The sequence below is a fragment of the Rhinatrema bivittatum genome, chromosome 13 (genome assembly GCF_901001135.1).
Source record: "Rhinatrema bivittatum chromosome 13, aRhiBiv1.1, whole genome shotgun sequence".
NCBI lineage: Eukaryota > Metazoa > Chordata > Amphibia > Gymnophiona > Rhinatrematidae > Rhinatrema > Rhinatrema bivittatum.
In genome coordinates, this window is record NC_042627.1 from 54,198,871 (window position 1) to 54,253,612 (window position 54,742).

At 42.6% G+C, this 54,742-nt stretch overlaps 1 protein-coding gene across 1 annotated transcript; it reads left to right on the forward strand.

The window, feature by feature from the left end:
* The first annotated feature begins 1,556 nt into the window (after positions 1–1,556).
* On the forward strand, positions 1,557–43,940 carry LYSMD2 (LysM domain containing 2). Its single transcript, XM_029575418.1, has 3 exons — positions 1,557–2,232; positions 5,682–6,016; positions 43,223–43,940. The coding sequence occupies exons 1-3, from the start codon at positions 1,981–1,983 to the stop codon at positions 43,263–43,265; spliced, it is 630 nt and encodes a 209-aa protein (XP_029431278.1). The 5' UTR covers positions 1,557–1,980; the 3' UTR covers positions 43,266–43,940.
* Positions 43,941–54,742: the final 10,802 nt, after the last annotated feature.

A 54,742-nucleotide genomic window follows, 5' to 3' on the forward strand; every position in this document is an offset into this window, starting at 1 on the left:
CAGTGTCTGAAAGTGAGGAGGTGGCTCAAATAGCTGGGAAGAGAGCTCACTGGAGACCTCTGCTGATGGGGAGGCATCATTGCAAGTAGAAACAGGGCATGGGGTGATACTACTTGGCAGGGGAAACCGTGACACTTTGGTTTATTTAGTAAATGCCACACACTTAAAAAGTACCAACTACAGTATTAGTCAATGCATCTCAACTTTAATTGTGAGGAGCTGAGCTTTGTTAATGAACATGGCTTTGTTTGAGAATCTGGAGAAAGGGGCTTAAAAATGAGGTAGTAGGGATCATAGATAGGGTTGTGCAAGGGAATTTTTTTCATTTCATTTATGGGGTAGATTTTTTATTCTTGTGCCTTTTTATTTAAAATTTGTCTTGTTTGGTTTTAGTGCATGATATTTTACAGTAGCATATATTAAAACCAACCCAGGCCACCATTCTTAAATAACTCTTCCCAGCTTTCTCCTTCTCTTTACAGGTCCCCCTGGACTCTTTTCCCATCTCCCCCTTCTCCTCCCGTGTTAAATGACAAATGGCTAGCATGATTATGAGAAACAGTATTGGTGGGGCAACTGCAGATAGCTTTTTCCCCCAGGAAGGATACCAGGCTTCCAGCAGAGCTCACTAGAAGTGCTATGCTGTAGCTTCTCAGCAATGGCAGAAGTGCTGAGGACTGGACCTGAGTCACGGTAGGCTGCTGTGATTTGGACTGAAGAAAGTACAAATTGAAGATACCAGGAGGATGGGAGGGTTAGGGTTGGGGTGGAGAGTCTTGGAGGGTACTGTTTGTTACAAAATTGATAGTACCTGGGAGTGGTGGGAGACAGCAGCACCAGCTCTGGCCTTTTTATTTTTATATTTATGAGATTGGAGGGGGTTGGGGAGGACTTGCACGCTCAAGTTAGCGGGACATTTGGAGCTATGGCCAGTAGGCCCGCAATGTTTTTTTAAAGCCCAATGGCTTGGCACTTAACTGGTTATCTTCTTTTGAATATTGTCGGTTAAAGCTAAAGTGTTCTAGGAAGTTTCAGGCATGTTGAGCTAACTCAACCCTGCCCCTTTCTGATTTGGCTAAATCTTAGCCAGCTAAGTAAAGGGAATATTCAAAAGTTGCTATTTAGCAGGATAACTTGTGTTAATTTTATTAGGCAGGGAAGATTCCACTGCAAAAATTGCAAAAGGTTGTTGTGACAGTTAGGTGCTTGCATTAAAATGATGTGGAATACACAAACTATGTTGTATGGCAGTAGTACCCTCTCAGACTAGTTAAGGTTGTTTGCTAAAAAAAAATGTATATAAACATTAATTTGACTTCAATAAAAAAAACCTTATGAACAAAAAAGAGTAAACGTCTAGACTGAATGAATGAATGCCAGGATACACTTTTCAGACGTGGTACCCAACAGTTGTGGATTGTTCATCAGTTGGAGCCATAGTCTGTACTAATTATTGAATTCCACTCCCCCTCCCCCCTGCAATCAACTGCAAAAGGGAATGCAGAAAAGGAAACGTTGAAACGCCCTCGGTATCCGCTTGAACCTTTTGGGGGTTTTTTTTTTTCTCTCTTAAATGGATACAACCACAGAAATCAGCTGCCTGCGCGCAGGCTGCAGGTTTCGACTTGATTTTGATGTTTGTCGTCAATCCAGCACCCCAGAAGCCAGACTCGGGCGTCCCGCCCTCTGCTCCCACGAGCTTCTGGCTGCTGCAGCCTGGGGGGGGGAAGCAGCGGGGTTTTTTTTTTTTCCCTTTCTGGATCAGTAGCCTGACCTTGCTCCCCCTTCCCACCCCCGGCTCGTTCTCTCGTTGGTGTCAAATTTCTCAGGGCTCTGCTCGGGGAAAGCGCGCGCCGAGCCCCTCTCCGGCCCGCATGAATAACGGGGCCGCCCCGGCCTAGCGCATCCTCCAGCCTCCCCGTGCGCGAAGCATCTCCTGGTCCCTGCGCGGGCGGCTGGGTGGGCAGCGGCCGGGGAAAGATGGCCGACTCCTCGCCGCCGCCGCCGATGGAGGGTGGGGGAGGCCGCTTCGGGCCGCCCGTCTTCCCGCGCTCGGGCTCGGACTCGGGCTCCGAGTCGGAGGCCGAGCTCTCGCAGAGCCTGGCCCGCACCAAGACGCGCTCGTACGGCAGCACGGCCAGCGTGACGGCGCCCCTGGCCGAGCGCTACCTCCAGCACCGAGTGAGCGCCGGCGACACGCTGCAGGGCATCGCGCTCAAGTACGGAGTGACGGTAAGGAGGAGCGGCGGCCCGGGGCCAGGCCCTGGGGGCAACCCCCGCCTCACCGACCACGAGCGGCGTGGGGGAGCCAGGAGGGTGTTCAGAGGGCCAAATGCCCCTTCCCTTCCCCGCCCTGCCTGAGCATCCCTGCATCCTGCCGGTCACTGCCCCTGCGGTGGGTGCGCGGCCTGCTCCTGCCTCAGCAGCTGGGATGGGGCCCCTTCAAATAATAATTATTATTGTCGCTGCAGTTCCGAGCTAGATGAGGGGCCCATTGGTGGACAAACTGTTTGCTTCGCTTGCAAACGCACATAAGCTAGTGCCACCTTACAGAGCTACAGATTTATGGAGGCAGAAACTTTTGAGGACAAGATTCCACGTGAGCAGATGCATGAGTGCTAGGAGCAGCAGAGCTAGTTTTGCAATTCTTTTTGCCTATTCTGAGTTTTTCCATGCAAATAAATTCCCAGTTGTTCTAGAGCTCTTTAAAAAGGAAGTGTAGGGTCCAGCTATGCAGGGTTGGATTTAAGATTTTAGCACTCATAGGCAGAGTGCAATGGTGGTGCCCCTTTGGGGCTGTGCGGGTAGAAGCAGGCCCCTGTTTGGCCTGGATGTTTGGTGCCCTAGGCAATTCCTATGCCTAAATCCAGGCCAGGATGGGTATCTTTGGGCATCCAGGTGGATACTCCACAGCAGCATATTGATATACTCAAATGGAAAGCAGTTTTGTATTCTTAAGGTTTTATGCCACTTTAGTGCACTATTGCATAGTCATGGAGGGGACCGTTTTGTTTGTTAGTATAAAATATTGAAATGAGTAAGACCGAAAAGTGAAACTTTATTTCCAGGGAATGAGAGATGACATGCATATTGTTAATAAAAAGACTGGATATAAAATCTTGCAACTGGAAAATAATTATAGTTTACACTACTTAATCAATTGTTGCATAGATTATTAGCTTTGATTCATTGTTGATTTAACTGATATAAAAATGTGTGTGCATATAAAATTGCTCATTTTTTTTTCGCTGCGGAGCTAGTCACTGCAAAACTCAGACATATTAATGATGCAGTGTGGGGATGCATGCACTTTGCTACCCATGCTGTCTATTGTGTGCAGATGCATTGAGAAGACTGATTTTCAGTACTTTCCATCCAAAGTTTGTCTCAAACACTAAGAGCCTGATATGTGCATATAGCAAGGGTAATATTTCAGGTAACAGGTGTGGCCAGTCATCATCATCTTTTACTTGCAGAAATGCTTTTGAAAATTACCCTCAGAATGGACAAAAAGCCATAGTAAATTGGGCCATGTATTGGAAATAATTTTTTTTTCTGCCAAGAAAGGTGGGGAATTCCTGAATTTCTGCTCTTAAAAATTCCTACTGGCCTTAACTTTGCTTATAGAGTGACTAAGGTCCAGAGACACTGACTTGGGTGAGCCCAGACTTCTCAGAAGTTTAAAACTAAGCAGGGTTCAGGGTTCACTGCCATTAGCAATGGTTACATGGAATAGACTTAGTTTTTGGGTACTTGCCAGGTTCTTGCCAGGTTCTTATGGCCTGGATTGGCCACTGTTGGAAACAGGATGCTGGGCTTGATGGACCCTTGGTCTGACCCAGTATGGCATTTTCTTATGTTCTTATGGTTATTACAGGGATGGGAGACCAACAGAGAAGATCTGGTGTGGGCTGCAGAAGACAATGGGCAGACCACTACAGTATTCTGCCAGGCATATGTCATGGTGCAAGGTGCTGTCATACTGGGATGATGCCTTGCTTTTCTTCAAAGTGAGCTAATTGAAATGGACTTTTGCTGCCCTATGATTAGGTCTTGAAAGTGATTTTTTGGAAACCATTTTTAGCTGGTATAAATGTGAATGAAATTGAAATTCAGGCACTAAAAAAAAAAGATATGTTTCATATTGTTATTGTAATCTCTATATCAGTCACGTAAAAACATTATTTGGACTTTGTTCAAAAAGTGCTGTTTCCCATTGTGTGCTTTTAGAAATAACATGTATTGAATAAGGTCTCTTGTCTGTTGTGCCTCAGAGCAGTACACCTCTCTTGCTGTAGTCCCAGAATAATTGTGAAATGTGGACAACTCAGTAGTTTTAAAAACAAGCTCTTTTTCTAGTAAAACATTCATTACAGAGCAGAGCTCTAATTCACCTGGAGCGATGGACAGAAGTCAAAAGGTCTAGAGCAGTGCTTCCTAAACTTTTATCCAATATGACCCATAAGAAGTTGCCATACTGGGTCAGACTGAGAGTCCTTCAAGCCCAGCATCCTGTTTCTGACAGTGGCCAATCCAAGTTGCAAGTACTCAAATAACAGATCCCATGCTACTGATGCAATTAATAGCAGTGGCTATTCCCTAAGTCAACTTGATTAATAGCCATTCATGGACTTCTCCTCCAAGAACTTATCCAAATCTTTTTTTTTTAAACCCAGCTACACTAATTGCCCTAACTGCATCCTCCAGCAACGAATTCCAGAGCTTAATTGTGCATAGAGTGAAAAAGAATTTTCTCCAATTTGTTTAAATGAGCTACTTTTTAACTTCATGGAGTGCACTCTTGTTCTTCTGTTATCGAAAAGAGTAAATAACAGATTCACATTTACCTGTTCTAGTCCTCTTATGATTTTATAGACCTCTGTCGTATCCCCCGCTCAGCCGTCTCTTCTCCATGATCTTAGACGATGACCAAAACAAAAACCTCCGCTTTCCCTCATTCAAACAAAGCCAGAAAGCAGCGACTATCAGCACACTGAAGCCTTGGCCTGGGTTTCCAGTCTAACAGGAGGAGGGTGCAGGGCAGTGGCATAGCAAAGTGTGTGTGTGTGTGGGGGGGGGGGGTTCCAAAGCCCCCAAGGGCTGGGCTATATGCAGTCATATGCAGATAAAAGGCGAGGAGAGAGTGTTGCTTAAAATGTCTGCTGTTTCTGTGACCTTAGCATTTCTGCAAGGAGTGGGGAGGGGGGCGAGTGGCAGGCAAAACAAATGTATTGGCCCCCGGGCCCCAGAGACCCTTGCTACACCACTGGTGCAGTGCCTGTGATGCTCACTGTCTGGCAGGCCTCATGCTGACTGCCACAGCTTGGAGTGAAGGTCTGAAGGAAGGGGGGAGTAGTCCTGCTTCTGTGACCCCCGTTTGGGAGCAGCAGGTCTAGTGGGTTGAAAGTTAAGGTTGAGGAAGGTGGTCATTATTTAAGAAACCAATTAGCCATTATTTAGGGATTCAAACTAGACTGTTGGTTTTAATAATTTGATCTTTTTGTATATTCCCTTAGGCAACTCTTATAAAGACAATTAAGAAATGTGTTAAATTAAAGCACTAGTTACAAAGTGATGTTTCATGGTAGTGTGTATATATATATATATGTATGTTTTAGAAAAATGGCACATTAGTCTGTAATGGTTGCAAATTAACGTTTTCCTTTTTATTTCTTCTCTAGATGCAACAAATAAAAAGGGCAAACAAACTGTTTACTACTGATTGCATCTTTTTGCGGAAGAGCTTGAATATCCCAGTCATATCTGAGAAGAAGTCCCTGTTCAATGGATTTAACTCCCTGGACTCTCCAGAGAATGAAACTGTAGGCAGCCATACTTCTCAGGATAAGGAGCAAGCCCAGGAAGTTAGCTCTTCCTCTCCTAGTCCTCAAGAACCTGAGTATCAGCTCACTCAGCCTGAAGAACTGTCTGCCAAAGATTTCCTACAGAGACTAGACTTGCAGATTAAGTTATCTACACAGGCAGCTAAGAAACTAAAAGATGATGATGACATAAGGTAAATTACATTTAATAGTAGATCTGATCACCAGCTGTTCTAGAGGAGCCTTCAGCTTTATAAACATTACACTATGATGCAGGATTCCTTGCATTGGACCAAGATCAGAATAATTTAAAGGCGATGGTGTCCATGAGTTTTGGAGGCCATTCATCAGAGATGACTCAGAAAGGATCTATTCTGTCTCAAAAGCTCATGTACTTCTTCATCTTTGGATTATTTTAATCAGGATGGAAATATGTTTAGAAAATTTAACCACCTGTCAAATTTTTAGGAGCCAGGGAAAATGTGTTCCTTACTTTCTTCTTTGTTGTTGCTGTTTGCTTATTTTTCTTCTTTTAATTAGTTTTACAAATCATTTTTTGCTTCTCCTCCTTTCTTTGCATGTTTAGTTTTGCTGAATTTTAGATACCAGGTATCAAATTCTAGGCACCCTGATTTTAATGGTGCAATAAAGGTATTGTAACGTGTGAAGAATTCATGGCAGAAGACAAGCAAATACAGCATTGAAATCATGTTCTTTTGTAATTCTTGATTAGTTCTTTACGTGAATGATCGCACATTAACATACTGTGTCATTTTTTCACGTATGTTAGTTGCAACATTGAAAATACATTATGTTGACATAAACATTCATTAGGACTGGAAAGCCCTTTCATTGTAGCTACCAACTGCATACAGTTTAATGTTGTTATTACTTAGTGAATCATAAATAATTTGTTCTTTGAAGATATCAATTTATTTATTTTATATGGCTTGCTCCTTCACACCTGAATTTCCAGGCTAGTCAAAACCTACACTATTGATGACAGGAGGGGTCTGAAGCCTGGGCATGGCATGTTTTTGCAGTTGTGGCTGTCCTGGATTTTTCCTAGATTTGTTCCCACTCTCATCCCTTTGCAGCCCAATCATTACAGCAATAGTCCCTGGTAATAGACCACAAACCATTGCTGCCTCTGGAAGCTGGTATGCATGCCCCCTGATTTTTACTCCTAGATGTCGTGTGTGTTGACTGGGATTTTTACTTTCTTCCCCACTTTCACTCTTTCTCCCTCCATGAAAACACATCTGGAAGTATCCCCAGCGCTTGTTGGCTCAATGAGCAGGAATCAAATTCAGGAATTGACTCATGCCTCTTGTCCGTGGGCTGTCAGAACAACCCTAAAGAAGATACTTAAGAAAAAAGTTTATAATTCTTTGCCCATGAAAAGCACAGCTTGCCTATGGTTCATTCAGAAGCAGCTTTGTTGTACTTAGCTCACAGCCAGTGCTAGTGCTAAAAACTGAAGCTGGCTATGAACCAAGAAACCAGAATTAGAATTGGTTCAGGTATATCTATCTATCTATCTATCTATCTATATATTTAGTTAATATTTAACAAGAAAGCAAAACATCCCCACTCCAAACAGCAGTTTTCCTAGCATGTAGCCAGATGGACTCAGGACCAATGGGTTATGCTCCCCTGCCAGCAGATGGGGACGGAGTCAGATTTCAAAGCTGAAGTCACTCTACATACATCCCTGTAGAGACCTCAGCCCTCCAGTATTCTCCGTCTCCAGCATATGGTGGATGTACCTCTTCCTACTGGATTGTTGTACTTTTTGGAAGGAGAAATTCTACTTTCTAAATTGACGGAAAATTGAGCCCCGCTCTCCTTCGGTGATACCTAAAGGTCCCTCCACCAGCTGAGAATTCCTGAGGTGATTTCTGAGATCCCTCAGAGGTGTGCCTTGGTCCGGTAGCCGGTTCCTGGCGTGGACTTTGCTGTTTAAGCAGCTGAAAGGCAGCAGGTGCAGGAAGCCGAGCACGGCAGTGACGGCCAAAGCCCTCTCCCCCCCGCAGCAGGAGACGGTCTCTGTACTGAGCCGGAAGCACTGAGCCCAGGTAAGTTTAAAAAAAAAAAAAAAAAAGATGTAGAGACGTTTTGGAGGAGTTTTCAGTAAGACTTCCTCCGGTCTCCTTGCCCTCGCACCGTACTGACATATTTTTCCCAATCCTGTTGGGGTAAAGGGAAGTAGGCTTCTCAGTGGATTGAGCAGTCCCCCGTCCCCCCGGTGGGCTAGGCTCCGCTTTAGGCTTGGTCGGCACACTGTGCGGTAGGTCGCGGCAGCGCCATCTTGCGCGTGTCTGTGTGTGCCGTATTGCCCTCCATAGAACATCAGTACACGCGGTGCATCAGCTCTGTGCATGTGCCATGCGCATAACGTCGCGCACGTACATATGTGCACAAATTCTAGGTGCAGAACTAGGAGCAGCCAGGCACACAGGCTGTGTGTGCACCTCACTGCGCCCCGCCTAAGCGCTCAAAATTTGTGCCCATAAACATTTTTTTAAGCGCGAGCCAATAGAACACACAGTTACTTTCGCCAATGGTGCCGGCAGCCAAGAAACATAAGCGTCTTTCTCTCTGCACTGCTTGTCATATTAGGGCTTCACAGTTTGACCTGGTAGGAGAGTGGACCTCTCCGGACTTTGCTAAGTCTGGCTCCTCCCATTCAAAAGATGGATTAGCCTCAGCCGGTACCTCCTGGGCTAGACATGGACCCGGCTGCTTTCTCTTGGGTGGAATTTTTCCAGGGTCTAGGAGCCTTCATACAGGTGCAGTCCACTACCTTGCTTGCCCCTGTCCGGGGCGGAACCTCAGTCGGTAAGCCCTTCCTCTCCCAGTCTTATCGGCAGACCTTGAGGCACGTCTCTCCTTACCAAGAGCATCCCTGGTAGGGATCCAGATGGCTCAGACGAAGAGGACGATCCGGACCCCTTGGAAGAAGGGGAAATTCCCCCTGGGTCAGAACCATATCGAACCATGTGAACAGTTTTTTCATAGAGATGAATTGCTGGGCTTGGTTTCCCAGACCCTGAAGATGCTGGGAGTCCCTGGGTTCGATTCTATGACTGAACCAAAGAAGAATCCCATTTTGAATCCCTACAGAAAGCCTCTTGCTACTTTCCAGTACTGGAAGCCATCCAGGAGTTGATTGGCCTGGAATGGGATGCCACAGAAGCAAAGTTTTAAAGGGGGATGAACATTAGAAGCTCTATACTCACTGAATCCAGCAGTGAGAGAGCGTTTACTTTTCCCTAAAGTGGATGCGCTGGTCTGTGCCATCTTTAAGCAACAGCTAGCCCAGTGGAGGGAAGAGCAGTCTTAAAGGAGGCACACAATAGACGGATGCTGCTCTTTAAGTCAAGAAATGTTTGACATTTTGGTGCATCTAATTTTTGGGTATTAAGCCTACTTCAGTGTTCTCAAAGCCACATTCTATATATCTTTTGATTCTTCCAGCATAAATCATTGGGCATGTGCATTGTATTATATATACAACATTTTTTGATTTGCAGTTGGTATACACCTTATGTTTATAGGTAATATGTGTTTTTGGATGTTCCCAGACTGCACCCTTCATACCTTGGACTGGCTAAAGAGCCTACAAGAAACAAACTCTCACATCATCTGTCTTCAGTTATTTGTGTCATATGACTTTAACAGACCAGGTGTGCCAGTTGCCAAGAAATACTTTGTCTAATTGGATAGCTAAGTCCATTCAATACTGCTGCTGCTTAGCAGGACTGCATGTTAGACTAGCTCTTCGGGTGAGAGCTATGGGGTTTTTTGTTTTTTTTTGTTGCTCATGTTCAAGAAGTGCCTCTTGACATCTGCAAAGCTGCAACCTGATTGTCAATTCATACCTTTACATCTCATTACTGTCTCCACAACTTCTCCAGGACTGATGGTAAACTTGGACAGGCAGTTTTGCGAGACTTGTTCTCACAGTATTCTACTTTCCATGATGGGATCTGGGTTGCTTTTTCAGTAAACATTCTATTGCAACTCTCATCTTGGGATTTCCCCTCATATAATGGCTGAAGGTAATCCGCTTTGAAGTGCTGAAAAGCGTAATATAAATAAATAGATAAAATAATTCAACCTTCTTATTGGTGGAAAAAGCAAGTTTGCTTTCCGTAAACAGTGATATCCATAGATTGCAGGATGAATTAGCCATGGTATGCCTGCCCCCTCCCTGGAGAGTCAACTACATAGCTAGAAATAATTCAGATATAGACTAAGGATGTTCACGAAGCAATGCCCACATGAGAAATCCTATACTTGCTCAGTAGAGCTCAAAGCTCTACTAGCTTGGAGAGACAAATCTGGTGCCACTGGATCATATCACTTACGTGTAATGGCTAATTCATCCTGCTTTTCTACAGAAAACACCATTTATGGTAAGTAAACTTGCTATATGGAATCCACACTGTTTATATATATGTATAGCTACTTAAAGCAAAAAACAAAATATACAATTTTCTAGTGTTATGTAATGCCTTAGCGCTATCCCTAACACACTCTCAGGTTTAACCCTGTGGATACTTGTAGGATCCTGCCAAGCACTGCCCAGATCTGCCTGCACTTGGACATGCATCCCATGCGTTGGTCACCTCCCACCCACCAATTGGGTTTGTTTGTCTCTGGGCAAGTACCCTGTCTGCAAGCTATCCATTGATGATCTGTAGGGACACTGAAAGTGCACAGTTCCTGTAAATAAACCTACAGACCAAATTCAGAAAATACTGGGATCATTAATAGTTTCGGTACAGAGCTAACAGACTGAAGATTAACATAAAGCAGGAAGAGTGAACAGAAAAAGATTCAATTTGCATTCAGTAACAGGTGAAATAAGAATTCATATAGTAAATGCTAACTGATCTCTTTACATAGCCAGTGCTTAGGGGCTTTAGGAAAGGGTTGTCCACGTGAGCTGAAACAAGGCTTTGACACAGATGTGATCTCTCTGTACTCCCAGTCAAGACTAAATTCTAGCAACTTCAGGATTAGTTCTCTGTGAGCTGTGTCTGAAGAGCCAATCCGGGCACAAAGTATTAGCAGTTGCTTTCTGACCAATGCAACTGCAGGATGTTATATTTACAGCTCCCTAAGGATAGTGGAATATTGTGCTGTTCATGCCTCACTATGAAGAGAGCAAGAATCTAAGCCTCAATTCGAGATACAGTGTTGTAAAAGTCAAATGCCGTCTGCAGGCTAGCTTAGAGGAAATTTAGTTCTCTCTGGGGAAAACACAAGGCCTTGGACAAAACAAGTAACCACAGTGCTATAATGACTTGGGCAGAAACAGTGAATATATTTTCAGCTTGTTTTCTTCCCTTCTGAAGAAAAGTAGAATTTGGAGTTCACAAAATGGCTCAGTAGTGCTACTGTAAACTGCCATGTGGGAGATCTAAGTTTGATTCCTGCATCTGATTTTAAGTCCTCAGACTGGCCATGGCTGGGAATGTTACAGAGGCAGTGTTAAGAGACCCCAGGAGAGGCAATCTTACCCATGCCATAGTAGTAGCACCTATTGACCAGACTCATAGCCTTGTGTACCAGTCAACAGAAGGAGCTTTGTTCTTTGTTCATGGTCAAAGGCTGCTATTGCAATGTCTGGACTAGATCAAAAGAGAGTTGAATCTGGGAAAAACCTCAGGTAGCTGTGGATGAAAACCCATGCCCCCTAGAGGCAGGTTTTGATTGAGCTGGAAGCACAAAGGAGCAGAAGGAAACTGCCAGGTCAGAGTAGAATTCAGGTCACGATATCATTTGCAAGTTATCCTAGCATACTATGTTGTATAAATATCAATTGCATCTATAACGATCTAAGGTGATCTGTGCCTGCATGATTGGCTTGGCCTTTTGGAAAGATAAGAGAAAAGAATACATTTGTGCAGATATTACCATAGGGGTGGATTTTCAGAGCCCTGCTCGCCTAAATCCGCCCAAAACCGGGCGGATTTAGGCGAGCAGGGCCCTGCGCGCCGGTAAGCCTATTTTACATAGGCCTACCGGCGCGCACAGAGCCCCGGGACTCGCGTAAGTCCCGGGGTTTTCGGGGGGGCGTGTCGGGGGCGGGCCCGAACCGCGCGGCGTTTTCGGGGCGTGTCGGGAGCGTTCCGGGGGCGTGGCTACAGCCCGGGGCAGGCCCGGGGGCGTGGCCGCGCCCTCCGGACCTGCCCCCAGGTCGCGTCCCGGCGCGCAGGAGGCCTGCTGACGCGCGGGGATTTACGCCTCCCAGAGGGAGGCGTAAATCCCCGGAGAAAGGTAAGGGGGGGGTGTAGACAGGGCCGGGTGGGTTAGGTAGAGGAAGGGAGGGGAAGGTGAGGGGAGGGCATTAGAGGATTCCCTCCAAGGCCGCTCCGATTTCGGAGCGGCCTTGGAGGGAACGGGGGTAGGCTGCGCGGCTCGGCGCGCGCCGGCTATACAAAATCGATAGCCTTGCGCGCGCCGATCCAGGTTTTTAGCAGATATGGGCGGCTCCGCGCGTATCTACTAAAATCCAGCGTACTTTTGTTTGCGCCTGGAGCGCAAACAAAAGTAGGCCTATTCGCGGAGTCTGAAAATCCGCCCCATAGCTTTCAGTATTTTAGGAATTTTCAGCAGGCTGAGATCCACCTCGTATTGGCTTGTCACTTTTATTTTCCATATGACCACAAGCCTGATAGGAGAGCAATAAGGACGGTACAATTGTACTGGGGCCCAAACTCAGATTGTCCCCAAAACTACAATAATTGGCTTAGAAAAACAAATGAGAAATTGGCAAAGTAATTTCAAGAAGCATGTGTTACCCTGGTATTATCAGAAATTGATTGAAAGTGCAGTGCATTTAAGTAATGAATGCAAGACTCACAAGAGCAAGCTAAATGTTAATGTTGTGTTATAGTATATTTATTAATTTAAAAAATGTATATTCTGCATTATCATTAGTCCTAAGTAGATCACAATTAAAAACATCCATAAAATACATAAAATTAATAATACAAACTCAATCAGATAAAAGACCAATTGGCCTATCTAGTCTGCCCAGTTATTTTGGTCTATAGTCTATATCTCAGCTACCAGCCATACAGTTTGACCAGCTGTAGGATAATTGCTCCTTATTCAATTCAATTCTCTACTATCCTAGGTCGATAAGCATACAAGTTCTCATATTTAATTCAATACCCAAACCACCCTCCCTGCCCTATTTCTTACCACCAAGCTTTGTAATATTTAAACAGCTACAAAAGTAGTGAAGTTGTTGCCTGAATATCCAGCTGTGTAATATTCCCATGGTCTGGCTGGTTAGTACCTGACTACCATCAGTATGCTGACATTGGCCTGGTTGGTTTCCACTGTGCTAAGATTTCGCTAGGTTGTGCCCCTTGTTGCATCTGCTCTTGAGGGACTGAAAAGTGGTGGCTTTTTAGTATTGCGACATCCCAACCTTCTTCTTACCGCAGACCTCGCGATCTGTTTGATATGCCCTTGAATTCCTTCACAGTACTGGTTTCCACCACCTCTTCTGGAAAGTTATTCCAAGCAAATGAGTACTTCTCAAGCTTTCTTTGAACCTGCTTCCATCCAACTTCATATCATGACCCTTGTCCTTGAAATTCTTTTTTCTATGGAAAATGTCACCTTCCTGTAATTTATTGAAGCCTGTCAAATATTTGAATGTCTATTATATTCTCTCTTTCTCATTTTTCCTTCAACAAGTGCATTTTGAATGTCTTAAGCCTTTCTTTGTAGGGTTTGTGTTGCAGGTTGTGTATCATTTTAATAATCCTTTTCTGGATCTCCTGTATCCACTCATTGTCCTTATTTTATTTATTTCTCATTTCTTATATACCATATATCAGACACCAGATCTGGCCAGAGTGGTTTACAATAAAAACACAAAATACAATCAATGTAAACATGCACATAATCAAAATAGGAACATAATAAAAATACACAATACCTTAAAAACCCTAAAATAAGTACTGGCATTACAATCTATGTAGTCAAGCTACGATGGAAAAACCCAGGCCTTTACCTTTTTCCTGAAATTCAAATAATTCTGTTCCACCCTCACCTCTAAAGGTGCCGAGTTCCATACTTCTGGGCCGCTAATTGAGAACACTGACTTAAGAATATCTTGTCTAGATGGGCCCAACACCAAGGCAGCTGACTTTGAGCGAAGATTACGAGCGGGGACATAACTCTTGATCTTTACTTGTAAATACTCCGCACCCCCTCCATTTAATGCCTTAAATATCAGGGTCATTAATTTGATATTAGGCTGTTCTTCAGTAGGTAACCAGTGAAGGCGTCTTAATAAAGGTGTCGCACTCATCCTGCGTGGGAGACCAAAAATCAAATGTTCCGCCATATTTTGTACCACTTGTAAACGCTGTAAACCCCTTTTTTTTTTTTTTTTTAGAGAGACCCACTACAACTACATTACAACAGTCTAATATTGGACAAACTAAGGGCCTCATTTTCTAAAGTATCGCAGGCCTGCGATACTTTAGAAGATGATGGGCGGGGGGCCGAAACGGGGGGGCGGGCCTGCACTAGCCATCGCCGTGCGATCGCTGCCGTTTTCGCACCCAATAGCGCCACCATAGGAGGTGTAGCTATTGGGAGCGAAATAGGCAGCGAAAAGGCACTTACCTTTTCGCTGTGCGCGCCGTCGTCATGGAGTCGGCCCCGGTGACGCCCCGACTCCTCCTCTTCCGGGGCCGACTCCGCCCCCATTTTGATATCACACGCGAAAAGGGACATTTCGCGTGCGAAACGTCCCTTACCGCGTGCGATACGGTTGGAAAATAAGGCCCTAAATGGGGAAAGAGTTTGGACATCAATTTTTTGCGGAGGTTTGCAAAAGTCCTGTGGCTGACTTGGTGAGAGCATAATTCTGGCTATAGGGAAAAGGTCAGATAGCTTATTTGTTAGAGACTGAGCTTCAGGAAATGTGGTTCCAGATTTCTCCTGACAGGCTTGAAGAAATATGTACTAAGTTTGGTACCTGCTGACGATAGCATATTTGAAATTATATTTCTAAAGACCTTTTTCTATTTACGTAAATCCAGTATATTTTGATATTTAGTGCACCTAAAAAGCTCCTTTTACTGACATTTAATATTACACTTGATAAAATCACTATAAGAAGAGCAGTAGTGAGGAAATTACATGGAATCACTGTTTTTGTGAGCCACTTATGGTTTTGTTTTATTTAGAAAAGATAAATACAGAAAAAAACAAATACTTTTTAAATTAATTATGGCTATCACAGGTCATTTTTATAACTGTTACACCTTAATTTCCATAAAATCTTCTGTGATTTGGATTAATCGAGAGAGAGCCTCTATATTTTTGTGTTTCAGAAAGCTTCATTCCTCAGTTTGCTGCCTGTCTTGCATGAGTTTGTTTTTTTTTTAATTATGGGTCTGTACAACATATACCTGGAGAAAGGAGTTGCAGTCCAAGTCGAATTTGGCTGATCTCTTTACATAAATGATGCCACAGATGGTAACAGATAATGACCTTGCCTGTACTGCTAAGGATATATCCTGGCTGCAGTCATAGAGCACCCTTGTAAAATACCAGTTCTTATCCAGGACAGTTTTGTTCTGTCCCTTCCATTTATTCTTCCATCTTGGGCAAATCAGCCAACAAAATCCCCCACTTAGTTTGCACCTATGTTTACCCTCAAGGCTTTGCAATAATCTAAATAACTGCCAATTTAGCATGCCTGTTGCCCAAGGTCCCCCGCATAGTCTGCCAGATAGACCCGGCTATGTGAGCACCTCGTTTCCTCAAGGACTTGTAGTTATTACCATACTTGCAGCCTTCAAGGCTAGTCCAGCTGCTAGGAAATACTGCGTCTTTTCTTGACATTTACTAAGATTTATTTTGCCAGGTTCCTTTGCAGCAGTTCTTCCTTCTCCTAGGAACTTCAGCACCGCACCAGAGAGTTCTGAAGATCTGTGAAAGGCAGTGCATATCTAGAACTGCTGAGTGTATCCTGGTAAAAGGACCTCTTGTGTTAGCAAAACGTGACCTTTTTTTTTTTTTTTTTTTTAAAGTGAAATAGACCGTGTGACCAGAAAGGAAGATGGTTTGAATTTATGTAGCACCTTTAATCTATGCAGGATCTCAGCCTGCTTTGTGGTCATAGAATTTTAAAAGAATATATAAAGCCACCACTAATAGCACATTACTGACACATGGACTATATAATAAATTCAGACTGGCAGTGGGAGAAGGAAAAGTGGTATTGTTACTGTGAACTCAAGAGTTTTTCAGGTATTCAGGATTAAAAGAAAATAGATTAACAAATGTAATGGTTTTGCCATACCTAATATGTTGATGCTGACAACAGGCGTACTCACAAGAGGAGCTGGAATAGACGTATGCTATAAATGAAACGTGAAAAGTCAAAGGCATGTGTGAAAATTTCCAGGGGTGGTTCACTTATAATATGCAATATCAAAGCTTTTTTTTAATTGTCTGCTAAATCTGCTGTGCATATAAAAAATAATCCTTTAATTAAAAGTCCCCTGACACAGCCCATATTTTGCTATTGCTGCGTCTGGAGGGGCAATCTGGCAAATCTGGCTGGGCTGCCAGAATGATGCTGGGAAGGAATGAGGCAGGGTACGGCAAGCATAGATACTTCAGAGGGTAAAGCCCTTACTAAGAACAGGCCAATAAAATTCCACCCTTTCTTGTGGCTGGTGGCCAGAATCGCGAAATGATCCACTAAAACCATGGATCCATTGCGCCACCTATATTTGATAAAAAGAATCCTAACTTAAAATTGGATCCGGGCATGTGCTTTATCTACCTCCGTCCATGGGAATGCTGTTTGTTTTCCCCATGGTGAAATCTAGCTGTTTTTTGAAACTCTGGAGCTGGATGTATTCTCTGAAAGGAAGAGGAGTGGGATGAGTTTTCATCTCCTTTGGTAGAATCTATGCAGAAGGAACACTTTCTGACGTAAAGCATTCATGATCTGTACTGTAGAATCTGCTTGTTTCTTTTTTTTTTTTTTTTGTTTGTTTTAAATAAGGAGTTTATTGAATCATCTTATGCACAATCTCCTATCCTGTGCTGGCATCCTCACTCTCCTCTCTTGGTCTCAGCTGCTAGTTCATGGTCAGCACTTGTTTGATAGATATGCATTAAGGACCCTGGGAGCAGATAGAGGAAATGAAGGTAGGGGGGTAGCTGGTGTTGTTTTAAGCAAGGCAGTTCACTAATCTTCTCAAGTGGTAGAAAACTAGTGCGAGAGAGCGTCTCAATCTAGGCAGATTGCATGGATCAGTTGGTCTTTCTTTCTCATCATTTGCCATGTTACTATGTTGCAACGAAGATGTTTTTCCTAATCTGTTCCTATGGAAAAAAATCTTTATTGACTAAGGTCTTCAATGTGTTCTGTTCTGAGTATAGCCCATTTGGTTGCTGGACGAAAAAGTCAAATAATTTTCATGACCACATTATTAGCATTATAGCTTTTTAACTATGTAGCTGTGCTATTTTTAGTTTAAATCTTTTGTATTGAATTTCTGCAAAGAAATGTCACAGGTGCGAGAGTGATCACTTCACACTAGCACGTAAATGGTTGTAAGGCATTCCAGAAAACAAACAGTTGATAGACACTGAAGTGGAAAGGATGATAAAAGGTTTAGTTTGGTGCCAAAGGAATTGACTAATAAGGTTCTCCAAGATTATTACTACTTTTTTCATCAAATATATTGGGTAGCATCTGAAGTAGACAGAGCCACTTAATAAGAATCATCATCTGGAAAAAAAACCTCATCCTCCTAACTAATGAGAGAGAAGTCCATCCAGTTTTGCAAAATGTTCCTTGTAGGTGTGAGAAAAACCTGGTAGTTTAATGTATGCAGAGGGATCAGTATGCAGGTGAATACCCAAATACTTGGAGGACTCTTTTGCATTGGAAAGTGTGGACCACACATCTCTATCACAGAGTCTAGCATTGACAGTTCCTTCAACTTATCCAAATTAAGTCATAGACCCGTTAAGTTGAAAACTCCTCTAAAAGAGTCAGGAGCGAGGACTGAGGAATATTGTCCACAAATGCACTAACTTGAACGATTGAGTAGCTGACTACCCATTAGGGACACCTTTTGATTTGATCATTTTCTTGGATTTACTTCAAAAGGGGGCTGTGCTATTTTAAAGAATGGGGTCAGTAGCCAGAGCCATATTAGGGATAAAATTACGGATTTGTTTTCTAATGTCATTAGAAAATATATCAAACTATATATGCACTTCAATCACACCAATTCGAGGGATCTATTAATTGTTGTACAACATCAAATCCAAATATTATCACCTCTTGAATGATTATCTTCAATCTTATTTCTAAATATATCACTTCAATGTCGGGATATCCAATACTGAATTAGCCATTCATTTAGGGGGAGATTTTCAAAGGGTTACGCGCGTAACCCCCGAAAACCTGCCCCAAGCTCCCCCTGCGCGCGCCAAGCCTATCTTGCATAGGCTCGGTGGCGCACGCAAGCCCCGGGACACGCGTATGTCCCGGGGCTTCGAATAAGGGGCGTGTCCGGGGGCGTGGCGGTGGTCCGTGGGTGGGGCCAGAGTCGTGGTGGTGATCCGGGGGCGTGGCCGAGTGCTCCAGCACAGAGGCCTGTGCCGGGGCATGGAGCTGGCGGCGCACATAACTCCACGAATTAATGTAGGGGGGGTTATGTTAGGGCTGGGGGTGGGTTAGATAGGGGAAGGGAGGGAAAGGTAGGGAGGACGAAAAAAAAATTCCCTCCAAGGCCACACCGATTTTGGAGCGGCCTCTGAGAGAACGGAGGCAGGCTGCTCGGCTCGGCGCGCCCAGGTTGCACAATTGTGTACCCCGCTACGCGCGTCGACCTGGATTTTATAACATGTGCACGGGGCAGCGCGCGCATGTTACAAAATCGGGCGTAGATTTGTTCGTGCCGGGTTTTGCGAACAAATCTGCGCCCTCCCGTAATTTTAAAGATTTGCCCCTTAATGTCTTTGTAACAATAGTTCCAAACAAATATCAGCACCGAAAACATTTTTTTAAGGAAGGAAGGGAAAGTTTCATACTTATGATCTTTTATCCCCAACACTGGATGATCCACTCTGATGTAATCATTAACGATCCACCTCCAACCATCTTTTAAAATATTTATATATTGCGTGAAAATTTTTTTTTTAAAAAGTAATTGTCAGCAAAGCCAATACAATGTTGTGTTCTAAAAATCATTTCGACAAGATAGCTGTAAATGTCCCGATTTTCTACTAAGTTGATGCTGCAAAGCTGGTATGTTCAAACATTTCCAAAATACCACGCTGTAATAAACAGCTGTGAATGTCCCAGTTTCAACAAAGTAAATAAATGAACCGACTTGTCTGATTCCGATAGTAAGCCAATGCGGCCATGTTTCAGATCCCGAGGATCTTTCCTCAGGGGATATTTGCTCCTTCACGGTGTCGGTATATCAGCATCCACCAAGTGTTTGTACGGCTGTCAGCTTTTTATCCATGTCGGCTTTCTCAAATAATCAAACATTCACATCAGCTCCTCACCGAGGCTGCAGATAATTCTCAGCGTTTCATTCTTAGCGTTTCATTACTCGACTCCATTGCTGACAGTTCTTATATACTCTCCGTCTCTGAAAACCAACCAATCCAAGACTACGTATCTGTGACATCATATGTTTTTTTTAAATCAACGAACCCCAATCTAATTCTTCATTTAAACTCTCTGGGGCCTGAGACTGTAGTGTGAATATCCAGTAAGCTTCACGCCGATTCAATGTGACCATGCGATTGCCTCCTCGTGATGACAATGCAATCTGTTCAATAATAGTCCAATGTATCTGAGAAAACGAATGTTTATACTGTATACAATGTGAAACAATCTGTGCAGCCACTGTTTCCGTATGAAGTTTTGACTTATGTTCATTAAGTCTAATTCGGATTGGTTGGTTTTGAGAGACGTTGGAGAATATATGTCAGCAATGGAGTTGAGTAATGAAACGCTGAGAATTATCTGCAGCCTCTGTGAGGAGCTGATGTGAACGCTTGAGTATTTGAGAAAGCCGACACGGATAAAAAGCTGACAGCCGTACACTCACACCTACCTGCTCCTGGCATGGTGTAACACACGCGAGTAGATTTATGCACACACAATCCAAATTCTACCTCATATCCACCCCCTGGAGCACCTCCTTTTTATTTTTTGTGTTGAACTGATTTGTGCACATACGTTTTGTGTGCAAAGACCAGCAACTTTTCTAACGAGCCTTTTATGCGCATAAAACCTGGTTTTAGGTGCATCAAAGGCTTTGAAAATGAATCCCCAAATATATATGCAAACAAAAAAACCCCAGTAAATTCAATCATTTGGGTCGAGTGTAACATTCGTATTTGTATAATGGAAAATATTTTTCTAAATGGATGGAATTGCTTTGTGGAAGGGAGTACTTCCAATTTTTCCCATGGAAGACGAGTTAGGAATATTAACTGCAGTTATACTGGCTCTTGCTGTTGGTAGTTGTTTATTTCCTGGCATTTCAGTGCACAGCTTCATATTTGCAGTATTCCTGGCTAGATGATGTAAATATTGACATTTTAGCTTTTTCTTGCTTCAGTTTTGGCAGTCTGCCAAGGCACATCATTTCTTTTTTTTTTCCAGAATCTGACACTGTAATCTGCTTTATCCCAGTTGTGAGTTCTGTTCATCCATCACCATCTGTGCCTTTGCAGTGTAAATTGGTCGGGTCTTCTGCCTGCAGTTCCCATTTCAGCTGTCAAAAAATTAACCTAAATATTTCTCTCATATCTTCATTTTATCAAGTCTGTATGTAGGGAGGGACTTCAGAGATTTTCTGTAATTTTGCTGCAGGGAACAGCTCTTGGCTTCACAATCATGTATAACTTCTGCCTTAGACTTCAGAAGGAGTATTTCTTTTTCTGTTTTGTATTGTTTGTCTCATATGTTTTTTTTGAAGTTGTTTCCATCTTACCAAAGCAATAAAACTTTAAAGCAGCACACTCTACCTCAAAATATCAGCTTGCTAGTTTTGTCTCTCCATTGCTGCTCCTCTCTCGCGAGACTGGCCCCGCGGCAGCAGGAGATGATGTCATTCAAATGCTGCTGCTGCTCCTGTTGCCAGCTTGCATAGGAGATCTAGGAGTTGATGGGCAGGGGTTTGGGTTACATCTGCCCAATCCGATAACTAAATCGGAGCTGGTAAGCCTCTTCTATGGGCTCCTGTGCCGCGGGCGGTCTGTCGGCCTTTTCTTTAGTTTGGCTGCTTTGCTGCTCCTGCTGCCTGCTCACGCGGAAAGGAGGGGAAAAGGAATCCCGATTTGTAATAAACTGCACCAGAGAGTGGGAGGAGGAAGAGCTTGGGGAGGGCTAAGAAGCTGGAATTGATTGGGTGATTAGGTGGGAGAAAGGCATAGGAAGCTGGCAGGAAGAAAGTGGGGAAAGCATAAGAAGGGGTGAGCAGAGGAGAGGACTGAGCCTATAGAGGAAGGGAGAGGAGATGAAGGGGAAAAAAGCTGAGATAGTGACTCACTAAGTGGGGAAAAGAATCTCAAGAGTGGGAAGGGACGGTAGTGTAGGGAGGGAAGGGGATGAAAAGTGGGGAAAAAGCAAGATAGGGGAAGAAGAGTTGAAGTAGTGAGGCCACGAGTTATCCAGTAGACCCCACTCCATCCTGTCCACTGGTTGCCTAAGCAGAGAAGAGGCTTTGGGCTGCCAGCGGACCCCATCTCCCCAGCAGACAAAGTGGAATGGAGACCACCTTATCCTGATCCGATGGAGGCCAAAGTGAAGAGGTGGGCCCAAGGCTGCCAGGGAAGCCAGAGGAAGAAAAGAAAGTGAAGCCCCTGTGTTTGAGAGAACATGTATGTGTATGTTTGAAAAGGAGCACGTATGTGTGTATGTATGAGAAAGGGAGTGCGTGTGTGAGAGATGTAGTATGAATGTGCTGGAGTGTGAGAGAGCGTCTGTGTGTGTGAGAGGGAGTGTGTGTTTGTGTGCGCACATGGGAGAGAGAAACTGTGTGCATGTGAGAGAAGAGGCATGAGTGTATGTGCATGAGTATGTATGAGAGAGAGAAAGTGTGTGTGCCCTCTCTCCCCCACTAATCCACAACAATCTCAAGGTGACTGGAAACCGAAAGTTCCCAGGTATGAAGAGTGGGGAATTTTATTTTTATCCTTATTAGTTTTAATTGTTGGCTGTTATTTGATATCTGCTCTTTTGAAATATTTTACTGGTGTTTGGGAAATTTACAAAACAATTTAAATGACTTTAATTATTCTATGTTTATTCTTCAGCAGTCTCAAAATATTTATTTTCATTATTAATATGGTTTTACTATTATGATTGTTGTTTATATTTCTTGATGTTATTGTTTTTATGTGTGATGTTTCTGTTCAGGGCCAGTGCTAGCTATCTTGCTGCCCTGTGCGAACAATTATTGTACTACCCCTCCTCTCCCCATACACGTACACATTTCATTCAGTCTCTTTGTTAGGCCTGCCCAAAAAAATCACAGTTCCTTCAAGCGACTTAAACTTTAAAACTGTCACCCCGCTACCTTCCGGGTCTTCACCCCCTCCCCTGGAACCCATTTCTGGTGCAAGAATATTAGGTATCCTAGGCAAATCGTATACCCTTGCGCCACGCATCCTGCTCTTTCCACATACACAGTTAAAAATTATGTATTCATTATTCAGGTTTTATATGAAAAATAATATTCATGGTGAAAAAATTTCACAAGTATTTGCTTGCATTTTTTTGGTGCCAACCAGAAAAGCCCACAACATATATAAACAGAAACATGCAGGCAAAAACTGAATAGGAAAACCGCAACAAGTCATACTCTATGCAGTGCAACAATGAAAAAACAGAAACCACCACCAATCCTCAGACATTAAACATTAAAATCAAGAAATATAATAAATACATTAACCATAATATAAACATACTACTAAAAAAAGAATATTTCAGAACAGCTGGTGAATGGAAGATCCAATTAAAAACATAAACAATGTGTTTTAAATTTCTCAGACACCAATAAAATATTTCAAAACAGTAGACACATCAAACGGCATGCAAAAATTAAAACTAGTAAGGATAAAATAATTCACGCTCTCCATACCTGGAACCTTTTGATTTCTAATCACTCTGAGAGTGTAGTGGATTAGTTAGAGAAGGATGCATAAACTTTCTCCTCTCTCTCTCTCATAGATATCTATACATACACATACATGCATGCATACATACATATGTTCTCTCCTTCATACGTGCACATGCTCCCTCTTACATACATATGCTCACATGCACATGTTCCCTCTCTCTCACACACATGCTCACATATGCTCCCTCCTACATATACATGTTCACACACGTTCCCTCTTACATACACACACAAGATCCCTCTCTTTCTCACATATACATGCTCAGACAAACACCCATGCTCTCAAACACACAAAGAGAACACCCTATGTTTCAGTACTTCAGCTTTTCTTAATATTAACATTTACTTCTCAAAAAAAACTTGCTATTTTAGACCTCTTGTTCCATCATCATCTGTCTCGGTACTCCCTCTCACACACACACACATACATGCGTCCTCTCACACACACACACACATGCTCAGACACACACACACACACACACACACAAACTGTAAGTGCATGGCTTGCACAGTGGGTTGCGCTGGCCCTGTTTCTGTTGTTGCACTGTATACAGGGTGTGCCTTGTTGCAGTTTCCAGTTCAGTTTTTGCCTGCAAATTTTAATTTATACTTTATGGTCTCTCTTTATTCTGTGATGGACTTTTTAATTAGTGATGGACTGTCTGTGTTCTGCATGTGTAACTAAGGTGAGATATTCTGTTAGCATGTAGCTTCTGTGGAGGGATGTACAGCAGCCTGGCTTGTTCTGTTTTCCTAATAAGAGGTGTATTGGTATTTTAGGAGCTGGTTTATATTTGCAGTGTTACTTTTTCATGGGTAAGATTGTTATTGTTTGAGTGCTAGCAGTTAGTGCTGATTTGGTATAGTTTTTGTGCTCAAGGCTTTCTGAGGGTCAAGCCCACATCCAAAATGCATTACAATGGGCCTAATACCAAATGGGTCTTTTTACAGGTTTTCTGGTTGGCACCATAGCAATGCATGTAACTATCACTTATGACAACCTGTATATTATATTTTTACCTCAGAAGACTATACTCAGAATGTTCTTTTCAATATAAAATCTGTTATAAATTCACAATTTTTAATTGTGTGTGGGTGGGCCTTTAAAGTTTGCCTATGGCATGTAATACCCTTGACTGGCCATGGGTTCCAGAGCAGAGGGGATAGACCTGGGTAGGGAGGAATGTCAGATTTTAAAGTTTAGATTACTGGAGGGAGATGAGCTGGGGCAGCAAGAAAGCTAGCACCAGCCCTGAGTGCATTTCTACTCAGCCAATTTATAATAAAACTGTAGCTCTCTTTCTTCCAACAATCTGATCTTGTGAGTCTGAGGAGGGGAGGTGGGATGGGGGTTGAGGAAGGCGTAAAATTTTAGGATAAGAAGACGGGTGGTTGGGTTAAGGCTGCCCATGTGGTGGAGTCCTTACTAATCTTCACTGATTGTCCAAATAAAGTATTGTCCTAGAGTAGACAAACACTCTCGAAATGATCCAAAAATGTAACTTTTTTTTTTTTTATACCCTTGAAGAGATCATTAGAAATTAAATGTACCCCCGTTTTTTTTCCCCTAATTAAAATGAACAAATCCTTTGAATAAGATACGTCTGTAACGATGGTCCTGTGACCAGGCTGAGAGAGCACACTCCATTGTCAGAGGTCACAAATACTTCTTTCCATGGAGCGACCTAGCAGTTAGGACCATCAAACTTAGCTTTATGGGGTATTGTAACGACCAAAAGCAAGAGTTATAAAAAGATTTCTCTTCCGGTTACAGTCTGTGCTTCCAGGCAATTTCTTTTATGAAGAAGCAAGATAATTATTAGTGTGTTTGGCTTCCTGCCAGAACAGTTTTATCACACAAATATTGTATAATCTTTCTACTTTTTGTGGAAGTGACTTAAAAATAGTGCTAGAGTACTTGCAGTTAGTTGGAACTGGCTGTATAGGTTAACTCAGTTGAACACCTGGATCATTTCAAACTTATTTTTTAGCTCTTTTTTTTTTTTTTTTTTTTTTTAATTAAATGAGAGAAAATTCATCATCAGGTAGACTTCACATTACTTGTAAAGTGCTAAAGTGTTCTCTGACATCGAAGGCCTGGTTTTTCATGTGAACACACTGTGGGAGATAAACCTGTGATAAATCGAGCCCCATTAGTTTTAATAGGTTTAACTTACAAATCAGTATGGCATAAGCTTTGCATTAGCGGTCATCTGTGTTTTGTACAGTACCGTTGCTTCCTGTAATACTTGCTGTAGTTCAGTTAATTTAATATCAAGGCTTCAGGTTCATCTGGAAAGGGCAATGTGGGCAGCTGTGTTTGCTTTAGTTAAACATGCATTTGGGTTAATATCAGGCAAGACTGCTGACATTAGATTAGAATTCTGCCTGAAAGTGTGGCTGTGAAGAAGATGTATATCAGGACTAGGCATTTAGCCTGGTCCACCTTGAGGTACAGCCCGGAAGGGAATTCTGGTCCCAGGACAAGGGAATAAGAGAGTAGGCCTAGGAGGGAACAGGAAGGACCGGGAGAGAAGGCAACTCCTACTGAAAGACTGACTTAAATCAAAGGTTACAGCAATCGAACTGCTGAGGTAAGCAGAACTCCTTCCTGTTTCTGTTATGGTATAAATAATCAAGCTGATTCTGTGGAGAAAAGGCTGGAGCCCAGACTATTCTGTCCTCCAGGGACGACAAGGCAAGGTAACAACGTGGCAAGATAAAGCAAGGAAACAGACAGCAGGCAACATGCACTGCAAGGCAGGAGGACCTGTTGCTGAGGCTTTGGAGCACGGGCTGGGGTTTAAATACCTAGCCACGAGACATCAACACTGAGTGCTAGCAGTTCTGCTTCGCACCATGGTGCCTTCAAGAGTTGGCATGCCGCACGCTTGTGCACCTAGGGAGACCCTGGGGCATGCTGGCATGGCGACATCTCAGCCTGGTTGGCACAGAACATCCTGCAGCCAACCAAAACATTACAACCACCCAGGAAAAGGACTTCAGAGTCCTTGAGGACTGTCCCTTGAAATTTTCGGCTCAGTATGCGGTGGTGGTCGTCAAAAAGGCAAATAAAATGTTAGGAATTATTTGGAAAGAAAAACAGAATACAATTGAGATTGTCATAATGCCTTTGAATAGATCCATGGTGTGACTGTACCTTCAGTTCTGAGTGATTTCTGGTCACCCTCTTGTTAAGAAAGACAGAGTAGACATAGAAAAGGCAACAAAAATGATGAAGTGGATGGAAAAGCTGTCTTATGGAGAAAGGCTAAACAGATTAGGGCTCTTTTAGGTTGGAAAAGAGACAACACAGAGAGCATATGATTAAAATTTATGAAATCATGCGTGAGGTGGAATGGGTAAATAGGGAACGGTTATTTACCCTTTCAAACAATACTGGAACTAAGAGTCACGCCATGAAACTAGCAACAGGCAGATTTAAAACAAATCATAGGAAGTATTTTTTTCACTCTGCACACAATCAAGCTATAGAATCTGTTACCAGAGGACGTGGTGAAGGCATTAACATAGTGGGGTTCAAAAGAGGATTGGATAAATTCCTGAAGGAAAAGCCCATAAACAGTTATTAACCATGTAGAGTATGATATAAGAAATAGATCAACTAATGGGGATTTGCTGGATACTTGTGACCAAGATTGCCCACTATCGGAGACAGAATACAGGGCTCAATGGACCTTAGTTTGACACAGCATAGCATTTCTTATGTTCTACTTTCTTGCCGTCAGCGTCATTTGCTGGGGTTAGCATGGAGGCTATACTTGGAGGCTTCATTGAGCCCGGGTGAGGGAACTATTCCACCTATTTTTGAGGCATGGCTTCGTTGCTGCTGAGCGAGACTTACTGTTGCCAGGAAATGACTGCATGGATAGTGCTCCGAAGGGGGGAGCCGATGCTGCAGAGTCCACAGTTGTCTTGACTGGCGGTTTGGCGGGTTTTGGAGAGCAGTTGGTGAGATAAGCTTCAGAGGTCTCAGAGTCAGAAGGAGATAATCTCATAGACTCTATTTTACAGTAGCGGATGAGGATATCAGTGATGGAAGATGAGAATGTGGTTGTAGTTTCAAACTTTGGAGCAGCTTTAGTTGATATTAAAAGTAAGGCCACCGGATCACGTGATGTGGTGAGCGGGGTCGGTCACGTCTGCCTCCGCTCCGAACGGCTCATCCTGCTTCTGACCTCTAAAACCTGCTAAAACCCCGGACATCGACCTCACCTTGGTTGAGTGACATTTTCGCATGTCTATTACATCTTTTATGGCCAAATCGCCGTCAAACATGGCACCAAAACTGGCGAAACGGGACAAGGAACACCCTAAGGCAGCGGAACCTAAAATGGTGCCCGGAACACCAACCATGGCGTCCGGAGGGATCCCTCCGGTGAATGCACTATCTCCCTCTTCTGTGACGGCAATCCAAGAAGCGGTACTAGCGGCTCTCGAGGGGAAGCTAACGGGGATCTCCGACCAAATTGCGGGGCTACGGGACTCCTTTCAGGAGTATGCCCCTCGTCTGTCGCAGGTCGAGGAAAGGACGTCCTCCCTGGAAGACGCGGTCACAGAGCTGCAAAAGACAGTACGTACCTTAGAAACGCAGCTTCAGGAGCAAACAGACAAATCGGAGGACCTCGAAAACCGGGCCCGTAGGTCTAATATTCGTTTTCTGGGTATTCCGGAGACCCTGGAGGATAATGCGCTACGCCCCACCTTGTTAAAATGGCTGCCGGAGGTTTTAGGCCTGCTGGCGCTGCAAGGGCCTCTGGAAATAGAGCGGGTGCATCGTATAGGAGCCAGGGGTCCGACTCAAACGAGGCCTCGTGTCGTTATAGCTAAAATCCTGAACTTCCATCATAAAGAGCTTATTATGCAGGCAGCTCGGAAAACTGAGAATTTACAGTTTCAAGGCACCCCAGTACGGCTGGCCCCAGATTATTCTGCGAAGGTGGCTGCCCTACGAAGAGCCTACGCACCTATCTGCAGCACTCTAATCGCTAGAAACATTCGTTTTGGAATGCAGTTCCCAGCGAAACTACGCATCAATCACGCAGGGAAGTGGCAAACATATAACAGTGTTGAAGAGGCCTCAAAATTTTTGGACTCTTTAAACAAATGACATGCAGTGCATTAATGCTCTGTTATGGGGTTTATTCCTGTGTGTTGTTTACCTGATTAGAGAGGTTGGAGGCAGGCTCTGAGCCGAACGATCACTCATTTGGATCTTCGTTCAGTACAAGTGACTGAACGCTTTTGGGTATGGTGAAGGGAAAGGGGGGAAGGGGGGGGTGGGGGCTTTGGTAACTCGGGAATAGTGGGATTTTTTGTTCATACTTCTCTTTTATGTCTTTTTCTAGTGTTTTCCTCATTGGGAAATGGTTGGGAGTTAGGGACGCTGGTTGGCTGGGAGCCAGTTCCCTACCCTAAATTGGTACCGTTTTACCCTTTAAATTGTTTTGCTAGAGCTAATGGGTAGTAAATGTAGGCTCATTTCGTGGAACGTAGCTGGACTGGGTACTCCCATAAAAAGGAAGAAAATTTTCCAGCATTTGCAAAGGTTGCGGGTCAATATTGCCTGCTTGCAGGAAACACACCTCTCCGAGCCTGAAAGTAAAAAACTGTGTAGGGAGTGGGCCTCGGCTTGTTACTTTTCGGAAGCCTGCGGGAAAAAGAGAGGGGTGGCCATTTTAATACACAAAAATACCCCCTTCACATTACACCAACAACTTAAAGACCCGGAGGGCAGGTACGTTGTGGTGGTAGGTAATCTTGCAGGGAAGGAGGTGACTATATGTAACCTTTATGCCCCCAATGTGCCTGACCAAGGTTTTCTCAACCATTTATCCCAGCTCCTATTGACAAACGCACGGGGGGAGTTACTATTGATGGGAGATTTCAATAGCATTGCCAACAGTGCTTTGGATAAATCACAGTTGCCCGCTAGTTATAAACCCACCTCTGAATCCAGTATCCGACTCCTTTGCAAGCGTCTAGATCTTATTGACATCTGGCGTACCTTACATCCAGAGGTGCGGGAATACACTCATGTTTCTAGAGCGTATGGTACCATGTCAAGAATTGATTACATTCTTACCCCTGCCACCCTTTTTTCAAGTGTCGCGGAGGCGGACATAGGTTCCATTATTATTGCTGATCATGCCCCGATTTGGGTAGACTTGTGGCTGTCTGCATCACGCTCTGGTCATAGGTTTTGGAGGTTTCCGGGTCAGCTGAAGGAGGACAAGGACTTCCACAGCTATTTAAAGGAGAAGTGGGAGGAATATGCCAAGCACAATGCACAACATTATAGTGACCCCTCTTTATTCTGGGAGACGAGTAAGGCCGTTCTCAGGGGGGAAATCATAGCTTACTCTGCTTTAAAAAGGAGGAAACTAAACGCAGCTATCTTGCAGTTAGACACTAAGCTTCAGGCTGCAAAGCTGGCGTTGGCTGGGAATCCCTCGGGTGCACATCGGGAGGCTTATGCGGCCTGTCTCAATGCGTTAAATGCCCTTTTACATGTAAGAGCCCAGCGTTCTTTAAAGGCTTCGGAGCACTTCTTCTTTCGGTATGGCAACAAATCCAGTAAGCTGCTTGCTCGGTTGGTTGCTGCCAAACGGAAGAAAACCTTTATTGGCAGTCTCCACTCCTCAGCTGGGACTCCTTCCCATACAAGCAAGGATATTTGTGAAATTTTTCGCCTATTCTATGGCAGCCTATACAGTGAGGATAGACTGGGGGGGAAAGCCGATGAGAATCAATTTTTTGAGAGGCTCCAACTCCCACAAATTACTGCTTTACAAAAGGAGATGTTAAGCCGACCTATCTCGGCCGGAGAGGTACGTGGAGTAATTAAAACTTGTAAAAATCACAAATCACCGGGACCGGATGGACTGACATCCGAATATTATAAAATACTCAGCCCTTCCATTGTAGGTACTATGGTGTCCTTTTTTAACCATGCCTGGGATACCCAACATTTCCCTGCGAAATTTAATAGGGCGTATATTACAGTATTACCCAAGCCGGGTAAGGACTTGCTTCAGGCGTCATCTTATCGTCCCATATCCCTATTGAATACTGACCTAAAGATCTATGCCCGCATATTAGCAATTCGCCTGAACTCTGTCCTGCCCGCGATAATATCCCCTTACCAGGCGGGTTTTGTGAGTGGCCGGAATGCGAGTGCCCATGTCATTAGGCTTCTCGCCGCCATTGAAGCATCACACACCTGTCAGGTTGAGTCACTGGCTGTGGGGTTCGACTCAGAGAAGGCGTTTGACAGAGTCTCTTGGGATTATATGTTTTCTGTTCTCGCTCGCTTTGGCCTCCCAGACCGCCTCATCACTGCCATCTCTATATTGTATGAGGACCCGATTTCCCAGATTGTGGTCAATGACTCTCTCTCCGATGGGTTTCAGATAAAAAGAGGGGTCCGACAGGGCTGTCCGCTCTCCCCCATACTGTATATTCTGTCTTTAGACCCTTTACTCCGTAAGCTAGCGGACTCACCGGTTATACACGGCATGCCACTTAAACAGACCTCTTTTAAACTAGCGGCTTTCGCTGATGATATGCTGGTCTTTCTTAGTAACCCATCTGTGTCCCTGCCCCATGTGTTACATATTCAATCCACATTTGGCAAATTTGCGGGTTTAAAAGTAAACGTAGACAAGTCTGAAGCTCTGGATGTGCTGGGAACGCTACAAGCCAAATGGTTGGGAGTTTTCCCGCTGAAATGGGTCTCGACCTCATTAAAATATCTGGGGGTTTATATACCAGCTCTCCCTAGTCAAACCTACATGTTAAATGTTACACCTCTTAAAGTGAAACTCCTTAAAAACCTATCAGCTTGGCAGGGTTTGCCTTTATCTTTGTCTGGGAAAATCTTGTTACTTAAGATGATGGAAATTTCAAAATGGTTATATCTGTTTCATATGTTACCGCTCTGGTTAAAAAAACGTGACATTTCTGACATTCACAAAGGAATTGTTTCCTATTTGTGGAATGGTAAACGAGCCCGCATCCCATTACAGGTACTTATGGCTTCTAGACTGGAGGGTGGTCTGAACTGTCCAGATTTGGAAAGCTACAATCATGCTTGTCTACTGCGCCATGTCAAGGACTGGGTTTGTGACTCGTCGACTAACTCTCCCTTGGACTTCTATAAATGTTGGCTATCTCCACATGCTCCTAGTGCGGTTCTCCAGATGCCAGATGCCCAACTTCCCACGTCTGTTGTGCGCAGTATAGTCATCCGTCCTATAAAGCTGGCATGGAAACATCTTTGTCGTCAGCTGAGAATCTCGTCTGGCCCGCATGCAGGGCTTCCTATCAGAGGCTGCTTGCTGTTCCCCCCAGGGATGACCTATTTTCTCTTCCAACGGTGGTCCCAGATGGGTCTGCGGTTCATGCACCAGCTCTTTGATGCTACTGAGAACCCGCCGCGACTGCACAGTTTTCAGGACTTACAATCTCTATTCCATCTGCCTGCAGCGGACTTCTTTGGATTTCTCCAAATCAGACATTTCATACAAGAGCAACAAAGACTTCACCCGGAATTCCTCTCCCATTACATTTCGGTGCGGACTTTTATGCTTGGGGAAGATGGCAAACGCAACTCATGCTCTCAATTTTATGCAGCGCTGACTGGCCTACATTCTGGACATGTCCTAGATCGAGTAGCTCAACGATGGAATTTGGTACTTTCCTGCAATACTGCCAGTTCTGTTTTTAAGAAATGCTTCTTGAGACTACCAGGTTCTGTTGAAAATGTTTTATTGCGTGACAAAGCCTACAAATTTCTTCACCAGGCATTTTATTCGCAACAACAAGCTTTCTACGTGGGCGCCACTCCACATAAGAATTGTTGTAGATGTGGACAACAAAACCCGGACTTTCTTCACTGTTTCTGGGCATGCCCTTGCCTGCAGTTATTTTGGGGGCACTTACAGCACCAGCTAGAGGGACTCTGGGACTGCGTTCTCCCATTGGATCCGGTTATTTGGCTCTTGGGAGGGATCCCACCTCAGGTTTTCTCTCCTACTGATGAGCAGCTGCTGCTGTTCGACAAATTCTGCCTCATGGCCAAAGTTTCTATTTTGGCACAATGGACAAGCCCTGCCCCGCTGTTTGCCTTGGTTTGGCAGGGGAAGATCCGTCAGCTGCTACACTGGGAATTGCTCACTGCAAAGCAAAAGTCGGAATCGCAGTATATTCGGACGTGGAGAGTCTGGGAGCTGTATGTAAACCAACTGCCCGCTGTGGAACGGAACTTGCTTCCCAAGTAACACCTCCCTTTCTTGGGAAACTGGAGGGTTTGCAAGTTTTTGCAATGGACGTGAGTGACTCTTTAAAGCTTTAGACCAATACCACTTACTATCAATAACAATCTTGCTATGTTTTTCCTGTAATGCTTTTCCCAGGCTCTCTATGTATTTACTTTGTCCTATTGTTAGCCAATTCTCCCATGAGGTTTTCTTGGTCTCAGATTCATGATTGTTTTCCTTGTTACCAAAGTCTATGGGGAGGGAAGGGGGGGGCTGGGTTGGACTGGAATGGAATGGGTTCTGGGGACAAAACTAAAATCGAGCGGCAATCGAGACCTTGTACGGTATCTATTCTTTGCCAATTTCTGATGTTCTGTGCGCAGTATCTGTGAATTTATCATGTTTTGTTGTGTTGACTGTTGCTGAATAAAAATTATTACACAAAAAAAAAAAGTAAGGCCACCTCTTGTAGGTTGTGCTGTTGTTACTCTCGATTCTATATGAATAATTTTGGTCTTTTTGGAGAAATCTATTTCTACATTGGTGAATGTTATCTGTCTAAATGGCTACCTAGCTATATTGAATGCTATATGTGGCTAAATTCTAGCTGCATAATTACTTAGAATTTAGCTGCTTAAGTCAGGGGCATTCTGGGGGCGGGTGGTAGGTGTTTCCGGGAGGAGCAGAGTTAGCCACATAAGTTATGCAACTAACTTTAATATTTGGAGTTAGCAGCTTAATCTATGCTGCTAGACCTGATTGGGCCATAAGGCTTTCCTAAAGTTAACCAGTTAGACATAACCAGCTAACTTTAAGATAGCCGGGTTTATTCAGCGGTTTGACCTTAATCCTGAATATATTTTGCTAGCTAACAGAGTATGTTTATCTGACTAACTAGCAGAGCCGCACAGCGACTGAAAATGGACCTCGATGATTTTAACACAAACTATCAATTTATACTATAACTAATTTTTTAATCTATATACTAATTATGACTACTCATCAAGTAGTATAATGCTTCAATAATAAAAATCATTTACATTGCACCCATGTGGACTCCTTTTTATAGTTACTGAAGAGAGGTGAAAGGACCTTCAGATAGCCATACATTAAGGCACAAAGATTGGAAGTCTGTGCAAGGCAGACATGGGGTCTGCAGAACAGAAAACGATGTCTTATAAAGAAAATATGGCTGAAGTTAGCAGTGAAGTTAACATTTCTTTTAAACTTTTCTGATGTTGACCATTTTGACTTTTTCCTGCAAGTCTCTACTCCACTAAATGGCTTGCAGCCGAAAATTCTAGCATAAGCAGCTGTTCCTTTAATCTGTGTGTGTTGCCTTTAAGTCAGGAGATAATTACTTTGCTTAGGAGCTCAGGTTACTTGTATAGAGGTGCTGCAGCCATACACTAAAGGTGACTAGATTTCTCTTTCATTAAAGCAAGGAAAATGCATTACTTGGGCAAGGGTACAGATGCTGCCATGTAAATGAGATAAAGGATTAATGGTGCGCGATTTTTTTTTGTTTCTTTTATTTGGCAGTTTCAAAGAGAAACTTCTGGTGGGATTTCTCTTTGAAGATTTGGGTGGTGCATGCAATGTGGATATGTTTGCACCCACATACCTTGCACCTGTATGGGACTAAGTGTAAAGTACACAGCAGAAAGATTGAAAATGAAATCTACGCTCATGCTTTCACTCCCCTGGCCTAACTCTTCCTCTCTTTTTCACTTGGGTGCACAGAGTACATAATGAGTGGGGATAATTTTCAAAAGGTCTTTTCAGGCGAGTGAATGTGTTTACCCACATAAAAAGTTTTGGATATTTCCCTCTTAAGGAACAGCTATACCTATTGATATTAGCCAAAATGTTCATCATCCTATTTAGGAACGTGCAAAGTCAGCGTTTGGAAACCTTCCAGTTGTGAACTGTTCTTGCCTTGAGAATGTTGCTAATTTTATATATTTGTTGAAGAAAATGACCATGCAGTGTTAATTGTATGTTTTTATCATTTGATTAAACTCTTCGCAGCTTGTCTGTCTTTAAAAATAAAGCAGTCAACCTATCTGTCACTTGGATAATCATGGTATGCAATTTCACAAATTGTAAATGCTTAAAAAATACCATAATTATTCTTAATTATCTGCCAATCTGATCTAGTGACAGGCTGCTTACCTAAAGTCTTTTCCATGTATCTCTTTAAACAAAGATTATTTTTTTGAACCTTTATTTTCGTTGGTATGGCAGTTTCCTTCTGCTCCTATTCAATCAGAAGCGACCTCAGGTGGGCTACAGTGCCATGAGTCTTCAGTGGCCCATCTAGAGTCACCCCCCCCTCCCCATTTTATAATCCACCACCTAAGCCCAGCCATGGGTCTTTGGCCAGGACCCACAGTCTAGGGCTCCTTCCCCAACCTGGTGCATCTGCTCCGAGTCTGCCTGGGACTTCCTCTGCCCAGGGGCTGTGAGGCTGACTCTGCAGCAACTCCAGACAGCCTGGGAGCAGAAGCCAGGCCCAGGCATCCAACTTGTGGCTGAGCCACCAGGCCAGCCCTTGAATCTTTTTATTTTAACTGATCTTTTAACCATGGAGGCTTTCCCAAATTTGTATACCTTTTCTCCCTCTGTGACCCAACTGCATAAGTAAGGCCTTTGGCCAGAGTCATAGCTCATGGCTCTCTTTGGAATCTGGTTCTCGTCCATCCTGAGCTTGGTCAATAGGGGTCACTATTGTGCGGGGCTGCTTACTTCTGGGGGCTGGCAATGGTGCCGCCTTAGCATTCCCAGCCTGGGTTGGCTCAAGGCATAGGGGCCAGGTCTGGGAATTAAATCTGTGCCCCCCCCCCCCCCCCCCCCCCCCCACCCTCTGGAACCATTTTTATCAAAAACCTTTTTCCTCATTACCAGAAGGTTTACTAGAAATTAGATTTCTTAGAGGTATGTGAAACGAAGGATTCATTGCTAGTTGCATTTATATTTCCTGTAGTACATAATGTAGAAACGGAGACTGTTAGTTCATCCAAAATAAAGTTGGTTATAAGGGAAACCAACCAAGTAGTTGAGTAGCAATGATACCTTTATTGGTCTTCGCCAGGGGTAGGCCACTCTAGTAATTGAGGGCTGCCAGCCGGTTAGGTTTTTGAAGATATCCACACAGAATATTCATGATGTATTTCATGCAAATAGATCTCATGCATATTCTTTGTGGATGTCCTGAAAACCTGTCCGGCTTGCAGCACTCAAAGACCGGAGCTGCCTACCCCTGGTCTATGCTTTAATATTCCCCCCCCCCCCCCCCCCCTCCCAAAAAAAAAAAAAAAGCTTGCTGCTTGAATTAAATTCTCTGGGAAAAATACTAGTTATTGGTACCTATATCTTAAGCTGTGAACAGTAAGTTATTTCTAGATTTGACATTTTTTTAGCATACCGCTACCAACCGGTGGCAATGAGACTTAAATGTTTTTTAAATAGCTATAAGCTGTAGTCAAAATCCTACTTGTAAATCAGAAATGAAATAATAGAATAAGATGAAGAGATGGTGAAGCTTATTAATTTGCTGGAAATGTAAATGTACTGCAGATAAAAGGCAGCAGATGCACCTTCCAGAAAGGAGTTAAAATGCTTTGTAAGATAAATGCATTTTGAAGGGAAAACAGATGAATCATTTATGTGATTCTAAATGGAAAGATGGCCAAGTTTAAAGGTCAATGTAACATGAGAAGGCGGAGGCTGTATTGACAGACGTTTCAGGAGCATTATTGCCTCCACAGCTGTCAAATTCTGTTTAAACATGGAAATTTGACTACAGTAGATCCCACATCAGGCACAAAAAACTTAGTGCATTCAGAAAGTATTCAGACCCCTTCACATTTTCTTATGTTACAGCCATATTCTAAAATGAATAATATACATTTTTTCCCTCTGTTTACACACAATACCTCATAGTGACAAAGCAGAATCAGGCTTGTAGAAATTTGTGCAAATTTAAAAAAAAAGCTGAAATATCAGAATTACATAAATATTCAGACCTTTTATTATGACACTCAAAGTTGAGCATCCTGTTTCCATTGATCATCCTTAAGATATTTCTCCAGCTTGATTGGAGTCCCCCTGTGGTATGTTCAGTTGATTGGACATGATTTGGAAAGGCACACACTTGACTATATAAGGTCTCACAGTCGATAGTGCATGTCAAAGCAAAATCAAAGCCATAAAATCGAAGGAATTGCTGAAGACCTCCAGGACAGGATTGTGTCAAGGCACAGATCTGGGAAATGGTATAAAAAATTGCTGCAGTATTGAAGGTCCCAAAGAACACAGTGGCCTCCATCATTCTTAAATAGAAGAAGTCTGGAATTACCAGGACTTTTCCTAGAGGCTGGCTGCCTGCCCACCCAAGCTGAGCAATTGGGGGAGAAGGGCCTTGATTAGGGAGGTGACCAAGAACCACATGGTCACTCTGACAGAGCTCCAGAGTTGCACTGTGGAGATGGGAGAACCTTCCAGAAGGACAACCATGTCTGTAGCACTCCACCAATCAGGCCTTTGTGATAGTGGCCAGACGGAAGCCACCACTCTGTAAAAAGGCACATGATAGCCTACTTGGAGTTTGCCAAAAGGCACTTAAAAGGACTCTTGAGTATGAGGAACCAGATTCTGTGGTCTGATGAAACCAAGATTGAAATCTTTGGCCTGAATGCCAAGCATCATGTCTGGAGGAAACCAGGCACTGTGCATCACCTAGCAAATACCATCCCTATGGTGAAGCATGGTGGTGGCAGCATCATGCTGTGGGATGTTTTTCAGCTGCAGGAACTGGGAGCCTAATCAGGATCGAGGGAAAGATGAACGGAGCAAAGTACAGAGAGATCCTTGATGAAAACCTGGTCTAGAATGTTCTGGACCTCAGACTGGGATGACGATTCACCTTCCAACAGGACAACGAACCTAAGCACACAGCCAAGACGACACAGGAATAGTTTCGGGACAAGTCTGTAAATGTCCTTGAGTGGCCCAACCAGAGCCTGGACTTGAACCCAATCGAACATCTCTGGAGAGACCTGAAACTAGCTGTGCATCGATGCTCTCCATCCAATCTGACAGAGAGGATCTGCAGGGAAGAATGGGAGAAAATCCCCAAATCTAAGTGTGCTACGATTGTAGTGGCACATCCAAGAAGACTTGAGGCTGTAATCACTGTAAAAGATGCCTCAACAAAGTAGAGAGTAAAGAATCTGAATACTTACTGTATTTAATTTGCACACATTTTTACAAACTTGATTTCACTTTGTCATTATGAGGTATTGTGTGTAGCTTGAGGAGGGAAAAATGCATATTATCCACTTCAGAATAAGGCTGTAATGTAACAAAATGTGGAAAAAGTGAAGGGGTTCTGAATACTTTCTGAATGCACTGTATTTTCTAATATTGATGTTGTGTTTGTGGCATTGTGGACCCTTAGTCGCTGTGGAGATGACTCCTCCCACGGGGAGGGGCCCTGTGGGGAACCACAGCGATAGGTTATACGTAGAGAGCAGACACTTGTAGAAGGAAAGCTTTATTGTACTGCTGTGGATAGATGGTATGAGGCAGGAAGGAAAGGCACTGGAGTCCGGCAAGGTGCCAATACATTCTGACAGTCTCAGATGTAGATATGTCACCCAGGTGTTCAAGGTAGATAGGACCCCGCGGTGCGGGATAAGCCATACCTGGTGGGTGGAGTTGGAGAGCTGGATCATATAGGTAGTCACTGGAACGTAGTGCAGGCGTCTTCCTGGTAGTGAAGATGGTGGGACCGGAGGTCCGTGGTGCAGGATGCTAGACTGGTAAGCCTCGAGGAGTGAGTACCTGATAGTCCTGAGATCCTGCAATGAATAAGAGAGAGAGAGACCCCCGAGGAATGGTTGTCTAATTAGTAGAGGCCCCGAAGGGTGGTGGAAGCGAGAGACCCCAGAGGAGCGGGTGTCTAGAGCTTCTAACGGAGCGAGGCCCTGGAGAGTAGAGCAGCATCTAAGCGTGCAGCTTAGAGCGGTCAGAGAAGCTAGACCGTAGTCTTTGCTAACTCAAGGTGGAATCGAAGCGGAGGCTTTAAATACCCAGAAGTATTGACGTCGTGCGGTGGGGATGCCCCCAGGTTCCCGCCATGACGTGTATTTGAGCGTAGGAGATGTGCGCGTGCACCCTAGGAGGCCACGGGAGTAAGCATGGTGGACTGGGACGCCCATGCTGAGCTGGAAATGCCAAGGCCCTCAGCACTTGGCAGTGAAAGTCGCCATCTTGCCTAGGGAGGAGGAAAAGGGAAAAAAGAGGTAAGGCAGAGCGGTCGCAGCCGTCAGCGACCGGACGCAACAATTGAGTTCCCTGGAACATCTTTTCAAAGTATTAGCATGATCCACAGATTTATTTTCCTCATAGGTTGTTCTGCTTATTGACATAATTGGTAGAGAAATCCATTATCAGTTCTTGACATTTTAAACTTCTCCAACAAGACCTCATTATTTTACCTCTGTTTAACATTCTTATAAATGTAAAGAGGAGCAGTATTTCTTTTAGGATGCATAGGGGAATGCTATGGTAAAAAACATGTTGTCTTCTGAGTAATACGATGATGGCTGTTCTCCTCCATGCGTAACCTCTGTTTCATAATTGGTAGTTCCTTTCAGAGAGCAGGTGAAGAGCGAGAATTGTAAAGGAGCTGATTTTAACCAAGTGTTTTTCCACTAGTTGTAAATGATGGAAAGATACAGAGTGACTCCTTGAGCCAGATGCTAAAGACAAGCAAGGCTGAATGTAGATTTACATCTCTGGGCCTTCAGGATAGGAAATAACTTGAAAAGATACAGATACCTGCTTTCTTGTGTTAGAGCAAATGTTAAGGACTCAGTTCACCAGCCTGGAGTTCGGAATATTTTATGGCCAGAAGCGGCTTAGTGAATAACAATAATCATATGTATGTTTCAAAAGAAAACATGGCTCAGACCTTGCATGCTCATTCTCTCTCACACGTACACTGTCACATACACATAAGAACATAAGAAATTGCCATGCTGGGTCAGACCAAGGGTCCATCAAGCCCAGCACAAGAGGCCAAACCAGGCCACAAGAACCTGGCAATTATCCAAACACTAAGAAGATCCCATGCCACTGATACAATTAATAGCCGTGGCTATTCCCTAAGTGAACTTGATTAATAGCAGTGAATGGACGTCGCCTCCAAGAACTTATCCAAACCTTTTTTAAAGCCAGCTACACTAACTGCACTAACCACATACATGCATGCTTTCATATACACCCACACACTCATACACAAGCTCTAAGACCCTCTTCCCTCCCCCATACAAAAGCTCTTTCTTCCCCAGATTCCCACATACAGAGGCTCTCACCCACACAGACCCCCAGGCAAACACCCATTCATTCTCACACATGCACACAGACCCCTAGGCAGGCACCTATTCCTTCTCATACATACACACACACAGACCCCCATGTAGGCACCTATTCATTCTCACCCCCACAGGCAGGCACCCATTCTCTCTCATACACACACCCACACCCCAGGTAGGCACCCATTCTTTCTCATACACACAAGCTCCCATTTACACACATACACATGTTGAAGGCAGACCTCCTTTCTTTGTTTTGCCGGCAGCCTGAGATCCTCTCTCTCTTTTCTCTGCTGCTGCTGCTGCTGTCGTCGCCACCACCGCGTGGCTCTTGGGGAGGAGCCAATCACTCATTGCTGCATCTGCATCCCCTGTCCAGGCTAGCACTTCATGCTGATCTCCTGCATTGCGAATCAGCATAGAGAATGTGTTTCTCTTGCAAATTCTAATACAGTGGGCCTGCACAAATAAGGGGAAGGGTGTCCTCTGCTCAGCTGCCATTGGATGAGGTCCACTGGCAGCTGCACAGCCTCTCTTCATGTTTTTCGGCTGCCGGTGGGATCAGGTTCACCGACTGTCACAAGCACCTTCCACCACAGTACACCACATCCCGGCTCAGTGCTGCTGGTGTCCCCCTGCACTAGACAGCCATGGGTGGTCTCCTCCTTTTCTGCCATCAGGCGGGATGGACTCCCCAGGCAGCCACGGGCTTCCTCTTATTCTGCCCCCCCCCCCCCCCCCACCATGCCACTGGTTCTGTAATGTATAGTTTTGATCAAGGGAAGCAAGGAGCATTTTCGGTTGCATTTTAGAATATTTTTATATGATACATATCTTTATTTTTATATGTGGGGGCTAAAATCTAGAGATGTATACAGTATGTTTCAAGCTTGCTTGCATGATACTGATGACATTTTAAAAAGGTGTTTTATACTTTTTTTTAAAAATATGCATGCAATCAAATTAGACAGCAGTTAAGCACTTCCCTGAAAGCACTAGAATTAAACAAAATGCAAAAGAATATTTTCTTTAACATCATGCATATTTATTTGCAAGGCATCATTCCTAAAATTAGAAAAATTAGTTTTGTCATCATCAATTCCTATTTGGGAGGGCCTAGTCTTTTAGTTTTCTAAAAATTGTTTATCCTTCCTGTTTGATTTTTTTTTTTAAACTTGGGTTTCATGATTAAAGTCTACCAGTCTTCACTAAATAAATCATGGCAGATAAGGACCCTACTTAGTTATCCTGTCTCTTCAGTGTCTTCCTCTCTGCCACTTTGGGTAGATGAAATATAAATACCCATATTTAAACCAACACTAGATTCTCCTTTCCTCCATGTCTTCTACCCACCCTCTCAACTCTGTTCCTAACCCTGTCCCAGGCATGTTTAAATTCCATTACAGTGCTGGCATCTGCTACTTCTACTTGTAGGTTATTCCAGGTCTTGTCTTTGGTTTTTAGAAGGCTCCTATTTAATCCAACACCCAGGCCTCCTTCCCTGGTTTTACCACCAAGCTTTGTAACAATCCAGTCACAAAAACTAGTGAAGCCGTTGCCCATGTGTACTCCGTGTGGGTTAGCCTAGCCTTCTTGGAATCCTGTTTAGTAAAGATTTGTCACTTCAGTACTGTATAAGTTCATTGAAACAGAATGAGTTTTATAGAGAGTCAGATGCTCTGTTAGACCAGGCAAGACTGGTGTTTTCAATATTATTTTAGAGTTGGGAGTAGTTATTGAAAACAACTTCAGACTTTGTTGCTGCTGCTTCTAAAAAACAAATGTACTGCAAAATTACTACTGTTTGTCTCAAGTTAGTAAACAAAGGTATCATAAAGTACAAAATATTTTAATCCAAGTGAACATAAAAGCAAGTACCAGGTTTAAATTCGTACATTCCTGGCAATAGGCAGGACAGAATCATACCTGGAAGGTGGGTTTGAGGTTTGACAAGAAGAACAGGACTTGGCATGTGAGTTAAAACAGGGAAAATATCTACTAGAGATGTGATTCGGCCGAACCTTTCGCTTCGGCCTTAATTATCGGCCCGCCGCGGGAAATTTAATTTCCTGCGGTTCGGACCGATTTTTTTTTCGGCTGTCCCAATCCGAAAATAAAAAACCCACCCCAACCCTTCAGATTTAATTAATTACAATCCCCCCCCCCAAAAAAAAAGTTGCCTAAAGTCCCTGGTGGTCCAGCAGGGGTCCCGGGAGCAATCTCCCACTCTTGGGCCGTCAGCTGCCAGTAAACAAAATGGCGCCGGTGGCCCTTTGCACATGGTAAGGGCAAAGGGCCATCGGTACCATTTTGATTAGAGGCAGCTGTCTGCCCGAGAGGGGGAGATTGCTCCGGGACCCCCGCTGGACCACCAGGGACTTTAGGCAAGTTTTGGGGGGATCGGGAGGGTGGGGGATTGTAATTAATTAAATCTGAAGGGTTGGGGTGGGTTTGGGTGTTTGGGTTTTTTTTGTGTACCTTTTCTCTCCCTCCCGAAAATGATAAGAAAACCACACAAAATTTCGTGGGTTTTTCCTATCGTTTCGGAGACCCCCCGAACCACGACGAAATAGGAAATATTGTCTAAATTTCCTATTTTGTCGCAAGCGAATGCACATCCCTAATATCTACTGTACCTGAATGCAACAAGACGTGAGCTAAATACACTAAATAAATCAATTTACGGCGTTAGCAGCACAGATGGGAAATATGGTACCAGAAAGTTTCCCAAAATGGACCACATTTAAATTGAGCATTTTGTATATGGCATAAAACCTTGGACATTGGTTTGGACACATCAGTGTTCTTATCTTAAGAATCACCTATTTGATGATAATGAAAACATGTTTATTATTTTCACCATAACAGTTTGATATCTTTAAATCATAGGGCATAATAATAGACTTTATATTGTACAATTGCAAAAACAATACATACCTTTGAAATGGATGACCTGTTAGTTTACAACAGGGACATGTAAATCCTCAAGGATCGCAACCAGGTCTAGTTTTCAAAAACGCCACAGTTTAATATTTATGAGCGATTTGCCTGCATTGTCTTAGAAACCCATTAGCTTTCATATTATGATTCACCTGAAAACCAGACAGATTATGTGAACCGCTTTTGGTAAAGTAGGATTAGTGATTGGAGTTGCATGGCAGCCTTCTGAGGGGAGGAGAATTAAATAATGCTGATGATATGTTTGAATGATATTTGGATATATTGAATTACATGGAGATTGGGACCTTCACAAAGAGAAACTGAAGCAGGGCATGACGTTGAACTGATAGTACCAGACATCCTTTGAGCTGATAATTTCATTCTCTTAACTAATGCCAAAAAAACCCAACAAACCACAGCAGGAGAAGGTGTCTTCTTTTTTGAAGTGGTGCCTACCAGAAGGAACTAAGAATGCCCTCAGCAAGAATCATGTCTATTTCTTATTAATCTATATGTTTTTATTAGCTAACAATTATATTAATTGCTTTGTATTTGTTTTGTTTTGTTTTCAGATGTGATGATGCTCCCTATGCAACCTCTTCCTATCATCAGTAAATAAAAGGCAGCTTTAAACCTGGAATAGAAGTGGAATATTGAGTTCTCAAAAAACAAAATGAAATGGAAGATTTTGAAACGCTAGATTATCATGTTGTGTGCTTTTCACAGGTCCCGAGTGAGCAGCTCCACTTAAATGTCCAATTGCACTGAAATTATTTGACCTTGTTTGCCTTCCTTGGGTTAATGTCCTTATGATCTCAGTAAGGTATGCAAACCTTGAGAAACTAGTGACTGCTGCCTTATGCGTAAAGTATGGCATGCTTGAAAAATGTATCCTTGAGATTTCATTTCTCCAGGGTATCTTAATTTCCTGTATCATTTGTTTTAAATGCTTGGGCTGAAAAGTTGCAGAGCCGAAGTACTTATGAAAAAACTATGCTTATAAGAAAATTCACTATCAAAATTATAGCAAATATATGACAGCAAAATTCTAATGGAATAACTTCTTGCAATAAGTGTGTTCATATTTCAGCTTTAATCATGTTTTAAAATTTAAAAAATATATTGAAAAAAAATAGCTTATCTTATGTTTGATAAATTTGCAAGTAAGGATACAATAATATATATTTTATTTGTGTGGCAAGTGATATTTAATGTTAATAGTTTGTGTGTCAGTGTTTTTATTGCCATTTAATTTAAGGACATATATTAAAAGATACAACGAAATGGCTACCCTTTAGTCTGTCAATTTTTTTTTTATCAACTCATGTGGTTTGATTAATAGGTTAGGTAAGTATTTTGCACTATAACCAATTAATTTGCTGTCCAATAGAAATCTCTCATTGATTATAAATCTTACATCTCTGAAAAGTAGGAGGCTATTACTCCGTGCAACTTAGCTGGATAAGTAAGGACTTATCTGGTTAAGTGGAGGTGGCTGAATATCTGGCCCCATTCAGCGGCTGCCATTTATTCAGCCAGTACTCCTCACCTCTGGAGGGGAGGGGCTGGATCAGGAAGCAGAGGGCCGTTTTCTGCTGAGTGAGATTCAGCACAGCTGGGATGCAGCAAATCTTCAGCCAGCCTGCTGCTACCCTAGGCACAGACAGAGTGTGCCTGCTGAGAAATCCAGGCCTGGGCGGATGGCATATGGGCATTTGGGGAGCAGCTACTTATCTGGCTAATGTATTTGGATAAGTAAAGAGAATCAGACTTACCTGGTTAGCAAGTCTAAAGTTAGCCAAATAAGACTTATTTGGCTAAGTAGCTGTTTATTCAGGGATATTCAGCAGCATATTCAATTGCATTTGCTTTATTCCTCTAAATTTAGATTTTAGTTTAATCATTTTTTAACTTCATGTTGTTTTACATGAATGTGTAGAGAGTTGTTAATTCTGCCATTGATTTTTGCATGCATTAAAAAATAAAATATCTTGCATGATGCTATTTGTATTAAAGTTAAATCAACGTATTTGTGAAAAAATTGAGGGACATGGGCCGGAGACCCCACGAACTGGCTTGCGTCAGTTGATCATCTAAAGAATATTGTTAATTGCAGCTTCTTATATTCTCATTTTCTGGCTCTCATCCAGATTTTTGCAAGTACAGTTTAATTTGCACTCAAACTTGACAAGATTTATAGTTTTGCTGTAGCTCGTTGAGGATCCTGATACTGGATAGCCCCAGATCGGTCAAACACTGAAATTTATTAGACAAAAACAGATGATCTCTATTCTTATCTAGGCCAGTTAATGAGCAAACTTACAGGGTCATTTATTTCACGTTAAGGCTCTAACGCACGTGATAATGCCCTGACTCGTGCGCCAGTATGCAAAAGTGACATTTGCTATGCAAGTCGGAGGAGTTTGGGTGCAGTTAATGGTAACGAGCAGCTCCTAATGTCGAATGCGATAGAGAAACGCACAGCAACACGGATCTTAATGCCAGAAATAACTACAACTTTGTTCTGTGTCTTTGTGCCCACATTAAAGGGGAAAAGGTTTTTATCCTACATGCTGTTGAGAGCGAGAGAGAGAACAATGTCACTCTACTATTTGTACCACTGTAAGAGGGGGCACTTTTAACTTGTTTTGGGGGTGGGGTAGGTTTGGAGGGAGTGGTTTTACATACACAGTAGAGGTACAAACAGCAAAGTTAGCATCATTGAAGATTTTCTGCTATTTGAATGGATGAAAGTTACAAGAGGAGTTGATTTGTACAGTGTACCTGAAGCTAGGTAGAGAGTGCATTGTACAAATCAACTCCTCTTGTACCTTTCATCCATTCAAATAGCAGAAAATCTTCAGTGATGTCAACTTTGCTGTTCGTACGTCCTGCTATGTATGTACAACCACCCCCCAAAACTATATCCCATATCGAGTTAAGTGCCCTCTCTTACAATGGTATAAATAGTAGAGTGACATTGTTCTCTACAGTTTCTTTCTCTCTCCCCTAAAATCCATTTTGCTGTAACGCCCCCCCAGAGTGGATTAATTAAAGCAAAAAATAGCACATGTGCAATAAATTTATCGCACCTTGTGGAAATTACCTATGTAATGCTGGGGCAGGGTAATTACCCCAACCACGCCCTTTTTTTTTTTTTTTTTACCACGGGTGCTATTTCTGCTATAAATATAGCATTTTGATAAATCTAGGAGTTAGTGAAGAAGTAAAACAGTGTGCTACATTTTCATGCCTTAATAATCGTTCTACTTAAGCCATGTGCAATATATACATTGATCCACATTTATCAGTTTATTTGTGATTGATTTTGATCCACTGTTAACCCCACCTGCGCATATAGTGTTCTTCTGGGAAACTAAAAAATAACTCCTTAAAATAATCTTCAACAATGTTTAATAGTTTTTGCTTTAATTCTCTAGGACATTTGGTCCATGTTTATTGAGAGTGTTTATCATATGATCAGATTGCAAGAGAGTCTGTCTTGATTATTACTTTTCCAAAAACAATTGTGCAACCTGTAATGAACCTGCATAAGAAAAAATATGTACACTGATGTGCCTCACAAGGGAGAGAACATTCATGTGTAGTAATATTGCATACAGTAGAGCTTGATCATATTCCTTTGAATAAACATCTGGTTAAAAAAAAGCATTGCATTCTGTTATCCAGACTCAAATTAAACTTGCATCAATTTGCATCTTCATGAATTAGAAGTAAATGCAATTTCAGTTCTTTTAAGGTTATTTTTGTTCTAATTTAGTTGTGATTTATAATTTAATGTGCAATTATGCATTTGGAAAGGACTTTAAAGTAGAGATTTGTTGAATTTTGAAATGACAAAATATGCATGCTCACCACTTTAAATAAATTTACTATTGAATAAGGAGTCAACCTTAGCCAGCACAAGCTCATACATATCTAGATTAACTTCTGATCTTAGATTAGAATTTTGCTGTCTCTTAAAAAAAGAAAAAAGCTTACATTTGAATTTTTAAGAGTTATAGTATTCAGTTAGTTTCTTCTATAGTGTAGCCCAAGATAAACCATCAAAGGCAAAGAGGTAATTTAAATTGTCTCTACCTACAGGCCTGTTAGAAACCTAAGAGGAGGCAGTTGGTTATAGTTTGTATTGGGTATCCATCTAATTCAGAGGTTCCCAGCCTTTCAGGGAACACGGACCCTTTCTCAGCTTCAAAACGTTTCATGGGCCCTCAGACACGTCTCTTTAATTTTTGCATGCCATGAAAGAAATAATGAGATGCACTCCAGAATCATCCATCATGTTTAAAACTTTGATCTAAACTGAATACTTACAGAGGGCAATTTCCAAAGCTACTTAACAGTTGCCATCATAATTGAAGGCTGAGGCCATTCCACCTTCCAGGCTTGCTGCAATGGGGAAAAGGAAGCGAGTTCAAGAAAAGTTCCAGATTGGCAACGTGGTATGGCCTGGCAATCAAATTTTCAAAGGGAAAAACTGCCCATGGAGTTTCCATTTGAAAACTCGGGCTGGCGGGGGGAGGTCAATACTTTTTGTTCCTGCGTGTACTCTTCATCTGCTTTGAAGCAGGAGCAAAGTGCATGCATGACAATGGGCCCAAGGATTTCAAAATGTAATCTCTGCCCTGTACTTTCCCTCCCCCGGTCTAGCCCTGCTGCCTTGTTCCCCTCCCCTGCGGATAAAAGTATGCATGCTGTTCACAGCTGCAGGCATGTTTACCCCCCTGCAGGGAATAGCACTTTTTTAAATGGCCTTGTTACATGGATAAACAGGTGCTTACCCCCATGAGTTCTGAAACTTGTCCTTCCTGAAAACTGACCCTCTCTTAGCCTACTTTTCTTTTATACTTTATTTTCTTTTATGATTCTTACAAACACATATAGAAAATGATAGTCCCAAAATGATTTGGATTTTAGAAAAAGCAAAACCCTAGCCTGCTTTTCAAAGGGAAGAAAGCTTCATGTCTGTGTGCCCCGAATAACTTTTGTGTTTAATGTCCTCCCTCCTCCTTGATCCTTGGTGGTCATCTTTCCCTTCTTCTGTGGCTGGCTCCTTTTCTCTGCTTGTGGCCAGCATGATTCCTGGGGGGGGGGGGGGGTGTCCTCTTCTTCTCTCCACCCACTCCCACTCCCCTTAACAGGTCAATCAGAGAATCCTGCCCCCTTCCTTATCCTCCATTTCTTCATTCCCGTCTCATTCCTTTTTCCCTGCCTTTCCTCTCATACTGTCAACCCCAGTACCATTTTGTCTGTTCTTCCTTTGAGCCATTCTGTTCATTTTGTTGGTGCAGCTCTCTTCTCCTCTCTCCCTCTGTCAGGCCAGTAGCAGAGCTTGTGGTAGTAGTAGAAATGTTGGTCACTGATGGGATAACCCAGCTTTCCTCATTAACAGAGGCTGAAAAGGTTCTGACAGCCACAATCTGCCCTTCTCTTCTCTCCATCCTGATAAAGTGGATCAATCAGTCTCTTCTCCCCCCTCCACTAACATGGCAATGCAATTTGAAGCTTCTCAAGGGTGTGAAAGGCCCCTTTCTGTCTGTAGCAATGTGGGGTGAAGCTCTCGCTCTCCCGGCCTATGGTAGCAGTTCAGTTAATCACAGGCAGCAGCCCACTCATTTTCTCCCCAGCTAAACTTTCTGGCATTCTTTCTGGAGGACCCTCTGGGATGGGCTCATGGAACCCTGGAGGGTCCGCGGACTCTAGGTCTAGTTCATCATGTATATCTTTGATTCATAATGCTTTATTTTGTGTGTTGCATGTTTTTATCTTGTATGTGTTCTTTTTGTAATCTGCTTAGCACAACTGATCCAATAAATGCAGAACAGAAGTACTTTTAAATAAATGAAGACACAATTTAGAAAAACATGGTTATAGGAATATGTCAATGTAAAATGCTGTATTTTATATTGAAACTACATAAACTGGATTATTTGCAAGGCTTGAAAAACATTCCATGTAATGTATACCACCTCTTCTTTAATGATTGGCATCTCCATCCACAGGTACTTCTAATCTACCCTTTCAATTGTACTTTTCCTTTTATATGGGTTGAGTTTGATAAATGAATCTTTCTTGGTCCTTTTTTTTATGTTCCGCCTCAAAAGTTAAGTCGGCAGAAGAATACTTTCATTAAAATACAAAATGCCAAGGTACATGATGGTGACCTTGTGATGCCCATAGTAAAATGATGATATGGACACTGCATTTCCAACTGCATGCAGATTGCTTTGAAATTGTTACAATGCTGAGGACTTTGTCTCACTCCAGGGCAAGAGATAAACGCAGGCTTCGAAGACTTGACACAGTACTTTGGAAGGCAACAAATTCTTCTGTTTTTTTCATACTACAAAGAAGAGTATTGGTCCTGAACTTTTGTCAGTGTGAGACACAGCAGCAAGCCAAGTGCCAGGACAGTGGTAGTCCCGTTTTAATCTGTTAATTTGAACATAAAGTACCAATTCAGTTTTATTCTTTGCTTTTAAAAGATATGCAAAAGTTATGCTTTTTTTTTTTTTTACTACAAATTTGTAATTTGCAGAGCAATAAAATGGAGACCAGAGGACAGCCATTTTGTCTATGAGCATATAATTCTGCTGATGTATTGCAGATGAGGGTGTCAAATATCATTGTCAACATCTGGTAATTGAAATAGAAATACTTGTAATGATAAAAGTGGGTAACTAAATAATTGGTAAGAAACAAAATGTATTTATAAAATGTATGCGTATCCATTTTGCTTCATTTTATACCTTTTGGGGGGGAAAAGTATAAATCAGATCCATTATCTACAAAGCTGAGCCCTCCAATGCTATGGTAAAAGAATGGCCCCTGTTCCCCTGGCAGTGGTTGGAATGCTTTCTTCTGTGTGCCGCAACTCAATATGCCTCCAGCTCTGCTTCAGGCTGAAAGGGATTAAACTTTATCAGTGCAGTAGGAATGGAGTAAGCATGCATTGAAAGGAAAAAAGGAGCACCTGCATCCCAGAAATGTCAGAAGAAATATAAATCAGAGCCGATGCTACCTGAGACACCTACAATAGGAAAAACATTTTTGTAAGACTTTTTTTTTTGGTGTGGACCTTGGGTTCAGTATTGTAGAGATGGAGGATTGTGATTCAAGAAACTGATATCGTGTGTGTGCGTACTGCAGCTCAATGGTAAAAATAGAAACAAAGCAAAAAAGAGCAGATCCATTAAGATTTGCTTTAATTTACAGTACATGTGATGCTTTTGGCAGAAAACCATCTGTTCTGTGCAGGCACATGTAAAAGAACCTGAGGCTGTCTATTAATCCTGTCTAGAGTCTAAAATCTGACATGGAAGAAAGGCCTGCTTACTTTAGATGATCTGACAAAGCAAACATGACTGCTGCAAGTAATTGGAAACGTTTGTTTTATTTAAAAGTTCTTCTATTCTGCATATAAAACCAAAAGTAAACAAAAAAATACTCCTGCGGTTTTATTTTATATATTTAATTAGCTGTAAAGATATAGACATGTGACACCAAATGACAGGAGGTTTTTAAGATATGATACAAAGAGGCTTTGAATATAACTGAAATCACTGATTCTGTAGCCTTGGGTTAGTGTCCATTTTTGTTGCAAGGAGTCAGGCTTATAGACATAGTCTAGACCCTAAAGGCACAACTGTTTAAAAAAAAAAAAAAAAAGGAATTGCCTGACAGAGAATTCCTGAAACATGCACAGTGCCTGTGTCTGGTTACTGTCCATAAAAAGAACATACTGAAACCAGTGATCAACTGAGCTGCTCGTCAGGTGCACATGAACTTCCTCTTACATAAGCCTGGCTAGGTATAGAAGAGTATGTGTGTTTAAGCTGAAAAAAAGAAACCCTATGTCTTCAAAAAATAGAAAAGCAAAACCATTCTTATTGTGAGGAGATAACAGATAAGCAATCAAATATGACCTGATTGTCATGCAAGGCACATGTTGCTTCTGTCATTAATAGGCCAGTGTGGAAATATTTATTCTGTGGACTAACAGTAGGTAGTATTTAGTTATATATTGTTTGTGTTTGATTTGGGATGCCTCTTAGTGATATATGAGAAAGAGGGTGGGGATTAAGGGAGTTAGTTCTCACGCTAATGGTATTGGTATTATATTTATAGAAATTCAAGAGCTAAAACTTTTTTTTTCTATAAGGAAATTGCTCTCTTGCAATAAATATGCCAGCTTGCCACATTTTTCCAGTAAGAGGTAAAAAATGAGACAATATAATTGTTTTACTTCCATTAGATGCAACCCTAGATGCTTGGAAGAGAAAAAGTTTGTACGCATATTGCATACTTGGTAGTCTTTAATCTACACGGAGAATTATATGTACTTTAACGGGCTTCCAGCATCAGTGATAGTCAGGGGTGATATGAAAATGAATTTATTACTGTTGTTGTGTTGCAAGGTTTTTTTTTTCTATTTTGTGTTAAATGTAGATAACATTTAAAAAATCGCACCCAATGAGTTTTCTCATTCTATTTTAATCATCTTTACATTATAATGCACCAAATCCACTGCAAACACTACTCTGGCATTTTCTTCCACTGCTGCAATGTTGAAAAAGATAATTGCTATAGAAGATTCCGCATTCATGTTTATAGTAAAGATGAAGAAGGGCCTGTCTGATCTAAAATGCTCAGGGGCTACTACATTTTTTTTATTGGTCCCATGAAAGGCCTCATGTAGTAAGCTTCTGTTTCCTCCATGCTTCTATATCGCTGTCTGTAAGCAAAATAGAGCACTTGCTGAATAAGAAAAAACAATGCTCAGATTAACTTTCTTGTTTTGCAGTGATAGGATTGAGCTGGATCTGTTGGGGGCCTAATTTAATGAAATTTCTTACTTTCCGTCAAGTTTCGCTGATTACAGTTTAATAAGTCTAAATTGATCTAGGCTGAAGTGCCTTTCCTATTAAGCCTTAATGCAAACAAGAGTGTGACTAGTGCTGAGCCTACTTTGCTAAAACAGGTTCACAAACAAATTCAGCAGATTTGTGCAAAATCTGAGGATAACAAATATATTTGCAAATGTAGTTTTTCTTTGAAAATCGAGGTGAGGGTTAGAACGCAGGGGGAGCTGGAAGATTGGACCTTGCGACAGCTTTGTCAAATTTCCACAGCAGAAGACAACCAGCTTGGAATTCACCTGATTTGCTACTGTGTCACGTTTTATTTTCACATCCTGAATTGTGATGGTTGATAATGTAGTATGCTTGGCAAACTTGTATAGGAACACAGTATGCCTGAACACAAATAAAAATAGGTGGCTTTCTCTTTGTTTGCTCTAAGTTGGAAGTTATTGACATGATTATTTAGGACTTACTATAAAAGTTATTAAAAGAGACAGACCTATATTTTTTCTGTATCCATTTTTCTAGTAATATCTATGGTTTCAAATCCTATCGTTGAAACTTAATAAAAACACCTCTAAACTCCAGGCCATCCAAAAGGACTAATTTGCATAGTGGATGCTTTCAGGACTTGTTTGAAGAAAAGGAAACTTGTGAAGATGAAGCTATAGTGTTACGTAGGCCATAGTTTGCTCCATCTAAATATTTAGTTTAAAATATTAGGGCAGATATATCAAATGTTTGCTTTTGTACAAAAAGTGATGTGGTTTTGCCTGGTATTTTTTCCTATTGAAAAAAAATACCAGATTATCTTCAGTGAATATTCTGGAACAATGTTTTGCGTTAGAGCATAGTTGTAATGCATCTGCTTAATCTAGCCAAAAGAACTATTCTTAATCCTTGGGGATATAAGGGAATTTGCAAGAAAGAAAGAATAAGTGGCTCATCTATTGTGGACTTCTTTCCTGTGACTCAAAACTTCATTTTTTTTTTTATTTTTTTATTTTAATATTTATTGAGTTATGACATTTACCAAAGAAAATGTTATAAAACAGGAAAAACAAGTAATATAACAGAAAAATTTTTTCCCTTAACATAATTTTCATAATTAACAGTCCACATCTAGGAGGTGATTAGAAATATTGCTCACAGTGTATCTAATTTCTTATACAACTTATTTCCCTTACAACCATTAAGATTGGGATTTATCCCTTAGAAAACGTTCCAAGTGAGCAGGGTCCAAGAAAACAAATTTATTATTTTGGTGCATTATTTGGCACTTACAGGGAAATTTTAAGAAGAAGCTGGCTCCTATTTCCAGAGCCTGTTTCTTCAAGGACAAAACCTGTTTCCTACGAGCTTGTGTAGCTCGGGAAACATCTGGAAAAACTTGTATCGTTTGCCCACAAAAGCTATAATCCTTGTTTTGAAAATATTTTACAAAGAACTGGTCTTTCTCTTTTTTTAAAGAAAATGTAATTAACAAAGTTGCTCTCGACTCAATTCTATCCAAGGAGTCTTCTAAAAAAGTAGAGACTCCTGGACTTTGCAAAATATCCAATCCCCCCTCCTGCACTTGGATCGTTTTACTCCTAGGCAAATAAAACATTTTAGAAGTCATAGGGATTTTCTCTATTTCAAACGATAACACTTCAACTGCATATTTCTTATATAATTCCTCAGCTGACATCAATCTTGAAAAAGGAAAGTTCAATAATCTAAGATTAAGAGATCTCAGCTCGTTTTCCATTAACTCAATTCTATTATGCAGTATCAACTTATCTTTAATGGAAGATACATTAATGGCCTGAAGATTATTTACTAAAGGGCTCAAATTTGCTACTGCTTGTTCCAACCTATCAGTCCTATTATCTAGTTCCTCCAATTTTGCTCTTGTTTCTACAGAGAATGTATGAATATTAGATATTGATCTGGTCATTTTCTTGTCTATTTTCACAGACAATTTCCACACATCCAATAGAGTTACATTTTCAGGTTCAGCATTATTCTCATCTTCTCCATTCCCAACATCAGGAATTAATGATGGCAACTGGACATTACTTCTACTAGCAGCAGTCTCGCTACCCAATACTCTTTGAAGAGAATGTGTATTCTCCTCTGGGATATCCCCATTCTGATTAGATATGGGGATATTACATCCAGAGGGTCCTGCAACTAAATCAGCCATTTGTATACCTTCCGCTGGTTGCAAGGGAGGTTGTGTGGACCTAGGGCTGAGGGTTACTTCTAAAATAGAGTTTCCCCCAGTATTCCCCCTATCAATGGGCTCCGACATATGAACTATATGAGAGTCCATGGGTCCAATTATTGTAGACAAAGGAGCTGCAGGAGAGGAAGCATAATTTTTACTCTTCCGTTTCTTACCCATAATTTCGCGCCATGGGGCGCGCCCCTTTGGTGCGCGGCTTCGGCTGCGCGCCGGCGGCTGCGCGCCGCAGGGCCCTGATTTTATGCTGTCCCGGGGCTCCTGCTGATGATGTCACCGGGTCCGCCCACTCGCTCCGGGGCTCCCCGCTCCGATCCAGGAAAAGGTCTTTCAGCTTCAAAATTGCCTCGAATTAGGCAATACTGGACTCGGGCAGCTTCCCACACCTGAGCCTCTCTCTCTCCTCACCTCAGTTCAAACGTGGCAGGGCCCTGATTTTATGCTGTCCCGGGGCTCCTGCTGATGATGTCACCGGGTCCGCCCACTTGCTCCGGGGCTCCCCGCTCCGATCCAGGAAAAGGTCTTTCAGCTTCAAAATTGCCTCGAATTAGGCAATACTGGACTCGGGCAGCTTCCCACACCTGAGCCTCTCTCTCTCCTCACCTCAGTTCAAACGTGGCAGGGCCCTGATTTTATGCTGTCCCGGGGCTCCTGCTGATGATGTCACCGGGTCTGCCCACTCGCTCCGGGGCTCCCCGCTCCGATCCAGGAAAAGGTCTTTCAGCTTCAAAATTGCCTCGAATTAGGCAATACTGGACTCGGGCAGCTTCCCACACCTGAGCCTCTCTCTCTCCTCACCTCAGTTCAAACGTGGCAGGGCCCTGATTTTATGCTGTCCCGGGGCTCCTGCTGATGATGTCACCGGGTCCGCCCACTCGCTCCGGGGCTCCCCGCTCCGATCCAGGAAAAGGTCTTTCAGCTTCAAAATTGCCTCGAATTAGGCAATACTGGACTCGGGCAGCTTCCCACACCTAAGCCTCTCT

Excerpts from the sequence above, each read along its gene's own strand:
- LYSMD2 (XM_029575418.1), top strand. The coding sequence starts at position 1,981 with ATGGCCGACTCCTCGCCGCCGCCGCCGATGGAGGGTGGGGGAGGCCGC. Across the intron at positions 2,233-5,681 it reads CGCTCAAGTACGGAGTGACG|ATGCAACAAATAAAAAGGGC; the intron begins GTAAGGAGGAGC and ends TTTCTTCTCTAG. Across the intron at positions 6,017-43,222 it reads AAAGATGATGATGACATAAG|ATGTGATGATGCTCCCTATG; the intron begins GTAAATTACATT and ends TTTTGTTTTCAG.